Genomic DNA, 64432 nt, shown 5'->3' on the forward strand with positions numbered 1-64432 from the left:
TCCCTTGATGAAGTAAATGGTTGAGCCTGGACCACACGAAAAAATAATATATTTTGAAAAGTCTTGCAGATGATGTGCAATAAAAAAGGGTCAGCATTCAAGTTGCTACAATTGTTTCTTAATTGACTTTCATAACAAAAATTGCAATGTATCAAACAGATCATAGAATTTTGATACATGTACATGTATATGGGGAAGGATACTGCATGAATGGACATTGGCAAAATAATGGGAAACAAAAACAACAGTAAGATGCTGAACAAGAGTGTACGAACTCTTCACCGTGAGGTTGTTTTATAGCTTGTTTACAAGATCATGAGGGTGAAAGCGATTTTGGTCAGAGGAAACGTTTAACCAATCAGAATGTAAGAAATCACTAAAGGTCAAGTATTTATATATATATATATATATATATATATATATATATATATATATATATATGAATAGAATAGAATAGAATATAATATTCTATTATTTACAAGAAAAAAGAAATTGAAAAATATGCAAGACCTTAGAAAAATATGGTAAGGAATGTTGGAGGATGTACGGGGTTATAAATGCAAGGAACAGAGACAGGGTCCTTCAGCAGCCGATACAGAACTTTGTATTTTCATTTGTGCGGGTAAGATATTGAGTATACTTGCGCATTTCTGAACTATCAATTTTTCAGATGGTTTAGTTAATTTTTGTGTGAACTTTTATAATAATGTTTGTAATTATCATTGTATATTGTGTAATATTGATTGTAATCAATAATCATAATGATGAAATGTTACTTTAACAAGATTGCTACACGTAGCCATGTCCCCCACCGCCGAAAAAAAGGTGGAAGCAAAAAAGTTCCACAACTCCTGTAAACTTTGTCGAATCAAAATGACGGCGCAATGTGATCAACTACATATGGTACTACATATGGTGACTAACAATCCTACAAAATTTGAACAAAATCCGTTGAGCGGTTTCTGAGGAGTTGCGTCCACAAAGTGAAGTGGGACGGACGGACACCGGTATTTCTATGTCCCCTTCCGCGTTGCGGTGGGGGACAATAAAAGAGTAGCCGATACAAAACTTTGTCTCTGCCCTTTCATTTGTACAGGTTGAATGAGATAGGGCTACTCCGTTCAGCCTGAGAACACAAAGATCCCGAGGTTTACTGGTACTTATCGAGTATTTGCATATCACGCTTTGTGCCATAGCTGACTTAAAAATGCTTCTTCCCCAAACCTGTTATATGAGCAATAAAGAAGTTCAAGTCAGTTATGGGGCGAAATTTGATTGATTAATTGAATATTGTTTAACGTCCCTCTCGAGAACATTTCACTCGTATGGAGACGTCATGCACCACTGCCGGTGAAGGGCGGCAGAATTTAGGCCTATACTCGGTGTTTATGGCCATTGAGCAGGGAGGGCTGTGACATGGGACGTCGGTTTTTGCGGTCTCATCCGAAGGACCGAAATTGATATGATATGACAATGAAAATATTATTTAGTCTATTACCATAATTATATGATGTAAAATATTCAGGAGTTCATTTTATCAAACATTTCTTGAATGTTGATACAGTCAGTGGGTTCTTGTATTCTTGAGGTAGATCATTCCATAATTTAATTGTTGAAAGAAAAACTATTATAGTATGAAACAGTTCTTGCCACAGGTATTCTATATACTTTATTATTTCGTAAGTTATACATATGCTGAGAAGGCAAACAATGCTCAACAATATCATATCAACAATCAGGGACAGAATTATTAAAAATCTTAAAATGTAATGTAATATATTATTTTTTCATCTGGTTGGCGCTTACGGCCTTCGAGCTGGGAGGCATCATGCCACACCTGCTGAGACACGGGACCTCGGTTTTTGTCGTCTCATCCGAAGGACCGCCCCATTTAGTCGCCTCTTACGACAAGCAAGGGGGCACTGAGGACCTATTCTAACCCGGATCCTCAAATGGGCCGTACAAGAACTGTACGTAGCAAATCACAGCGGAAATTGAATACAAATGGGGCTGTAAGTCTCATTTCTCGTCACTTCCGGTGAAGCGTTTCCAGTGACAAACAAATCCGATTCAGTATTACGAATAGAAATTGGGCCAACTACACGTCCGAAAAACCAACACTTCTTGTCTAAAGATATCAGGAGGCAAACGCCGGAGAGAGTAATTTCAGTCGTTGCTCCTGTTAGGAACCTGCAAATTCGTAGACTCCCCGAGTATTACTACATAACGTATACCCAGACATTTACGTTCCGAAATTCCTCAATCGGGATCGTAAGACAGAATATCAAACATGTCTAATGCGATATTTACATGGGTATTTTATGAATTAATAATTATTATAACAAGTTGTGGGGGGTATACTGGAATTGGGTTGTCTGTCTGTCCGTCCATCCGTCTGTAGACGCAATTGTTTCCGGGCTCTAAAGCATTATCCTTTCCACCTACCGTCACCATATCATATATATGGACTACCCATGGGATGGAGATGTTCCCTATCGATTTTGGGGTCCAAAGGTCAAGGGCACTGGACATCGAAGTAGCAATAAGATTTCAGGGCTCTAAAGCGTTATCCTTTCCATCTACAGTCACCATATCATACATATGGACTACCCATGGGATGAAGATGTTACCTATCGATTTTGGGGTCAAAAGGTCAAACGCACTGGACATCGAAGGTCAAAATTAAAGGTTTTTTTACAATGGATTCGTGTTCGGGCTATAACTTCTTTATTCTTTGACTTAGGCATACCATATTTAACACATGAGTGTATCACCATGAGACGATGTGTCATGTACCTTCATGACCTCCATATAACCTTGACCTCAAGGTCAAAATTAAAGATTTTTACAATGGATTCGTGTCAGGGCCATGACTATTTTGTTCTTTGACATAGGCATACCATATTTGACACATGAGTGTATCGCCATGAGACGATGTGTCAGGTACCTTCATTACCTCTATATGACCTTGAACTTTGACATCAAGGTCAAAATTGATTATAGGGTTTTGACATAGTCATACCATAAGACATGGGTGTATCACCATGAGACTATGTGTCATGTACATTCATGACCTCTTTATGACCTTGACCTTTGATCTCAAGGTCAAAATTATAGGTTTATACCATGGATTTGTGTTCGGACTATATCTTCCATTTTCTTCTACAAAGGCGTACTATATTTTTACACTAAGGAAAGAGGTAATTCATGCCTTTAACAACACCCTTTAGGAGATTGGGGTAAGCGGGGGGTATTCTTAGTGAGCATTGCTCACAGTACCTCTTGTTTTTATACTGTGATAGCACATCCATACTTGCAACAAATAAGTTATTTAACAAACCTACATCAAAATACGCGCTTCTCATCGTCAGTCGTTCACAATCAAGGCATACTTCCGGTTTGGGTAAACATAGACCAAATCGCGGGAAATAATGGCGGATCTACGATGTCATTCTCCAAGTAACGTAATTGCGGTAGGGTATAAATACGACGATCTGCAGACGCTAAGCAGGTTCTCTTAGGTCTCTCATCGATGATCATTTCGATCAAGCAAAGAAAACATGCACTCCAGTGGAGATTGTGAAGCTAGATGGGTAATTATCTATTGATTCAATGTTTATGTATGGGTACTGATGCCTGTAATTCTAATACCCAAGTTATTACCCATGTTGGGTATAACGAAATTTATGGATAACCCATTTATGGTGTCATAGCCATTCTGACAAACGTATTTTATATATCATAGCTATTTTATTACATGGGTAAATCCTTAGATTTATTTAAAAATAAATGAATTATTCCTATCTTGATTATCTTTTATCCAACATACAGAATATGAGAGACCCACAGGTTACATGTTGGGTACAGAACCCAAGATCGTAACACTCCTTCCAATAATGTGGTAGTGAATTTGTAGAATGTGTATCTTCTGTATAATTAACGCCTGTTTATTGTGGATTCCTTTATTATAGTCTTGACTGTACATTATATATAAACCTTTTCTTACGTTTAGAATACAGGAAGAGTATTTTCCCGTCAAGTCCAGCCATCCTTACTATCACCTGATACAGGGCCAGCTTTTGAGCAATAGGAATTATTGTATTTCGAGTGTTTGGACTACAGCCGACTGCATTCAAAATTATCCGGATCATCAAGGACTCTTAGTGGACAAAGAACATTGCAAAGTGATAGAATTTTATTGCTGCAACTTGATTATATGGACAACAGCTGACTGCAGAATTATTCGGGATCATAAAGGACTCTGAATGGACACATAACATTAACCGCATTATACTTTCAATATTTTTATTCCTGAATGGATTCAAAATCAACATGAATGTATTGATAAAATATACCTAGTAAAACAATAACAATCAGTAGTGCATTTTTATGTAACTAAACTATTTGACACACACACGTTTTATTTTATTCATAAAGGATTTGCAAAAAATAATAATAAATGAAGAAAATGATATTAAAATTAAAAAACAACAACAACAAACAAACGAGTGCTTAATTCCCGAAGATATGAACATGTAGAGCATTGTACTTAACAGTCATTCAAAAAAATGTTTTTAAAAATATTACGGTTGATTTAATATACTGTTTAATGCTTTATCTTGGTTGATATTGGCTCGTAGACTGCTGGTATGTATCCTTTCTTTAGCCCTCTCGACATAAATATTCCCCTGGCTAACGCAGTTCTTTTTTATGAGCCAACTGTCCTCTTAAGGATAAAAAAGCTGGAATGTTCAAGGACACGCCTTGTGGTAATTGAATTATCACACCTGGGGAACACCTAAACCGTTTTCCAGCCGTGAGTATTGCGGGAACTTTACTGTGGAGCACATGTTGATCCTGTATTGAAAGTAGAAAAATAAGTGATTGTACCATTCGGTGTTACACAAATCACTGCTTTGACGGTATGTCAGCAATTACAGGAACTGTATGTCATGGCCTGGGTATCAAGGTGTCCGGGAATATTTCAAGAGATTAGTCTCAATCAGAATGGTATCTAACCTAAATAAAAAGTGGAAGAAAAATCCTTTTCATGCAATACGTTTCTCTTTATCTCAAGGAAGTTATTGTAAGTCTTGAGTTGAAGCCACATTCTTGAATTTAGTATAAACTAATATTTTTCTATACACAAAGCTGTGCTTATAAAATTTGAAACTGGTTTAGGAAGATAGGATAGAAAAATTCAATGCGGATGGAGAAGGTTTCTTTCATAATAATATTCCCAGTAAACCATCAATACAGTTGTACGAATTTTAAAACATAACGTATCGCGTTATCAAATTATATCCCCCCTTCTGTTTATTGTTTTATAATTTGAAATACAATCACTTCTTTTTGAAAATTGTGTAAATATTACATTTATCAAAGTCTAGCTGCAGTAATGTAGAACTCTCCGAGTTTTTGTTTTACTCTGACGTTCTCCCCCCCCCCTTTTTTTTTTTTAAAGGAGAGGGCTACATCATTGCAGCTAATCAAGGTCATGCACACGCGGCGCCGATAAGAAACCAGTGATGAAGTTTTGTTGTATATGGAAAGAGTACTATTTAGTAGTACTACAGCAGCTGTGTCTAGGAATGTTTTTCGTAAAAATTCTTTCTATAGATCCTAAAATCATGCTCTTCCCTCTATAAACATTTGATTTATACACATTTCAAGCGTGACTGCATGTGACGTATAACTGTGTACATCTTGATTTGTGGATTGTAAATAAATAAAATATCTATTATGTATATAATAACATTTATGGCGAAACTTTTTCCTTATATTATTTATATTAGTTAGTACCGGGTAACCCGTATTGTACCTCTGAACATTAAACCCCGTCGGGAACCCCTATTCAACATTAGCACAGTTTGTATCTGAACCAATGAAAACTTGTGTATAGATCACGTGTCTACTTCTGTTAGAAAGTTTTGATTGTTTGGACTTGTAGAAAGCGTGTTGAAATTTGAGAAATCCAGTAACCCACCACCTCCCCATCTTAAATCCCACCTATATATATAAAAATGTAGCTTAATTATTCGTCATCTTATTGTAGCCCTTTTTGTTCGCCATCTTTTTGCTTGTTGTACACTTTGGAACAAGTTTCCAAGGTCTGTATTTTAACTAGTCATTGTTTGTTATTTGTGATAATCATGTATGGGGAAAATCAGGACAGGTGTGTTGAAATCCTATTATGTAATTACATTGTATGTATCTACTGATTTTCCCCTGGTTGAACTGGTCAGTACCATATTTATTTGTGAAATTATCTATATGGGGGAAATCAGAAATGATGGGTTGATATATTGTGCAAGATTATGACAGTGTTCGTGGATCGCTGATTTCCCCCTTCTTTGTATGAACCTTTATCTTCGTCATTTGTTGTCTAAAATAAATGACATATTTCATTCTCATACAGTTTTACAGTGTTGATTTTTAAAGCAAAAACAAGCTTCGGTGAGCTGTCCTCTTGAAAAGGAAATAGTATGAGACATAAATGTAAATCTATTTAGATCTACTCGAGCGTATATGTAACTAAAGACTGATGATCGGTATGAAGACCCTAGATGTAACAAACAAAACCAAGATATTTATTATCTAATGGAAATCAAGTTTGCTACCGGTATTTGAATGCATTTATACTGACCTGGACAACTTTCCCCGTAACGTCCACTTCTTTGCATTGACCACAAAACGATTAAAAACTGCAGGATATTTCCAACTTTTATGATTTCATGCAAACCGTAAAGGTTTGTTTGTCATCGGAAGTACTCAAATCTCGCGTCATCTCGTTTGCGAGCTTACAGTCCCTATGGAGAACAACCACTGAAATATGGAGTTTTCAAAATAATGCTATGCAATATACAATGAAGGTCACAGCTGTCACACCACCCCCGTGTAAGAAGAAGCGTTCGTCCTCGAACGGTAAGGAAATAAACTGCATATCATAATGTAATAGGCCATGAAATAGTACTAGTAACTTACCAATTCTATTGAACAACATTATATAAAATCATATGGATATATTCATACACTCAACATTTCTATGCATGCAACAGCAAAATTAACATATAAAAATATACATAGTTTACACTACTGAGATAATAGTATACATTTGATGCATGTCTCTGTGATTACAACAATATATACTGTCACAGTAAACGTGTAACGAAAACAATCAGTACGATGAATATCACAAAATATGACACAACATGATTAAAATCAAGCCTATAATGATTAATTTACATGTATATTATAGAATCAAATAATGTACAGTTCACTGATGTCACAGTGCACAGAAGAATCACACAGAAGCAGAATGGTCTTCCAAAATAAAAGAATATCACTAATCACCCAGGGTGAAGGTTGGGGTAGATTTATCAGAAGTTGTATTGTCAGGGGATGAATAGTTGCAGGTCTCAGTTTCCTTGGAGTCCTTAAGAATATATTCGGGATCTCGAACCATGGTCTTAAGAGAATAGTGGCGACCATTTGGAAATGTGAGTTCCTCTCATCAGGTAATACAGATAAATCGCGTCTAAGACATGCGATGATTCGTGCAGCTTCTATTTGTATACTTTCAAGGAGTTTACTTTGTTCCTCTGTACAGTTGTCTCATACTACATCTCCATATTCAAGTACAGGCCGTATAAAGGAGAAGTAGATATTAATTAAAGATTTTCTGCTTAATTTTAACTTCAGTACCCTCATTATGTTTAGTCTTTGACACGCTTTTTCATATATATTCGATGGGTGTTCAGATCAAGTCTCTTTGGGCTGTAAAACGAGACCCAGGTGGCAATGTTTCCTGATGCCGAAAATAAGTCGTCAATCTCTGAATTCCATACGGAATTCTGTGGTAGAGTTGCTACACCTTCTCTGTCAGCAGTAACAACCACCTGAATTTTCCCGCTGTTTAATAACTGAAGCAAGAAATTTGGGTCATCAAGTTCGAAGTTTTAAGGAGGTATAACAGTATTGAGGGTTGTAGGACTAGCAGGAAATGGAATTTTCTCAAGATTTATTAGCTGCCCAGATGAAGCTAGTGGATATGTGGGTTCAAGGTCGGTTGGAAGTGATGAGTCTGTCGGGGGCAGAACAACTGTCGCTGATAGAGAGGGAGTCGCTACCAAAGCACTTTTAAGCAATGACGCGGTCGGAGGCAAGGCTTGGGTCGAAGATGAAGATCATGGACTTGTAGTAGCTGGAAATGATGACTCCGTCGGGGGTAGGGCATTGATTAGTCAAGAAAGCCTGATTTTCCTCATTAGCATTTGGAAGATGCTTGGAGACGGGGGTCTACCTAAAGTGACTGTAGATTCTGAAATGCGATGGGAATCGGATTCAAATGCGGAACTTGGGAGAAAAGCTGAGTCATGAATTGCATTTGAAGTTAAGGGAAATATGTCACGTGCTCTGAAACAACTTTGAATGTTTTCCTTTGTTAAGGCTGCTTCCCAAGCAAGTCGAAACATTTTTTGGAAATGTCCATTTGTTGATGATATTGCAGGGATTTTCTGACAGAAATTCTAAGCAAACTCTGTTGTATGCTTTATTGAACGGACCAAATACCGTTCTATCCAGGGGTTGGAGAAAATGTGTGGTATGCGGCGCAACGCAAGGATGTGGATCTCCTCCTCAGACGCCAGTTCCAGCAAACCCAAAGTTTAATGGGACCCATGACCGTCCAGGATTAAAAGTTGTGGTCTTTCAGGGCCACAGTGACGCAAAAACACATTACTAAACCACTGTTCCCCCAACTCCTCATTCATCCAAGCTTTGTCGTTGAATGTACATAGCGAATCAGGTGGCAACTCAGCTGTATTAAAGCCGAACAATGCCTTTTCCTCTTCACCTTAACTATCAGGATTTCCAGATCTTTACCGAGGCATCTTGCAAAATAAGCTGGTGAATTATATCCGATAGATCAGAAAAAATATTTCTGTACAACACCATTTAGCATGCGTGCACAAACAGTGCCAAGCTTTTCTGGTTTTCTTAGTGTAACCTCTAGGTGTCTTTTTTTAGCCCTTCCCACCAATGTTTCGTTGGGGAGAATTTTTTTCAACCCAGTTACATATTGTATATTGTTCTTTTTACAAAGAATTCCAGTCCTAATGAGTATTTGCTTTCGTGAAATTTTAAAACCCTTTTCTGCACTCTCTGTTACATTTTAAATAATTCTCTGTTCTAATTCATTTGAAAGCACTGGCTTATGTCCAGGTTTGGCATCCAATAAAACTCTTTCTCACCCTGTCATAAAGCGTAGATTTCTGTACTAGGAATTTTTCCACAGTTTTTCTTATAGATAGCGAGTCAGATTGTACTGCCGACACAGCTTTCTCCATGATCTCGGGATCATTTTTAGTCCCCTACCGACAAAGTCGAATGGGACTTTAGGTTTGCGCTCCATCCGTTCGTCTGTCTGTACGTCAGTCCAGTTTTCCGCACTTGTTTTCTATGTTCTTGCAGATATTTATTTTATATTTGGTACATTGCTTTGTCATAACACGTTACTGATGAAGTTCGAATTTGGTCCCGGTCCGTTGATTTTTCACTAAGTTATGGCCCTTGGACTTAGAAAAATAGCATTAATTATCAGTTTTCCGGACTTTTTTTTGGTTGTGCTTGCAGATATTTATTTGATATTTCGTACGTTGCTTTGCCATAACAAGTTACAGATTAAATTCGAATTTTGTCTCCGTCCGTTGATTTTTCATTAAGTTATGGCCCTTGAATTTAGAAAAAGAGCATGAATTGTTAAATAAGTTTACATCCAAGTTAGATAAGAGTACTATGCTCATTAAAACTTCTAGCATAGTAATACAACAATATAGCTAAATCATGCATGATCACCTACATGTCACAGTTTATTGACTTGGTTAAAGACCTAATTATAAATTTCTTTTTTCCCCAGGTCTAGTCTCTACTCGAATAGTAGTTGATTTCCTATCCTGGTTCCCTAATTTTCCCTTTTATCATAACCTACATCATGAACTTTGAATAATGTTTTGGTACAGTAATTTTTGGTACCGTTAGGGGGGGGGGGGGTATGTATTGCCATGCAATACTCTCAGAATACTTGTCCTGGTAGGGTCCCCTACCTTTCGACCTTTTCCTTGACATGCTAGAAAATCGAAATTATTTCGTTTAAAATGTTATTATAAAACAGTAATGAATTCTATAGAATCTTCAAATTTCTGGTCTCTTAGTTCTGTTTTCAATTTGAATATTTTATATATTTTAGCATAAATTTTCATAATTTCGAATTCATTCTGTAACGGCCAGTCCAAAATTAGATTGTGTGCAACTATCAATAATAAGATATGTATTGATGAACTTAATAATCATTACATCTTCTTAAATATTTAATGAATCTTTTGTACATTCATATCGTATTGATTTATATACGAGAACCCGAATTTCCTCGAAGCGAAGCACATAGCCAATACGTGTTAAACTTTGATAATTAGGATTAATTTTCTCTTACGGTAAGTACTGTTACAACAACTGCAATGTTTGATATACAATATTGATTAAGCAGATGGAATGTTTTGGTCTGAATTTGTTCTTCTGATATCAAAGAATGTATATCGTATTCCAAATATCTCGAAATTCCTCTGGTGTAAGAATTACATTGAGTAGAACGCTGGTAACATACGTTACTCAAAGTAACGTATGCTACTTAATGAAATGCTTGATTTGACATCAAATATTGAACTACATATTGACAAAATATCATCTTTAATGATATGTTTGTTGAATATCAACTATGTTATGAAGAAACAAATGTGTTATTGTTCCCGTATTCACCAGCATATACAGATATCCTCTGCAAGAAATATAGGCCATGTTTTTCTTTGCTACTGTCCTATTTATGATACATGTAACTATGCAACTCTACATTTATCAATTTGCTAGAATTCAGCATCTTTTCATAATATATCTTAGAAATGAAGGGATTAATCTCTGATGATTGTTCTATGCAATCTTATAGAGAAATCATTAAAAAATATTTTATCTGAGTGTAACGTATGTTACCAGGAATTCCGTTACGTAATATTATTCTAGACTACTTGTTTTTAATTTTTTATTTATTTTTTCATAAATGGCGCTTGTGAGAGCAGAAGTACAGAATAACTACCATGAAAAAAAAAATGCATTAAAACATAAGAACAACCATAAAAAAATGTTTTAGAAATAATATTATATGCTCCCCTTGTGGCAATACTGAAAAGGTAGAATGTCTGTATAGACAGTGAAAATAAAGGTTTAACTACCGGTCAAAGGCTACCATAATGATACATGTAAGTTTTGTCTCTCAAAATACTTATAAGCAACTGGTCATTTGAGTAATTTTGTATGACCTTTGACCTTGTGACTTGAAATCCAATGGGGGTCATCTATTCATAAGGGGGCACCAGTGTTTCAAGTTTGATGTCTATCAAGGAAAGACTTCTCAACGGACAATAGCGTATGTCCAGAGTAGTTTAACCGTTGTCCTTTTGACCTCAAAATCAATAGGGGACATCTATGTCTTAAGGTTCACGTTAAATATTCATTCATAACACCGCGTGGTGGATTATACTGACAGTTTCTATGGAAAGGTATTCCAAAATAAGCAACAAAAACATAAGATTCGGTATACATTTAATCAAAATGTTGGGAAATTAAACATGTTCTTTATATTATTATTGTAAACAGATTGTTAGAAATGGGTAAATATGTTTCTTTCCATTTTTTGAATGGAAATGATGTGTTTACAGTAATGAAAGGAAAAATCAGAAACATACGTTACTTTCATTGTTTATTATAACAAAGAGCAATCCAGGTTTCAAAACATGTGTCTGTTATTTCTATAAGAATCATGAGCATTTAAATAGCGAAACATCAATCTTTTACTTTTGTTTTAATCGCATATTTATTGCAAATTAACAAATTCAGAAGAAAAGACACATTTGGTAAATTGTTTTGCTTGTCTACGTTATATTTCTATTAAAATTGGTATTTCAATTGAATTAAGTGATGTCGTTATGATTTTGCAACATCAATCGTAAAGAATAACTGATGATGACATCGTTTTGGCATAATATTTTCATGGATGTACTGTTGTGTACGTGTTGAAACATACGTTGCATAATTATAGCGCTACTTCATTTACATACAAAAAAGCTATCGTTCTATATCTATTGCTAGTCTTTTGTTTTCATGTTTCATACATATTGAACTGTTCGAGAATATTTGTTAATCAATTTTATTTTCTGCCATTTCAAAGATATTGAAAGTGATATCTAGTCGTTTATTTTTGCGCTCTTAAAATCGTATTGCTGACTTTTACAGCAGATAATTTCTTGTTGTGTTGATTAAATATTTTCTTTGAAAACCTGTATTTATTGTCTTTCGCAAATTATAAAAATATATGCTCAGTCAATTTCAATACAAGTTATGGAATAATACATGGAAAATTAATGTTTATCTTACATATTATCATGTCAATGACTCAGTAACGATGGTTACATGTGAGAAAAATCTCGAAAAATATACCATACTTTGACCTACTGTAAAAAAAAAAATCTGTCATTATACTTAACTTGAAACAATTTGAGGTGAGTGTTCAACAGATATTTACCATTAATAAAGGCATGTTACCATATATATTTTGAATGGTCGATAAACCATGATTTTGAAACCCTCAATTGCACGCTTTTATTGACTTTGGGGCCCGGTCAACTTTTTCAAAAAATGGAATTACCCCGTATTTGAAGTGATCGCCAACACGGTTATCAGCTGTGTTGGTTGAGTTATGATCGGGCTCGGAACAGTGACCGGAGATACATGGCAAAAGCGAGACAAATCCTTGGCTTCCTTGATGCAGATCAATACACTGACTCTGACATTGATAACCTTGATGAGGAGTCCCATGTTGAGCCTACTGTTAGTTTAGTTAGCAACCGTGTGTCTATTCGACAGTCACCGTACCTAGATGTTTTCTTTCAACACACTCATGTTCGTCTCACAATTGACTCTGGAGCTACAGGGAACATGATAAGAGCATCAACTGTGACTAACTTGAATGGAAAAGTCAGCCCCACCAACCAATCAGCTCATCAAACCGATGGCTCTTCACCATTAAAGGTTGTGGGTGAAACAAAGTTGTGCTTCTCCAGAGATTCCCACTCGTTTTTCTTTGAAGGACTAGTGATCGAGAATCTAGACGTTGATGTTCTTGCGGGTATTCCTTTTATGGAGGCAAACGACATAGCTGTTCGACCATCCAAACGTCAAGTACTGATTGGAAATGGCACTATTTACACTTATGGATCAGTTACCACTGCTAACAGAACTGCCCTAAACAGCACCAAAGCACATGTTCTTCGTACAGTGGCCTCTACAACCGTGTGGCCAGGGGACTATCTAGAGGTAGACATTCCAGAGTCTGTACTTAAGCGTGATAGTCTACTTGCCGTTGAACCTCACCTTTCAGGATCCCTTGTTACCCCTTCCATTGTACACAGTGTTGGGAACAAGATTCGCATTGAGAATACTAGCAGTGATCCTGTAACAGTTCGCAAGCATGAACACCTCTGTGATGTCCGGCAGGTATATGTTCCATCAACAGAGCCAGTGCCCATCATGTCGACAGATACCTATGCTAGTTCTGAGAGCAACTCCAGACATTTAACACCATACTCATCACTAGTCACAGTAGATCCTGATGGCGTTCTTCCCTCAGAGACTGTTCAAGCCTTTAAGGATATTCTTGCAGAGAATGACTTGGTTTTTAGCCCTGTCTCAGATGGTTATAATGGATACGCTGGATCCTTTAAGGCTGAGGTAAACATTGGACCTGTCATGCCCCCACAGAGAAAGGGTCGACTGCCGCAATATTCTCGTAATCAACTAGAATTACTCCAGACCCAGTTTAATGAACTTGAAGCCATGGGCGTATTTAAGAAACCCGAAGAGCTGGGGATCACAGTTGAGTACTTAAACCCCTCATTTCTTGTTAAGAAAGGATCTGGTGGATTCCGACTTGTGACTGCCTTCTCTGAGGTAGCCCGTTACTGCAAGCCGCAACCCTCTTTGATGCCAAATGTTGATTCTATTCTGCGGAAAATTGGCCAATGGAAGTACCTTGCTATGACAGACCTTACCAAAGCGTTCTATCAAATCCCTCTTGCCAGAGGCTCCATGAAATACTGTGGAGTTGTTACACCATTCCGAGGCGTCCGTGTCTACACCCGCTCAGCTATGGGAATGCCTGGATCTGAGACAGCTCTAGAAGAGCTTACATGCCGTGTTTTGGGTGACCTGCTTGAAGAGGGTATAGTTGTCAAGCTAGCAGATGATCTTTATTGTGGAGCAGACACGCCAGACCAGCTCCTTGAGAATTTTTCCAGGGTTCTTACAGCCTTGAACAAATGCAACCTCAAATTATCAGCCTCAAAGACAGTTATAGCACCCCTCAGAACAACAATCTTGGGATGGATTTGGCAACAAGGAAGCCTTAGTGCTAGCCCGCATCGCACAGCCACTCTAGCATCCTGTGAAATGCCTTCCAAGGTAAAAGCCATACGTAGCTTTCTGGGTGCCTATAAAGTATTGTCTCGAGTAATACCAGGCTGCTCTTCGTTGCTAGCCCCATTGGAGGAGTGTATTGCAGGCTTAGACTCCAAAGACACCATTTCATGGTCTGATGATATGATCCATGCTTTTCACCTAGCCCAAACCATTCACATACCACATCCAAAGGACACCCTTTGGATAGTAACAGACGGTGCTTTGTGCAAGCCTGGCATTGGTGCCACGCTGTACATCTCACGAGGTGACAACAAGCTACTTCTTGCCGGATTTTTCAGCGCCAAACTGCGGAAGTGCCAAGTATCATGGCTTACATGTGAGGTAGAAGCGTTGTCAATTGGGACTGCTGTCAAACATTACAGCCCTTACATAGTTCAGTCATTAGGACCCTGTTGTGTTCTCACAGACAGTAAACCATGTGTGATGGCGTATGACAAATTATGTCGTGGAGAGTTTTCTGCCAGTCCTCGTGTGTACACATTCTTGTCAACAGTTAGCAGGTACCAGGTTTCTGTTCGTCACGTTGCTGGGGCAGCCATCCTACCCTCGGACCACTCAAGTCGCAATGCCCCTGAGTGCATAGAACCTAACTGCCAAATCTGTTCTTTTGTCGCACAGTGTATGGACTCTGTTGTCCGCAGCACATCCGTATCAGACATTCTTGATGGTTCCACAAAGTTACCATTCACAACGAGATCTGCTTGGTTAGCAATACAACCAGAGTGCTCTGACCTGAGGAGGACTTGCTCCCACCTTCGCCAGGGTACACGTCCTTCCCGTAAAGCAACCAACATCAAAGATATTAAACGTTATCTCAGTGTCGCTACTATAGCTTCTGACGGATTACTAGTAGTTAAGCGGAATGACCCATTTGTGCCATCTAAAGAGTTAATCATAATCCCTCGATCAGTACTCCATGGACTACTTACATCGATTCATTTACAGCTCGCCCACCCCAGTGCCAACCAAATGAAAACTATCATGAAACGGTTTTTCTTCGCATTGGATATGGACAAAGCGATTGACAGTATCACCTCTGCATGCTCACAGTGTTCTGCACTTCAGAAGGTTCCAAATTTTATTATTGAGCAAACAACATCAGATCCTCCTGAGACTATAGGAGGCTTATTTGCTGCTGACGTTATGAAGCGAGAAAAACAGCTTGTCTTTATTATGCGTGAGTGTATTTCTTCTTACACCACCGCACGAATCATTGAGGATGAGAAAGCGGAAACCCTCCGCACTGCAGTTATCCAGTCCTGCATAGAGCTTAGACCAATGGATGGACCCTTCGCAGTCATCCGCACTGACCCATCCCCAGGATTTCAGGCTCTTGTGAATGACAAGATACTACAGTCCCACCGTATTTCAGTTGAAATTGGACGTTTTAAAAATGACAATAAAAACCCAATTGCAGAGCGTGCAGTCCAAGAACTACGTGAGCACATACTGAGAATTGACCCTACAGCACGAGCAGTTTCTTCTCTTGTGTTATCACTAGCTGTCGCATCTGTCAACTGTACTATTCGTCAAGGTGGACTATCCGCACGAGAGATGCTAACTCAGAGAGATCAGTTCACCAACCGTCAGTTGCCTATATCAGATCGGGAGTGCATTTTGCAGAAACATCTATCTCGCAACACAAATCACCCAAGCAGTGAGAAGTCTAAGGCCCCTTGTCAGAATTACCCTCCCACACCCACGGTTGAGGTTGGAGACTTAGTGTATCTATTTTGTGATAGAAACAAATCCAAAGCCAGGAACCGTTATCTTGTTGTGTCAACTGATGGAGAATGGTGTCAAATAAGAAAATTTGTGGGCAATCAGTTACGACAGTCATCATACAAGGTTAAGAAGTCTGAGTGCTATCGCGTTCCTTCACCATCTCATGACCCATCATATGCCGTTGATTCAGATTCTGAGGAGGAAGAGTTCTGTGAGATACTCCACCACCATAAAAAAAAAGAGGACAATGCTTCTTATCCTTATCGCATTCCTCCAACGCCCTTAGAGATTATGTCTCCCCTACCGAATAATAACACACTTGAGGATGAAACCACATACTCAAATATTCTGGAGCGTACCGGTACTTTGGACCCATCAGATAGCCTACCATGTTCTGCACCGACAAGCAAACCTACTACTCGCCCCCGCCGTACTATACGTCTACCGATTCGGTACCAAGATTTTGAAATGTAGCTGTTGTACTTTCTCAGTGTTATTTTTAATCAGTTATAGTATAAGTATTACCTTATTTGTGTTCAGGGGCAGAATAATCCCCAAGTAGTCAGAGGATAGTCTGTCTTATGATGACTACATTGCATTGTGTGTTTTATAATTGTTTTGGCCAGGTTAGCTGTACACATATAGATAATAACTTTGTCATGTCACATATATCATTATGTGAACAAATGTTACCCATCAGTTTTTATTGATTTATTAGTTTCCTTAAAGCTTATTTTCTTTGTCTTACTGTATAATCACAACTCATTATTAAGAGAAAAAGGAAAGTTGCGCCAACACGGTTATCAGCTGTGTTGGTTGAGTTATGATCGGGCTCGGAATACGGGCATTCATTCACCCGCTTGGCGCCATATTGTTAGTTTGTTTATTGCTTGTGTTCGGGGAAATAAAGAGTATTTCAGTGACACGTTTGTTGTGGACTCTCTCCAACCGTGGCGGATATTACATGTGTAAAAATGCATACAATAATTTTAGGATGCATGTCAAATGTAGCCGAGTGCTTAGTAAAAATGTTGATATACAACATGTAGGTGTCACCATGATTCCTAGCATATAGATGGGTGCAAATACGAAACTAAGACACGTGGTCAGTTGCTGAAGAAATTCTGGTGAAAACATGCAGGGTCTAGCAAAAGGTATGTAGCTGTGAGGGAAGGTGGATGGCCCCATATGAGAGGTAGATTTTTGAGAAGGGCAGATAAGGTTCTTGATTGTGCACAGTGTCTAAATCCCCATGTTTGGTACTGTGATGGTGTGGGGGTGGTGCGGATTAGCCCAAATGAGGGGAAATCAAAGAAAAAAAAGGGGAACCTGCTCAGGGCATGTTTTGTGCACCAGCACCAGTATTTATAGATTACATGTAATTTAGGGTCATAATTTATTAACTACACTAATATGAAATACAAGTATTGACATAAAAGGGAAATATGATTTTTCATTAGTCTGTCATAATCTGACTTTGGTGTATACCCCCTATTCACATGTTTCAAAACCAAAGAAACTGTCCCCTGCCACCCAAGTATGGCGCCAAAACATGCGGTACCACGAGAGTCGTTCGTGCTGTAATTCGGCCCTATTAAAACGTTTGCTATAAAACTAGGCATTTGAGACCAAGTAGACAGACGAGAAGAGAGAGACCATAGAATGGAGCCTGAACAGCCTAAGAGGATGATAATTATTCAATTATCATTACTGTATTATATTACCCGGCTAGGATTTGGTGCCACCCTTTTGTAATTATTAGTCTTTGATCCGGCTGTACTGTTGGCATCTATCCGGGTATCCCATTGGACCCGGTCAACTTTATATACTATCCGGGTTTCCCAGATTAGATGTTTTATATATTATCATAATTTATCATTTCATTAAATCTTTATATATATATATATATATATATATATATATATATATATATATATATTAAGCCCATCTCGTGTTTGGCTTTAAGTGATTCAAGGTAGAGCTCGGAAACAGGAGACTTACGCATAAAATTATTATAACTCAAGTCATTGACGGACGAAACGTTACAATTCAATTCAATATCATTATGATCTTTGCTTCTTTACAACTGTCCGGAATTAAATGACATATAAAAAAAACTGTTCGCTAATTTCGGACACCTCTTGTTACACACATTTACAACAAATTTATGCTATGTTTGACTAAAATCTATATAAATTTGCTTTAAAAAGTTACTCTGTCACAAAAATTAAAACTTACCTGTTTAGAAAGACAGTAATTGGACTTTGAAAATATCTCGGTTAGTCGTTTTGACATGTATCCGGGAAAGTGGATTTGATTTTTGACGGTTTAAAATACTATCAACAACGTTTCCGGTAAGAATGTATAAAGTCATACAACTTTATTTTGTATGTAAATAGAAAGTACAAGAGAGTCCGTGGGGATCCGGGTTAGAATAGATCCTCAGTATCCCCTTGTTTGTCGTAAGAGGCGACTAAATTGGGCGGTCCTTCGGATGAGACCGCAAAAACCGAGGTCCCGTGTCAAAACAGGTGTGGCACGATAAAGATCCCTCCCTGCTCAATGGCCTTAAGCACCGAGAATAGGCCTAAATTTTGCAGCCCTTAACCGGCAGTGGTGACGTCTCCATATAAGTGAAATATTCTCGAGAGGGACGTTAAACAATATTCAACCAACCAACATTTCCAAGAGAAGAGAACAGTGATTGCTTTTACGAATCCTGTCAGAAGTTACTGCCTTTTACTTTAGTTCTAATATATACACGGTGCGACCGTTGGACCGACCGAAGCATGAAATGGTTATTAGGTGTCCCAAGTGAAGCATGAAATGGTTATTAGCGTGTCCCAAGTGATAATCTTAATTCGGTAAATTAGAGTAAATTATAATACATTTAAAATATATGTTATTTATGAAATTCCCCTTGCGCTAAACGCCCTGTAACATCTAAATATTAAAGGGGAATATATGAGGATGATTACAGGATCCGCCTATTCCTTTACCGCGGGGAATATAACGCCAGTCGACGTACAGTGTAAACCGTGCATTGTGACGCCACATATAGCCTCAACTTCGTCTTTCAAATCAAACAGTTACAAAGAACAATACATCCTGTTTGCAATATTAAAAAGACAGCTAAAACTAAAGATAAAATTAGCCAACAAATCCAATGTGGTAAAAAAATAGATGTAAATATATCGTATAATTAAATTTAAGAAAACTCATGAACTCGTTCCGGTAAAAAAAGATGTGTGTTTAAAAGAACTCATCCTTATAGATTGACCAGTGTGAGAGTAACTCACCAGACTTCGCTAGTGAACAGAAGTTGTCTTTGACGTTATGAAAATTATACAAGGGACATTGAAATAGGTAATATTTGTGACCTTTAGAATCATAAACATTTCTGAATCTGCACTGGAAAAAAATGGCGTCAACCATGTCAACACGTGGAAATAAAGTAAAACAACCCGCCAAATACGATGAGTGTCTAACAGGTGATGACTTTGACTCTATGATAATAAGTATGAATGAAAAAAAAACCAGAACCTAAAGAGCACTTGCAATGTTACGGCAAAGTAAATAATGTCTCGTTTCGAATTGCACATGAGAGTGTAGACCAATGGAAAGCAGCAGTAGTCCGCTATTTTGGCGAAAACAACTCAACAAAACTTAAAAATGGCAATGTCATCAAAACTACATTTAATGTTGATGGCACAGAGACTTTTGTGAAAATAAACTTCTATCAGACAGGGTCGGTTGTCAGGGCCGTAAATTACATGGAGGCGGAGGAGGCAGCTGCCTCCTCCAACTTTTGAGCCAAAAAAAATTAAAATTTAAAGTTCATTAGAATTTATGTTGTTTCCAATAACTAAGAACATGATACCTCCCTTAAAAAGCATTCCAAATCTTTCTTTTAGAATGAGTTAGTCAAGTAACATCTTAGAAGGCCCTAGAATCAAGGATTTTGCACGAAACGTGTTCAGTGTGCACAAAATGTGCTCAGCGTCTGGGGGCCTGGGCGGCCCCCAGACCCCCGCCTAATTTCCTGCCTCCTCCAAATTGAAGGTTAATTTACGGCCCTGGTTGTTATCCAAGGGGTTCATTGTGCTAAGTTCAATGATCAATATTTCTGAGACTTGAGTACACTTGTGAAATCCATGAAGCACACCGAAACTCTGGATAATGAAGGTGCTACTTTTCCTGACAATGAAGAGACCAATCCTAAAGTAACAAACATATCTCCTACAGAAAATGTTGATGAGAATAAAAATACAATAGAAACTGTAAGCCACCCATGTATGCACTCTGCAGCACAGAGTCTCAATAACGAACCATCAGCAGATGATAATATCGTAAATATTATTCTCACTAGACTAGATAACTTGGAAAGTAGTTTTGTTAAGGTCATAGACAAGATCTGTACACAGGCTAGCAATGATGCAGTTCAGAGACTTGAACACAAAGTTAAATCCCTTACAGAGGATAAAGAAAGACTTGTAAGAGAAAAGGCGCAACTTATCTCAAAAAGTTATGCAAATTCCCAAACAAAACTACATCCACTCTAAAAAACAAACTTGACACAACAGAGAAAAAGCATGCTGAGCTTTCAGTCTTTACTGCACAATACAGTCCTTGAAAAAGAAATATTACAATCAAAACTGGAAAGTCAGATTGCTGTATTACGTAATAAAACGGATTGTGCTGAGAAACGTATAGTACAACTCAACAATGAAGTTAACACTCTAGAAGAGATGGTGGAATCTAAGAACTCCCAAATCACAGAACAGGAGAAACGAAATAAAAACTTGACCACAGAGATTTATAAGCTCCAAGATGAAAGAAACCTAATACCAGCTACACCTAGCCATCAAAAGAATCATGATGATTGGCAGATCCAAGGGCCAGCACAAAACACCCAAGCTAAGAGGTACTATCCAGCACAGAATGATATCAGTGATGATAATATACGTAAGAGGTGCCCTGCACAACAGACTGCGCAACAGAATAAAAGGAACAGAGAAGAGATGAATCCTAAACGGAACTTCAGAAGAAAACAAGTTCTCCTTATTGGAACCTCAAATGTGAAGTATGTGAATTCCAGATTTGTTGCTGGATCAAAGGCGTATGTGTACAAAGTCCAGAAATTTACAGTTGAGGAGGCCCTGAAATACATACAGGAAAAGAAGCCTGAAACAGATTTTGATCCAAAAGTTGTAATCTACCATCTTCTCTGCAACGATGTGGAAAAACACGACAAGGATGCCTTGACCAAACAATTACAGAACCTTGTAACCTGTACGAAGTCGAAGTTCCCTAACTCGAAAATTCTAATATCACTTGGCCTCCCAAGGAAAGATCTAGATCTCAACCTAAAAGTAAATACTCTAAACGTCACCCTACACAACGTGTTCCGAAGTGATCCGTGTGTTGAACTTTGTGACAACAGCAACCTATTTTACAGAGGTTATGCACAAAGGGGCATCCTGAATGATAGAAAACACCTAACAAAGAGAGGAACTCTCATCCTGGCAAAGAACCTGAGGAATGAACTCTATCGGATGATATGACTGTCAGAAAAGTGAGAAAACACCTGAAACTCGGAAGTTGGAACATTCACTCCTTAAAAAATTCCTTGTTTGATAAATCAACAGACAAAGCGTTTTAGAGGAAATCTCTAATTATGATATATTAGGCTTGCAAGAAACCAAACATGATGACCTTGATATTTATTGTGAAAATTATGAATCAATTAGAATATCTCGTAAAACTGAAAATGGCTTTCCTACTTCTGGAGGAATGATTTTATTGATTAACAAAGATGTTAAAAAAGGGGTCACAATTTTGAAAAAATCTAGTAGTGAAATTCAGTGGCTAAAACTCTGTAAAACTTACTTTGGTTTTAACAAAGATGTCTATGTTTGTTATGTATATATGCCAGCTTCCAATTCCTCGTATGTAGTTAGACATAACCTAGATGTCATGAGTATGTTAAATTCAGATGTAATAAAATATGGCAAGTTAGGAAACTTAATGATTTGAATGCAAGAACAGCCAAAGAAACAGAAAATGTAAATTTTGACTATTATGTACCTATGCCTAGTGATGATTTGGGTTACAATTTACCCCCAAGATTCAGTCATGATGATATATGTAATGAGAGGGGAAAAAACCTTATAGATTTGTGTGTTTCTACTGATGTACAAATTTTGAATGGCAGAACATTTGGTGATCTTTCAGGAAAGTTTACCTCTTTCCAATACAATGGAAATAGTGTTGTTGATTACTGTTTAGTTTCAAATTCCTTTGCCAAAAATGTGTTATACTTCTATGTACATGATCACATACCAGTTCTTTCTGACCATGCAAAAATTACAATTCATAATAATTGTTCATTTGAAGAAATTGTTGCTCCCAATTTAGACCATTGCACTAATATACCTTTTTCATATGTATGGAACAAAAGCTCTGAAATACCTTTTTAAAAAGCATTTGATAGCTCAGAGGTTAAAGACAAAATGTTACGATTTGATGAATGTGCAAAAAGGGTATGTAGTTCTATGGGTTCAACAACAGATACTGATGAACTATTGGGAAACTTTAATAATATATTATATAGTGCCTGTAAGCTGTCACTAAAGATTAAATCAAGTAAGAAAACTAAACGTAATAAAACCCTTAATCATAAGAAATGGTATGACAAGGATCTTGCCCATATGCGCTCTGAACTAATAAGGAAAAGCAAAATGTATTCAAACTTTCCAAGTGACCCAATTATAAGAGGGTCCTTCTTCAGATTCCGAAAGCTATATTATCGATGTTGCAAATAAAAATATAGGAACTTTAGAACAACAGTCATAAACAAGTTAGATTCCCTATATGAAAATGACCCAAATGCATACTGGAAACTTTTGAAAGATTTGAATGCAGAACAGCAAACAAATGACCAGTCCATTAAGATATCTAGTGAACAGTGGGTAAATCATTTTTCCACACTACTCAGTATTGATAGCAAATTTAGTACTCAGAATAAATATTTTGAAGACCTTGCTAAGTCAGAGAAATCTTATAAAACATTTACTTCTTTAGACTATACAATTAAAGAAAAGGAAGTCATTAATGCAATAAAACATCTTAAAAATAATAAAACAGCTGGATTGGATGGCATTAAAAATGAAATGCTAAAAACCAATGTACATTATGTTTTACCATATACATGTATGCTAAAGTTATTTAACATTATCTTGTCCTCTGGCAAATACCCAGATGAATGGAAAACATGCTTTATTAAACCAATTCATAAGAATGATAGTCCATATGACCCCTCAAATTATAGAGGAATAACAATAACTTCTTGTTTATCCAAAGTATTTAATAGCATACTGAATACCAGGTTACAAAATTACTTGGACTCCATAAATATTATTAATAAGGTTCAAATTGGCTTTCAACCAAAAGCCAGAACTAGTGACCACATGTTTGTACTTAGATCCCTAATTCAAAAATATACAAATAATAAATCCAAACTGTATGTTTGCTTCATTGATTTTTCTAAAGCCTTTGACACTGTGTTACTACACTCTGCCTTATTACACAGGTTGTATCAGCTAGACATAATGGGGCCTTTTTATAAGGTCATTAAGAATATGTACAAGGCAAACTCAATGTCAGTAAAACTTCAAAACAAACTTCCAGATCATTTGAATCTAAAGTGGGTGTTAGACAAGGAGATAACTTAAGCCCAAATCTCTTTAAAATATATTAATCAATGGTCTACCATCTTTATTTAATGATAATGATGATCCGGTTAAATTAGGTGACATTTCCCTAAATTGTCTATTGTATGCTGATGATTTAGTATTAATTTCTAAATCTGAAAGAGGACTTCAGCAATGTATAAATAAACTTGAAAGCTACTGTGAAAAATATTGCCTGTCTGTTTGTCAATCTCAAGAAGACAAAAATCATTATATTTTGCAAAAGTGGTATAAAAAAAATCAGCTGAAATTTTTTTCTATAAAAATCAAATTATTGAACAAGTGTCATCATATAAATATCTAGGAATTGTTTTCTACTCATCAGGCTCATTCACAAATTGCCAGTTTGATCCCTACAAAAGAGCATTAAAAGCATATTTTAAATTAGTCAAATATTTTGGAAATATTAAACCTAAAATACATACCCTGATACACTTATATGATCATACTGTAAAACCTGTACTGCTTTATGCGTGTGAAATCTGGGGAACAATAAATACAGATACATGTTCTGCAAAACGCCCCAATTATTGTATGGAAAACTTCTTTAACAAAATGTACTGTGAAAAAATGCACATTAAATTTTTGAAATATATTTGTGGTGTACTTAAAAAAGCTATTGTTGGTGAACTTGGTCGATTCCCAATGTATATTGATGTCATAAAAAGCTGTTTTAAATATTTACAAAGAATTTTAAATTCTGAAGTAAATTCCTTATTAAGAAATGCTGTACATGAAAACAATGTATTATACGATAATAACAAAAGCAGCTGGATCAGTAGCATTCATTATATTTTGAATAAGTTGGATATACAATGCCCTATACATGATAAAAATATTGTCTCAATTGTTGCTAATAAGTTGTATGAAAGATTTAAATATCAGTGGTGTAATACACTCTCAGACAATGCAGACAAACAATTTGGTAAATTACGAACCTATGCACTATTCAAAACAAGATTCTGTAGAGAAAAATATTTTTCAGTAATTCGTAATCCTCATGTTTTACAATGTTTCACAAATTTCAGAATCAGTTCTCACTCTTTGGCTATTGAAACTGGACGTTACACACAAACACATGTAAATGAGAGAATATATACTGTCTGCAAGTCTGGCTGTGTAGAAGATGAATTCCATTTTGTATTTGACTGCATAGCATACCAACACTTAAGAAAACCATTCATAGAGTCCATGAACATTTTGTGCAAGAATTTTATAAACCTGTGTAATAGACAAAATTTTATCTGTCTTATGAGCAACGAATATAACAATATTATTGAAAAATTTGCCAATTACATATATAGCTGTTCATTACTAAGAAAAGTTGATTTATCATGAACTTGTAAATTTTATTTTTCATCTATCTTTTGAATAATCACTCTTTTATGATTTATGTATATGAACTTTGTATTCTTTGTATGCCCTCTGGGCCCAAAATTGGAAATAAATTACTTACTTACTTACTTTATTTAGTCGTATTACTATTTTCTATATGATGATTGGCTAACAAATGTAACAACAATAACTATACCATTCATTATCAACAAACTGGGTGTTTGAATTACAAATTTCACGTTTGTCTTGTATTTTTTGCATTCAAGATAAAAACACGAATAACTGGAGAAGCAACTAATGAACAAAACAATATGGCGGCGCCCATATGGATCACGAAATCTTCAGTGAACGTATGTACAGATTATCTCTATTCCTTCACTGATTTCCTCATTTTTTTCTTACACATATTTGTTACCTTTAGAGCCTTGCTTCGCGGACGAGCCGGACCTTTGGCCTGTCTGAGCTTCGTTCGGTATAAATCGAGATTGAGCAGGTTCTTTCATGGAATTGGTTGCCTGAGAGTCTCCTCTAAACGCTCACCATCGGATACGTCACTGAAACACTTCGGGTAATCGCGTTTACTTTCATTTCCGTCTGTAGATCTAGTATCTAAGATACTTATAGATTAACAAATTTTGCCTCTAAACTCCGAAACACTTCCTCCAGAAATACTGCTGCACATTTAATGTTGTTCCATATATGTTATGTAAGGTGAACTCCGTAAGCTATAATAGAATCTTGCTTGATTAGTAAATGTCATAAAATTAATTAAAAACCTACGTTCGTTTTCAATAAACTACCCTTAAATAGCAAAAAATGATAGTACATTGGCGGATCTAAGCCAGTTTTATTTTTAATAACAACTTAAGATAACGCTATATGAAGTAAATCCGCTGTTTATCGATGTACTTCATTTTGATCTTACAGAAGAAATAAGTTTCGATAATTTTTGAATGGATGAAATATACCTCTTCGTTTCTTCAATCAGTGATTTTAGTCTTGAATCAATCTTATATAAATTTCCAGAACAAAGCGCCAAAGGCATTGTATCGCTGTAGACGCTTAGGCCACAACCTATCGCACATTCTCGGGCCTTTACGGCACGTCAAAAAGTTGTGATTGGTTTACAACTTAATCAGTATAAAATTGTGTAGGTGTTCAGTGCTCGTAATAATTATAATAGTTTTGACTAGGCCCATCTTTTTATCATTTTATGAAGATTTATAATTATATTACTTCAACGAAGAACACCCCCTCCCGAGACAAACGACCTGACGCATCGATAGAAATTTTAATACGATATTCATCTGCTATTTTAGATGTTCGTAATGACTGTTTGTAATAATTTATTAACAGTTACTGATGAAAGGTGAAGATAACGAACAGTGATCAATTCCATAACTCATATAAGCAATACAAAATAGATTAGTTGGGCAAACACGGACCTCTGGACACACCAGAGGTTGGATCGGGTGCCTAGGAGGAGTAAGCATACCCTGTCGACTGGTCACATCTGCCATATGAGCCCTATAAAAGGTAAACGGGGTTATCCGTAATTAAAATCAATGTGCCAAGAACGGCCTAACAATCGGTATGGAACACGTCAGACAGCATTTGACCCAATGATAGGTTGTATTGACGAACTAGATCGTTATAACGACCATAGAATTTGCGAAATGCTGACTTCAGTCGAGACTGTTGCAACCCCTGCACCATCAACTTGTTTGTCAGTAGCTTGTATCGATTTAAAAACTGACTACACGCAGAACAAGCTCTTGCATATCGAATCAGTTGAGAGATATAAACACCATATACAGGTGATAATGGAATATTGCTACATAAATATGGGAAGTTGACGATGGAGAAGCTGAAATCATCCCGTTTGTCATACAGTTGAGTTGTCAGTTTGCCGTTAATGTCTACTTTCAATAAAATATCTAAGTATGGAGCAGAAGTGGACGACTCTGTGGTGTCCTTTATTTCGAGCTCACAGGGATAAATCAAATCGACATATGAATGATTGTATATTGTTTTACGTCCCTCTCGAGAATATTTCACTCATATGGAGACGTCACCATTGCCGGTGAAGGGCTGCAAAATTTAACCCGGATCCACACGGGAGACATATCAATGAAAGTTACCATTATACCCCCCGAACGAAGTTCCGGAGGGTATATAGGGATCACTCTGTCCGTCCGTCCGTCTGTCTGTCTGTCTGTCTGTGCAGATTCGTGTCCGGACCATAACTTCTTTGTTCTTTGACTTAGGCATACCATATTTGGCACAAAGGTGGATCACCATGAGACGATGTGTCGAGTACCTTCATGACCTCTATATGACCTTGACCTCAAGGTCAAAATTAAAGGGTTTTTTTTTTTACAATGGATTCGTGTCCGAGCCATAACTTCTTTGTTCTTTGACATAGGCATATCATAATTAACACATGAGTGTATCACCATGAGACAATATTTCGGGTACCTTCATGACCTCTATATGACCTTGAACTTTGACATCAAGGTCAAAATTGATTATAGGCTTTTGACATAGTCATACCATAAGACATGGGTGTATCAACATGAGACTATGCGTCATGTACATTCATGACCTCTTTATGACCTTGACCTTTGATCTCAGGGTCAAAATTATAGGTTTATGCCATGGATTTGTGTTCGGACTATATCTTCCATTTTTTCTACAAAGGCATACCATATTTTTACACTCAGGAAAGAGGTAATTTATACCTATTAACAACACCCTTTGGGAGATTGGGGTAAGCGGGGGGTATTCTTAGTGAGCTTTGCTCACAGTACCTCTTGTTGTTAATAGACAAAACGTTGTCGATATATCTAAATGTCACGAAGATATTGTCAATGAGGAACTCTAGCATAATTTTTATTTCAACTTCAGAGTACTTTTGCGTGGAATCAGAGTGGTGTTTAACAAAGTAAGTTTTTGGATGACTAATCACTAGATATGAATATTTCCTTTTTCTATTTTGTTTGAGGAAGCAACTGTTTATGATGTCAAAAAGTCTAGTCGTTAATTTATCGTGAGGAATGGTCGTGTATAGTGTTGAAAAGTCATACATTTTGATGTTGTTAATTTCAGAAAAGCTTAGCGATTTCAAGTTTCCTAAAAGTTCTTTAGATTTCTTTAGAACCCATATTTGATTTACACCACTTCTGTCATATGTAGTGGCACAGTACGTTTGAAGTTTCTTCTTCACAGCTGTTAATATGTTCGTGAGGAGCAAAAATAGAGGCTGGGTAGAACACTTACTGGATCCAGCAATGTATCTTTGTAAGGGTTTTTATGAAGTTTGGGAATCAAGTATATGTATGGTAACTCATATTCATCCGACCCATTGACTGGGATATTAAATGTGACTAAAACTGAAGCATGGGTTTGAAGGATTTCATCTTTTGAAAGGAGAGTTGGAGTACATGTATAAGTACGATTACCAAAAGTGGAACTAGTGCCAAGTTCGTTTAAAATACAGTTGTAATAATGAGCCTTAGAAATAAATACAATGTTGTTAGTTAGCTGGAACCAAAACATATTCCTCATGCAACCTTTCTAATTCTTTCGTCACTTCTGTTTTACTAAACACAGATTGATAGATGGTACGTACTTTTGTTTTGATGTATCTAATGCGGGATTTTAATATTCCTCTTACACATGCATTAAATATATTGTTCATTTATCTTCACAATTTTGCCCAAAGAATGTAAGAAAAACATTTCTTGTTTTTGTTGTACAGTACATAATTATGAAAGCAGGGGTATGATTTTTCCTCTTTTCAGAGGAAATCTTGTGATTAGCTCAATTTTTGAAAAAATGAAACACTCTGGATTTGATCTAAAATGGCAGAAAATGATATTTTTCCAGGTAGGGTGAAGTGTCTTCCTCCCTTTTTGACCAGTTTTCCTCTTATTTCTGAGGAATTCAGTCACATCCCTGGAAAGAATAACAGGAATACCATTGTGTGAATTTGTCATTTATCAAACTAACAATAACTATAAACTACAATTGTATATTACATAATCTTACACAACAATTAATTGGCTGGGCTTAAAATTTACTAATAACTACAAATTGACTAGATATAGTTTAAAACAGGCTGACTTTTCACATGACACAAAGTAGCCCAGCCAATAAAACATGATTGTACAAATGCTAAAAATCACTAACTATAGCAAAAAGGTTGTGCACAAAAAGGGTCGAATAAATGTTTGATTCATTCAATTCATGTGTGCAACAATGTAAGCACGCATTTTAACAAGTCCTTCCTCTATGCAATATCATTTAATTATGATTCCCCGCGCTTGCGCAGGGTTTCATCTACTATCACTGATAACAACATCAGTATCTTCTCCCGAACTAACTTCCTTTTCGTCATACGTCAAAACTGTTTCGTCGTTAGAATCCATTCTTTCAGTGGATAGATTGATTGTTTGATGTTTTCCGCCACACTCAACAATTTTTCAGTTATATGGTGGCGCCAAGTTTTTTTTATTGGTGGAAGAGAGAACCCAGATACAATGTACCTGGGAAGAGACCATCGACCTTCCGAAAGTAAACTGGGAAACTTTCTCACTTACCGGCGCGAGCGGTATTCCAACCCGCGCCGACAGAGGTGAGAGGCCGTGTGATTTTGAGCGCAATGCTTTAATCACTCGGCCACGGAGGCCCCTCTTTCAGTAGAAGCGCTCAAGGGGATATGATGATGAGATGAAAGTAATTAGATTTTTATAGTATTGTTTAGACTTAGAAAGGAGGTATCCCCTGTCTGAAACATGACATGAATTGGTTTCCATGGGAACAACCCCCGAACTGTTCAGTGTTGAAAAACCAATTTACGCTAAGATTTAGCAGTGGTAGATACATTACAGAAATACATGTATGTATGATAGTGATTAAACCGTTTGTGATTTCAATACATTTAATGGTCAACAGTTAAACAGTCTATGTCCGGGCACTAAGAGGGAAAAAAATTCCAAGCAATTTGTGAAATCATGAAAATCATGAAAAATTCAATCCGAATTTCCTCTGTTCCTCCAGAAAATGAAATTTTTATCACATACTTTTCAAGAAAAGTGATCGGAAAATCATATTGAATGTAATTAGATTTTTAAAATCTTTAATTCATTTCAAAGAAGGTATTCAATGGTACAGATATAACCAAAGATATAGGTATGTAAATGAGTTTGATAAAAAGATTTAATCGATTGAACATAATCTGCCTCATTCAAAATTTCCCATCTGAATTACTACAAACAAATCAAGCTGTTTTTTTTTCTCTCTGTCTTTAAAACACATTTTTAAAAAAATATCAAACACAACGTTTAAATATTATTCTCTTACAAGTGATTAATTTGTGAAAATATTCTTATATGGTATGGACACATATTCAATTTGAAAACATTACAGGCTGGATTTCTTCTTTGCTTTTAATTTTGAGCATAAATTATCTAGGTAAACGCCGTAAAATCATATTCAGTATGAATTTATTTAGACTTTTTAAAATTTCATTTAAAGAATGCATAACGGTACAAAATTAGATAAAGAAATCAATATATACATAAGGGATCACCCACCAAACTAAATGTTCCGATATCATTAAAAATTCTTTAAAAACTCTTAAACCACAATTTGGCTCGAATCTTTTTAAGCATAACCTTATTTGCTTTGAAAAAATCATTCAAACAATCTGTCATCTGATACTGATAGAGGAGGCCTAGACTCTTTGTCTAAGACATCTTGCACCAAATTTAGTTGTCATTGGATCCGTATTATTCATTATAGCAAAATGTAAAAAAAAAAAAAAAAATGGCATTAACCAACGGACGATGAACACATTCTAAAAATACCATTAGTCAGATGACGAGATATTCTTGTAAGAAATTATGTAACGTAGATCTCCTTTAGACTGCAAATGTTGTTCTAGATGTGTAAATTATTTGATTGATATTGATCCTAACTATTTTTAGCTACAACTTCTATTATGGAGAAACAAAAATGTTTCAAAGTAACAAGGTGATACAGTTTCTGCCCTAAAGGATTGCGTAGACTGAACATTTTCATAAAACTTTAAATCAAGATGGGGGTGCATCATCTCATCTAGATCCCCCACTTTATCATTTTAGACATTTACACATGAATTACAATCAAACGTTTTGGTTTGGATTTCTTTCTACGCAATCTTGGGAGGGGTAAGATCAGACCTATTTGAATATGGAATTTGGGTAACAAATGTCCCTGTTTTAAAGTGGTAAAGAAGTAGTATAGAACACGCTTTCAATTTAATGCCCTCCCTTTGATCTGCATATGAAAATTAGCAGACGAACAGACACTAGATTGGGTCAAATACATATCCAATTATTCTTTGATGAGTGCTACTACAGGATATTAAAGTAAGTTATGATTTCGTGCATACATACAAATGTGTTATATTTCCTCCGCTTTATGACATAGATGATTTGACACGTATCAGCTGATCTAATTTCAGATCCAAACATTTTTAACATTACAGGATTATGATTCAAATGAGCAATCAAACTTACTTTTTAATTATTTTTGCGAAAAATGCACACACACTTCAATTAGAGCCATTTTCTCTGAAGAGTGTCTAAAATTGGAAATCGATCGGCGGTAATAAATCCCATGCATCTCCTGAAATATTCTCAGTGAAAAGTGCTAGACAATTCTAAATCTGATACTGTATTTTCCTAGTTATTATGATACTTGAGGTTACCTGAAAAGCGAAGATAACGAACAGTGATCAATCATAACTCATATAAGCAATACAAAACAGAGAGTTGGGCAAACACGGACCCCTGGATATACATGAGCTGGGATCAGGTGCCTAGGAGGAGTAAGCATTCCCTGTCGACCGGTCACACCCGCCGTGAGCCCTATATCTCGGATCAGGTAAACGAAGCCATCCGTAGTCAATATCAGTGTGGCAAGAACGGCCTAACAATCGGCATGAAACACGTCAGACAGCATTTGACCCAATGATAGGTTGTATCGGCAAACTAGATCATTATAACCGCCATAGAATTTGCGAAATGCTGATTTTAAACGAGACTTTTGGAACCCCTGCACTATCAATATCGAATCAGTTTAGAGATGTAAACACCATATATAGGTGATAATGGAATATTGCTACATAAATATGGGAAGTTGACGATGGAGAAGTTGAATTCATCCCGTTTGTCGTAAAGTTGAGTTGTTTGCCGTTAATATCTACTTTCAATAAAATATCCAAGTACATGTATGAAGCAGAAGTGGACGACTCTGTGGTGCCTTTCATTTCGAGCTCACAGGGATAATATCGAATCGGCATAAGAATGTAAGTTATTATTGTTAATAGACAAAACGTCGCCTGTTCTAGTCTATAGCAATGAAACATACCATCTCAAGAGATGCCAGATTTCACCTTTCCAAATGCTTTGAACCTTCTCATGGTAGCAGTTTAATATAAGAAACAATTCTTCCTGCTGATAAATGTTTTGGACAAAAACAAAAACTAGAACTTACAATACCAAGAAACGGACAAGCTAGATCATGAACTCGAAACCTGCCCCCGCTTCATCTTTTATAATAAGAAATAATCTTAAATCGCCTCAAAGAGATTCTTCCCCATTATTGTTTCAAAATCCGCCTTTAATGTTAATTTCTTCTCACAGTATGATTTTGAATCAAGTTATTGATATATGTAATACGCCTTTCTACCGAATAGGATCACATTACACAATCCCTCTGCACAAAACTCCTAAACGTACACGAAGACTGAGCATTATCAAGACAGACTATCTAAGGTTCCAAATAATACACTGTGACCTGTACAGATAACTCATTTGAGGTAATTGAAACTTGGCCTCTTGTGTTTGATTGCATGTACTCGTGTAAGCTGTCAGTTTCACACTGAAATAATCGGACCACGATTAATCCTTTAAAACTAGCACTGGCCATGTCTGTGGGTCAGTCGTAACCACCATGTTGAAAGTAGCAGTCCTTCTCTCTGCTGTGTGCCTGGTAATCGGTAAGAAAGTTTCTATATGGCAGGAAATATAATAATCTAAGATTCTGTTAAGGACACATCAGGGTAACATGCAAATAGGCTAAAGACCCGTATTCTGATTATATCATATATTGAAACTTGATGGTAAAAGTCTTTTGTCGTTTATGGTAGCAATCATAACAAAATTGTAGATTGTAACTTTTAATCATTCGAAATTTTATTATAAACATACCATTGACCATAAACTATCATAATACATTATATTAAATATGAGTCACACATCATAAAGCTTGCGTGAGTGATTTGAATTCAACATTTGGAGCTGGACAATATTTATTTCAAAATTCAACGCAATGCAGTATAGTCATTTAGCATAATACTGATTCCAACACAATTTACTGTCATAGTTGGAAGTATATAAATAATAAGAGTTGTCATAGTTGGATGCATTGAGATTATAAACAAGATAAATCCTTAATGTCAGGAATTCAAATATCATATTAACACATTATATTAAATGTGAGTCACACATCATGAAGCTTGCGTGAGTGATTTGAATTCAACATATGCTATTGTCACATTGACAAAAGGATTGGATTTGATTAGCAAAACTTAGATAATCTACTTTAAACGATATATAATTGCATGCCGTTTAAATATATACAAGTCTAAAAAGATACAGAGTGAGCATGATACTGTCAGAATGTTTATCGCTTACATTGTTACCATTTACCGACACTTGCTGCAAATTTCATTAACAAATGATGAAAATAAAAACTTAATTTATGTTCTTATAAGTAAAATGGATAGACTTTACCGTATGGAATGTAACTTCTAAATTCAGCTGTCCAATAAACAGTGTGTGTGTGTGGGGGGGGGGGGGGGGATATGTAGGAAGGGGTAATACTTGTCAACATTTGAACATCAAAAGAAAATTTACAATTCTCTTATCTTTTTTTTTAGGAAATTCATGTTTTTACTGTATTTTAAACGAACTTTGTATTAATTCCACTTTTGATAATCGTGCTCAGCTGTCCTTTCAAAAGATGAAATTCTTTCAAACCATGCTTCAGTTTTAGACACATTTAATTTCCCAGTCAATGGTTTGAATGAATACGAGTTACTGTACCTAGATTGGATTCCTAAACTTCATAAAAATCATTTCAAACAAAGATACATTGTTGGATCCAGTAAGTGTTCTACCAAGCCCCTATCTTTGCTCCTCATGAAAATATTGACAGCTATGAAGGAGAAAGGCCATGCGTACTGTGCGATTACATATACCAGAAGTGATGTAAATCAAATGTGAATTCTAGAACATTCTAAAGAACTTTTAGTAAATTTGAAATTGCAAAACGTTTCTCAAAACAACATAAAAAATACGACTTTTCAACACTTTACACGGTCATTCCTCGCGATAGATTAAAGACTAGACTCTTTGACATCATAGACAGTTGTTTCGTCAACAAAAATGGAAAACGGAAATATTCATATCTAGTGATCGGTCATTCAAAAAAAAATTACTTTGGTAAATACCACTCTGATTCTATCCACAAGTAGTCTGAAGTTGAAATTATATATATATATATATATATATATATATATATATATATATATATATATATATAGTATTAAAAGAAATAAAATAAACACTAAACAATGTTAAAATTTTCATGCATGCGCTTTCATTTCATAATCCTCAGGCATTACGTTTTTAAATATTAAGAATAAAGTAATTTAATAATGTAAACCTTTTAATTTAATTTAAAAACTATTCTAAAATGTAACGCCTGAGAAATATGAAATGAAAGACACTGTGATTTAAAAAAACAAAAACAATTTGGATAAATATATATAACCATATTCATATACTTGTGTGCTTATAATTGATAGCAAAACCTCACAGGAGACCTCATGGAGGAAATGGTCATAACACGGATACCCAGCTAGTTCAGGCAGATCTGACGGCCATTTTGCAAAATATAAATCAGGCAGGATGTGGAAGCCCGTCCATCAGCCCTGCTGTGACGTATATTGTCGGTGGAACTGAGGCTCACGCTAACAGCTGGCCATGGATGGCACGTATATGCAATAATTGAGAATTCATTATAGTTAAAATATAAATGTTTGATATATTATGTTACAAATGAAGTCAAATTTCAACTTTTACATTCACTTTTATTTACAATGTAGGCGTCTTTAGAATTTCAAGGAACGCACATATGTGGGGGGAAGCCTGGTATCAGATAAATACGTCATCACTGCGGCGCATTGCGTGCAAGGGTATGGTAAAATACTGAATCTGAAACATAATAACTCGGTACTAGATGAAGCAATGGAACTTCACAAAAACCCTTACAAACATATTCATAGATACATTCCTGGATCTAGTAAATGTTCTACCAAGCCCCAATCTTTGCTCCCTGCGAAAATATTTACTGCTGTGAAAGAGAAACTTCAAACGTACCGTGCCGGTGTTGTAGAGTGAGCCTTTCCCCTGGAAGTCTGGCTCTAGAGTGAGCCTTCCCTCTGGGGGAAGGCTCACTCTAGAGCAGGAGAAGGGGAAGGTTCACTCTAGAGCAGGAGAACCCCCGGTGAAGGCTCACTCTAGAACCAGACTTCCCCATGGGAAGACCTACTCTATCACTAGTTGTAGAGTCAGACTCCCCCCCCCCCTCCATAGCAGGACTTCCCCCTTCATTTATTCCTGGTAAACTACTATCACTTTATGGAGATTGTTTAGATACCAAGACCTTTTTCAGCAGGGCATTAAATGATTTTGCTTAAGTCGTCCATTAAACTCAAGAGCAGAAAACGGTGAACATAACACATTGGAATTAATAAGTCATTTTGTTTGACCCATAGACCTTGCACTTTGTCCCACACAATACCTATGCCTTGGTTAGTTTTAGAAGATTGAAAAATGAAATGAGGAAATTCGAATTTATATTTCTTCTCAGCTGCATACAGATATCGGTTATGCTTTTAAACTTAGGTAGGTAGGTAGGTATAGAGAGGTAGGTAGAGAGGTAGATAGGTAGGTAAGTAATTCCCTGTCCAATCAACTAAAATTTATTTCATAGTTTGCGCAGGAGGGGATGAAAGTGGGGGTGTCACTCGGACGTGAAACAAACAAATCATTGTTATCGTACTAATAACAGTGTTAATGTTATGCTCTTATAACTCGATGCCAGCAAACTCGGTACTAGTAACAGTTCTCTTGTTATGTGCACTCGTAACACCAAAGATTTTGTACAACTCGAATTAAAGATCAGTAATATATATTCGTACAAAACTATGTGTATAAAAATAGGTGACGATAACGAACAGTGATAAATGTCATCAATGTTACATAGAATACAAACTCGAGAAGATATCAAATATGGACCCCTGGAAACACCGAAAGTGGGATCAAGTGTTTAGGGATAGTAAGCTTGCTTGTGTTTACCGGTCACACCAGCAATGATCCCTTTTTCTTGATCAGATAAACAGAGTAAAGAATGGTCTAAAAATTGGTTTCTACAGCCCAGTAGCTAAGTACTTCGTTACTAGCTTGAAAATACGGATGTATATTTAATTGCTGGGATAAAATTTAGAAATTCATTTCAAAATTAAGGATGATATCTCCCTCATGCATAGCTCTGATCCTTGGACGAATTTGGCCCCCGTTGTGTGTTGTTGTTTTTTTTGGATTTTTTTTGGCACTTTAGTTTTCCTTTTAGCTGTAACAAGTTTTTTGTCATTTCGAATTTCCAAAATATCGGCTTGAGCATCACTGAAGAGACATTGTTTGTCGAAATGCTCATCTGGTGCATCAAAATTGGTACCGTATAAGTTTTACACGAAACACATCAGACAACATTCGTCCCAATAACAGGTTGTATTTGCAAATAAGATCATTTTAACGGTCATTTGCGAAATTCTCACTTTCAACGAGACTGTTGAAATCCCTGTAACATCAACTATTTGGTCAGTAGCCTCCATCGCTTTACAGATTGATCATACGCAGAACACATCTTCGTGTATCGAATCACTTTGAAAACAAATACCATATCCAGAATATAATGGAATATTGCTACATAAATATGGGTAGTCATTCCGTTTCTCATAATGCTGTGTTAGTTTGCCATTAACTTCCATTCCCGTGGAGATCCGGGTTAGAATAGGTCCTCAGTACTCCTTGCTTATCGTAAGAGGCGACTGAATGAGGCTGTCCTTAGGATGAGACCGCAAAAACCGACACCCCACGTCACAGATCTCTCCCTGCTCAAAAGCCGTAAGCGCCTAGTATAGGCCTAAATTTTGCAGCTCTTCACCGGGAATGGTGATATCTCCATATGAGTGGGGAAAACATCTCGAGCGGCACGTTAAACAATATACAATCAACCAATCATTAACTTCCATGTGGAAGGCTCTCTATTTCAAATTTACAGGGATATATTTTTTATGCTTTTATATTCCTATGAAGCAGAATTTATTCAAAAACTTCTACGTGAGAACAATCTCTTGTTGTGATCTTCAATTCGACATTTAGATACATCGACGATGTATTATCTATTAACAATAATAATTTCCATTCACATGTCGATTCAATATATCCCAGTGAACTAAAAATAAAAGACACCACAGAGTCGTCCACGTCTGCTTCATTCTTAGATATTTTATTGAAAGTAGATATTAACAGCAAACGAACAACTCAACTTTATGACAAACGGGATGATTTCAACTTCTTTTTCGTCAACTTCCCATATTTGTGTAGCAATATTCCATTATCACCTGTATATGGTGTTTACATCTCTCTACTGATTCGATACGCAAAAGCTTTTTCTGCGTATGGTCAGTTTTTAAATCGACGCATGCTACTGACAAACAAGTTGATGGTGCAGGGGTTCCAACCGTCTCGTTTAAAATCAGCATTTCGCAAATTCTATGGTCGTTATAACGATCTAGATTGCCAATACCTTTCATTGGGTCTAATGCTGTCTGATATGTTTCATACCGATTGTTAGGCCGTTCTTGCCACACTGGTTTTGACTACGGATAATTCCGTTTACCTGATCAAGATATAGGGCTCACGGCGGGTGTGACCGGTCGATATGGGATGATTACTCCTCCTAGGCACCTTATCCCACCTCAGGTATATCCAGGGGTACGTGTTTGCACCACTCTCTGTTTTCTATTGCTTATAAGAGTTGTGAGATTGATCACTGTTCGTTATCTTCGCCTTTCATTGAATCAACATTGGAATGAATATTGTTAATAAATAAAACGTCGTCTTTACATGTATATCTAAATGACGAGTTGAAGGCCACCAGAAATTTCTACTTCTCATGTAGAAGTTTTTTATATAATACATTCAGCCTCATGAGAATTCCAACAGACTTTTAGAAGACCTGATCTACAAAGATTACATAAATGTTGTCAATAAGAAATCATATATCTTTTCAATATCAACTTCAGAGTCTTTATGTGTAGATTCGGAATGATTTTTTAACAAGAACGTATGTTTGGGTTGAATACTCCCATTTTCGCTGTCTATGATTTCAAAAACCTAGTTTTCAATTCATCTTGAGGAATCGTCTTGTAAAGTGTTGAAAAGTCGTACGTGATGATGCTGCTCATTATGGACAAGCTTAGCCATTTAAAATTTACAAAAGTTTCGAAATTTTGAGAATTTACACCTTCTCGAAACTGTTATGACATAGTACATCTGAAGATATCCCTGCACAATAATTAATATATTTGTGAGGAGTAAGGATATGAGCTTGTCCGAATATTTACTGATATCTGCAGTGTATCTTTGTAATGCGTTTGTGAAGGTTTGGAATTCAGTATAGGTACAACAACTCAAAACCATTCCTCCCATTGACTGGAATATTAAATGTGTTTAAAACCGAAACGTCATTTTGTAGAAATGTGTCCTTTGCGAGGGAAAATGTATGGATTACTAAATGTGGAATTCAAGCCAAGTTCTCTTAAAGTACAGTTGTACTAATGAGTCTCTCAAACGAAGGCTGTTATCAAAAGCTTCGTCATTTGGAACTAGCAGATATTCCTCATGTAACCTATCTAATTCTTTCATCACTTCTGATCATATGATTTACTTTACAATATTCTTATAGTTCCATGGCGACAGTCTCACAATGGCACGTTCGCTTGGGAAAACACGACAGATCAAAAACAGAGTCCTCTGAACAGAATCTGTCTGTTAAAACCATCATAAGTCATAATAGTTACAGTAGTTCCAAACTCACCAACGACATCGCTCTGATGGAGCTAAGTACGCCTGCACAAATCAACTATTTCGTTAGCCCAGTCTGTGTGAGTGGAGTTGATGTAGATACTGTGTGAGTGGAGTTGATGTAGATACTGTGTGAGTGGAGTTGATGTAGATACTGGAACGAATTGCTTCACCACAGGATGGGGAGACACCCTAGGTGTGTTACAGTTAGGACTGTACAAATCTAGAAGAAGAAAAAACACATTTCGTAACCTAAAAATCGTTTTAGTTTAGTATTTATGGGGCCTTATGATTACATGTATTTCTATTAGTGACGTGCACGATGTCCATAGCTACTAGTACATGTAAAGTAGTTAATTGTATTTTGTTTACAGGTACAGGATCTAATTTAGTTTTAAGACAGGTGACAGTGCCAATCATTGATCAATCCACCTGTGCCAGCCGTGATTACTATGGTAGATATATGGATACGACCACCATGATTTGTGCTGGGTATGAACCCGGCGGAAAGGACTCCTGTCAAGTACAAGACTACATGTCAAAAAGAATACTGCATTCACTTTCAGCACACATGCTAAATAATGCAATCATTCAATTTCAAATTAAATGAATTTTCTGTAATTAGCAATCTACACTTCATACATAATCATCCAAAGATTTGAAAGAATTAAAGTCATATTCGTGATTTCAGGAGGTATTGCCAATCAGCAATCCACACGTCAAGCAGAACTGTATCAATGACTTTTCTGTAGATTATTTTTGGTTGAAGATTTATAAATTTTGGAGTTTTTTTCTCGTAGGGAGATAGTGGAGGACCTTTAGTTTGTAGCTCTCGAGGATCATGGTACCTCACATGTAATGGATTCTTCTAGATGTGACGTTGCTTTTATAAATTTTATATCAACAAGTTAATTTTCTAATTATACAAACAGGTTGCATCCATTTTGTTCAGAAATGCTTATCTGATAAATGCTTTATATCTCAAATTTAGAGACAATATACACATATTGAATGAATGGTCTTATAGTACTTAAAAACATACCTGTTTAGTATTGCTAACGTACATTAAAGCATTTGAAAAGAATAGAATACTGTGATTGGTACTTAACATTATTTTTGTAGGAATCACCAGCTGGGGGTTTGGCTGTGCTGAAGCTTTCAAGCCTGGTGTGTATACCCGAGTGGTCAACTACGTTAGCTGGCTGGGTAACAACGTCGTGAACTAAGTACCGAAAACCTTAGTCAGTTACCTTGTTGTTATTTTTAATGTGCATGTTGTTCATTTACAAATTTTTTTCTCCATTACTTTGGACTGCATTTTTATTTTTTTATCTATAAAAGAAGGACCAATATTAACGTTCATTGTGGAACAAAATTACGCCAGTATGATGTTCTGTTCTATTAGAAATATGCATTATGCATACATCTTTCGAATATTTTGTGAAAACCAAATCCATTATATACAGAGGTAACATTCTTTTATTTCATCATTAGATGTAATAATTATCACAGGTATTAAGTATGAAAATCAATAAATTACTATGTCAATATATTTATAAAGAATATATACTTTCGACAGAAATATACATACGAATGATAGGCAAATAACTTAAAAATTATTCAGACAAAAATTGAGTGCACGTACATATTTGTGACTCCCACTTCTGAAAGTTGAGAATGTGCCCCCGCTGTTCATTTATCTATGGCCGTCGCATAGAAAAGTGTTACAGCATATAGCGGTATTCTCCGACTTTACTTTGTGAACAATTTGCTTTGAATATTACATTTTAATTTCAAAGAAAAAACTTAAGTAGAAATACAAGTTAAAGATATAACAATTTGTTGCAAAAAGTGCGCATTGTCTGTTTAAAGATGTGCCATTCTGTAATCATTTAGCCTGCCGAATTCTCGTTACAAATATACCACTCAGTAGAAAATATACGGTTGTGACAATAAACAGTATGATGTAACCTAAGCCTATCCTACAATTGACACTTTCAAAGTAATCCAAAATCAATCCTCCCACGGGCGTGGCAAGTGCATTTGGCAGTATGAGGGCAAGATGCCAGACAGCGAGGTCTTTTGCCTTGTCCTTCTCCTCTGGAAGGACGTCCATGACTAGAGCAAAATCAACCGACTGGAACGATCCAAATCCGATTCCTATATTGAGAAAACAGTAAGAAGAAAACGCATCAAATCAAATCTTCATCAAATTAATTTAAGAAGAGATAATGTATCTATTTTACTCCATATTTTTTTTATTGGTTTGTAGATTACCACTTCGAAGTGGTTTTACAATAACAAGCATCATTCCCAACCAGTCCCCAAATGATGAAGACTATTTTACTGTAAAGGGTAACAACACTTGAAAACGTGGATCAGCTGTGACAAAAGTTTGAACTTGTTAACTGGACAGTTACAATGTTGGTTCATAATTCTTGATAGATTTTATCCACCGTCACGAAAGGTGAATCTGGTTTGCCAAGCATGTTTCACGATCAAAAACAAAACCCCGGAAAAGTCGGGAGGTCAGACGAACTGGCCTATAAACAACTTCAGAATAGTCAGGATTGGGTAACATTTTGACGGTAAAAGACAATGAAAATAACCAAAACAATGAAAAGGCTTTAGGTCATTGATACAATTTGATTTGTGCATGAAAACGCTAAAACGTCAAAGAGCAATCCTGGTGATTGCGTGAAAAGTGAAACTTAATTAAGCGACATTGTGATTTGTATGGTGGCATATTTCTGCCACCACTTGTTAGATGCATACCGGTATGTAGACTTTTCAGATAAATATGTCGACTCGTCAGAAAATAGTCATCATGACTAGGAACTCAATACAGTCTACTGTACTTATATTGAAGTCGCTTACACTATCTGATACTGTACATGAACGTCGCTTACACTATATGATACTGTACATGAACGTCGCTTACACTGAACTATCTGATACTGTACATGAACGTCGCTTACATTGAACTATCTGATACTGTACATGAACGTCGCTTACACTATCTGATACAGTACATGAACGTCGCTTACACTGAACTATCTGATACAGTACATGAACGTCGCTTACACTATCTGATACAGTACATGAACGTCGTTTACATTGAACTATCTGATACTGTACATGAACGTCGCTTACATTGAACTATCTGATACAGTACATGAACGTCGCTTACATTGAACTATCTGATACTGTACATGAACGTCGCTTACATTATCTGATACAATACATGAACGTCGCTTACATTGAACTATCTGGTACTGTACATGAACGTCGCTTACACTATATGATACAGTACATGAACGTCGCTTACATTGAACTATCTGATACTGTACATGAACGTCGCTTACACTATATGATACAGTACATGAACGTCGCTTACATTGAACTATCTGATACTGTACATGAACGTCGCTTACATTGAACTATCTGATACAGTACATGAACGTCGCTTACATTGAACTATCTGATACTGTACATGAACGTCGCTTACATTGAACTATCTGATACTGTACATGAACGTCGCTTACACTGAACTATCTGATACTGTACATGAACGTCGCTTACACTGAACCAGGGCCGTAAATTACATGGAGGCGGAGGAGGCAGCTGCCTCCTCCAACTTTTGAGCCAAAAAAAATTAAAATTTAAAGTTCATTAGAATTTATGTTGTTTCCAATAACTAAGAACATGATACCTCCCTTAAAAAGCATTCCAAATCTTTCTTTTAGAATGAGTTAGTCAAGTAACATCTTAGAAGGCCCTAGAATCAAGGATTTTGCACGAAACGTGTTCAGTGTGCACAAAATGTGCTCAGCGTCTGGGGGCCTGGGCGGCCCCCAGACCCCCGCCTAATTTCCTGCCTCCTCCAAATTGAAGGTTAATTTACGGCCCTGTGAACTATCTGATACAGTACATGAACGTTGCTTTCATTGAACCTCCTCTTCTCTGAGGTAAAACTAAACCCCGGTAATATAATTCATATAGTTCAATATTGGTCTTATTGAACTTTGGATATAACGAGCAATTCAGGTCAATCCCCTGAATTTCAATATATCCAGAGTAGGCTGTATCTCGTTATCAAAGCGTGTTAATTCCTTTAACAACAATCTACTCTCAGCTTGTTATCGACATTACTGTCTAAGAAGTAAACGATTATCTGACAAATTAACATAATTATATTCTGACAAATAGAGAATTCCGTGGGGATCCGGGTTAGAATAGGTCCTCAGTACCCCCTTGCTTATCGTCAGAGGCGACTAAATGGGGCGGTCCTTCGGATGACACCGCAAAAACCGAGGCCCCATGTCACACGATAAAGGTCCCTCCCTGCTCAAAGGCCATAACCGCCGAGCATACATGTAGGCCTAAATTTTGCAGCCCTTCACCGGCAGTGGTGACGTCTCCATATGAATCAATCAATCAACTGACAAATAGACATAATTTTTTGACAAAACATCATAATAATCCAACAAGTGGTCACATTTATCTTTCATCCCGACGTAACAATATCCAACAAATCCTCATAATTATCTCAGTTTGGCAAATCGATATTGATGTCTGACAAGTCGACTTGTCAGATAATTATGTCTACTTGTCAGATGTCAATTTGATTTGTTAGATGTTAAATCGACTTATCAGATTGACTGATTGATTAGATATTGTTTAATATTTCGCTCATATGGACACGTCACCACTGTCGGTGAAGGGCTGCAAAATTTAGGCCTATGCTCGGCGCTTATGGCCATTGAGCAGGGAGGGAGCTTTATCGTGCCACACCTGCTGTGACACGGGACCTCGGTTTTTGCGGTATCATCCGAAGGACCGCCCATTTAGTCACCTCTTACGACAAGCAAGGGAGTACTGAGGACCTATTCTAACCCGGATCCCCACGGGATTAACAAATAAAGATTTGTCAGACCTGTGTCGACTTGTCAAATAATATTAATGACTTGCTAGAAAATTATGTCATCTTTTAGGATGACTAATCTATATGTCCATTTATCAGATCCTTATGTAAACTTCAGAAAATGTTTCCATGGAATATGGTACATATTTGGCATGGACATGTATTCATGTAGAAATTTTAAATACGTGAAAATGTGACAAGTCGACAAAAAAGTTTGGCAAGTCAATATAGAAATCTAACCAGTCGCCATAACTATCTGACAAGACAACAAAAAGAGCTGACAAGTCCACACATTAATCTGAATATTGATAATGTGTATGAAAAACTTATGGTCATATTATGATACAATTTGATTTGTACATGAAAAGAGGTACTCTGAGCAATATACATGTATCTGTGAAAAGTCAAGTTTAAAGAGACAGTATGCGTGAATAACAGAAATTGTTGAGTAAATATTTGTTAAATCGCTTTACAAGCTTGCTTTTGATATCCAACAGAGTAACACAAACTTTGACAATCAAGATTTATTAGATTTTGCGATATGATTTGATATACAATACCTATCTAATACAACACCTAAAACCAATGACATTGTGTTGATCGAGCTAGGGTGTACTTACAGCGTGAGGGATTTTTCGGGACAATATGTGGGTCTTGGTGATCAGAAATTTTATGAAATTTATCAAAGTTTATCATTTTGATAGCAATCTTAACATTTTTTTAATTTCACCTGAATATCGTGATCCAAGCATGAATAAATCTTTAAATCACACTCTTGGAAAAGTCAAATTTCCTAAATCAATCAAAATGATTGAATGTTTTCTGAAACGTTCGGTAATTTCTTAACACACAAAAAAAATGAGCACATGTATGTTGTGTTGCATACTGACCGAAGAAGAGTGCCAAGATAACGGCGATGTAGTAGGCCGAGGGTCCGCTTATGTACGTCAATGTCGATATACATATGCACATGATGAATGCTGGAAAACACAAATTAGTTTTTTACACTTACAAGGAAATTGAATGTTGTGAACACCAACATATTGATATCTAACGAGTATTTTGATCTTCACGTGAACGTACCTGCTGCTATAACGATTGGCTTCCTCCGGTTAAAACGGTCAGAAACAATACCAAATATGATAGAACTGCAAGAAAAAGTTGTCATATATACATCAACTGTACTAACACATTGAGAGCTAGAATCATATATTAGCTACATGTATGAACTTTACAAGAACAAAACAGATTTTGAAAACGCAGATGCATTTAGATTATTGTAAACAGCTTGAGACAATTATATAATTGCAAATATTGTATTTCGTAGCATAATACAGGACGAAACATTGATATGTGTTTAAGGTTCATGCTACGAATTCCAGTTATTAATAATTCGCAAAATTAATATAGTTTACACTAATTTGTAGTTTGAAAAGGAAAAATATTTTTAAAAAATACAAGTGTAAAGTAGAAGCGAATCTGAAACAGTTGCCAGTGAAATTGAAACCTGAGAGCTGCTGCAAATAACATTGGTAAAAGCATGATCGCCACACCCCTTCCAGCATTCCAACAGTCGGGGAGTTGTATCATATCAGACAACCAATACTCAAGAAACCTTCCAAAAACAAACATCACATATAGAACTTACTACCTGCAATACTTGTCAACTAAGGATACGGGAAAGTGATCTGATATTGAAATCTAGTTGAGCGATTCAATATGTAAAGACCAGTGTCACATGATATCATTATCATTTAAATATTGTAAAACTACTCACCCTGTTACTGTGGAAACACCTTGCTGCATTAAAAATCTGGTTATGAACACCCATCGGAAGTCGTGCTCTAAAGAAATTATATATCAGTGAATATACCATTGTGAAGGTTTAGTGATTGCAGTATATATAGATAAATTCATGTCCAGTTTTATATCCTTGTCTATGTTTCTGTGCACACTTTGAACGTAATACAAATACAACCTGTCTGTTGTGTTCCATACTAATTCTTAAGCTGCTCTTTAAATACCCATTTTGACTACGGATTACTCCGTTTACTTAATCAATTTATAGGGATCACAGCGGGCGTGACCTGTCGACAGGGGATGCTTACTCCTCCTAGGCATCACTTCGTTATCTTCACCTTTACAATTTTGTCATACATTGCGTTATCTGGCCCGCAGTGCACGTGTACCTTGTCATTGTGTCATGAATTGTCAGGGTATTACTGTTCCTCTAAGCAACAATAACAACGACTGAACCTTGTATCCCAACAACACTCAGTGATATTACAGACTAGAACGTCACAGTTAAACTTGTTTAATCCGACACCTCTCTTCTTTACACCGCACAATCCGAAATTTGTCTAAACTTATATATTCATTTCGCCAAGAGCATGTCGGATAAGACAGGTTTCTCTGTATAATGAATGAATAATTCAGCTTAGTAAATACCGTTTGAATATGAATTCAAAGTATTCTAAGCTGAATTATTGTTACCTTTTAATGGTTCCCAAAATGCACAGAAAATTTGGAGACACCCTGCAATAGAAATAGATATGAATAAGGTTTAGTATCCGCAACTAGTTCGATTTCAGGATCTGTAAGTTGTTACAAGAATCAACAAGTCATACCTATGGGTTCATTGATTTGCTTTCCAGGTTTTTCTGTTGTCGTGAAGACGGTTATACAGACACTAATCATCACTACGGCGATTGCTGTTCCATAAGCCCCCAGGACACCCATTTCCTGCAAGTCATAAAAAACAATTTATCAGGTGTAATAATTACATTTTATCTTCCTCCACCCAATATCTGCTACAATGTAGAGGTGGGGTTTTTTTTCTCACTCGGATAATGAACTCGTTTCTGAGAAGCTTTGTATATACCGACAATCCTATTCCTACGGCTGCTCCGCTCACATTGCCCATTAAGATCATACAGCCCATGACTCCGGAGTTAAAACCTACAATCAGTTGAGTGGAGATTAGAATATAATATGTCGATTGTCGAAATAATGATTTGATGAACCATTACTGCAAAAGTGGTTATTTACGCCGGGTGTTAAATACGCGTTTTTCCTCGTTCAACAGTACGCGTGGGGAAAAAATACGCGGTAACTGAATAAAATATATATTATATCAAATTTTCATAACTATACCCGAGGGGGGAATTTACGCGATTACAAAGTGACCGCGTAATTTGTGTAAATTTCCCTCACGCGTAAATAACCACCTTTATGAAACAGCATTGAATATATTGTCTATACAGGTGTACCTCTTTGTGAATGGTGTGACTTGTCGGCAATCAGAGCATTGTAGGGGACGGTTATCATCGCAAAAGACAATGTGACAATCAAGTAGAAAAATATGTACAGACCTGAAAACACAAGACAACGTTTACAATGCTTCAATTCTCGGACAATATCCCTTTTCATTGAAAAGACATGAATAGATTTAGTGTGGGCAATACAAATTGAAATAACTTGTTTAAATGAGAGCTCTGATATTTCACAACTACACTTTTGGCTTAGAAATATTGTAAATTCTGTTCCGTTTTATTACGAACGTTTTAAACTGCAAGATAAATTGACTTCCCAAAGAGTATGATTTATAGACAAGAGAATATGAAGTGAAAGGACGAATAGTTAAACCAACAAGTGACATCACTTATTCAAAACCAATAAGTGATAGCACTTTATCGAGAGTAAGTGATCTCAGTAAGCCATACCGCCAAGACGAATGCGTAATACATGTATCTCTGAAGCGTTTATTCAATTTTAACCCTTTCCGACCCCATGATCCGCGAGACCAGAGTAGGTAAAGCAAAAAACAGTGTGCAGGTGCTCCTTCGCCCAGTGCTCGGCTTTAGAATTGAAAAAAGACAAATCGTTCTAATGATCATACTTAGAACACGAAACCACGTGTCACGTGTCACGGTACGATAAAGAATCATATCTGCTATATGACTCCGAGTCCCCAGCATTGGTCAAAACAAGTAACATGTCCTTAATGATTAAATAACATCATTTAGACTACTTGATATTTCTTTCCTGTTGTATGATATGGCCTCATTACGGAGGGATGTACAATAGATATTACAGGCAAATTATGAATGAATCCAGATTTATTCATGGCTCTCTCACGTCGTCATCAATAGGCAGAGGATATGAGAGTGGGGGACAGAAGCACAAAAACTAGTTCACTGTTTGTATATTAACTATTGTGGTAGTGCGTTTAAACTTTGGGCAAAAAGCTATCTAATGTCTAGACCAGAAGTGTGGGTCAATTCAATCCTAATAGATTTCCAGAGCTAGTATACTTTTCAAATGTGGAACAAATAGCTGGTCTAGTTTTCTTAATTTTTACAAAGTGGATTTAACTTCACAGCCATAATAAACTACTGTTTAACTCTTTGTTTCGAAAATAATAGGTTAATATTTGTAAATGGGTATGGTCTACTGCTATTATTATTATTGGACAAAATTACCAAGATTTCCAGTTACAACATCGTTTTCATCAACGATTTTGTCCTTCTTCTCTGCAACCAGGATAGATGTGGGCTGGGAGCCTCTTAAAACAGTACTCTCGTGCGAATTCTTTACAGTTTTATTTATGTATGGTAGACACCTTTGTGCTACTAAATCACCATGGCACTGAAACAAAACATACTTTAAATGACATTCAATAATAAGCTAACTATTATTTCCAGACGAAATACCAAGTATTGGAGTAATTGTTCGTTCGATAGCAAAGCATTCCTAGGGGTAATTAATATCTTGAAAGTGTATTCACTACTCAGAATTTAATTGAAAATTTACAAAAACAAATATTTCGTCCTTAAACCATTATACTACTCCAGATGCAAGAAAGCGACAGGAAATGTTTTCATACTGTTTCGTCTGTTCCGTTTTTGTAACCGGAATCTCTTCGTCTGAAACAAAATATGTACATAAACGATAACACAAAGTGTACGGCAATGCGACAGAGGAACATTTGACGGCCAACAGGCCACAATCGATGTAAATTGAATTGACTTACGGGAGATACAACTTCGAGGAACTGAGTGCCATTCCAATCAATCCAACACTGCAAATGTTAATGTAAAATTAATTATCGGACATCATTTAAAGCATGAAAACAAAATTGATTTAATCCTAATGGTAAAATCGGAGGCAAATATAATAACAACTTATATAGTCACGTGGTGATCCGTAACATTTCAAATTTTACATTTATGTTTAGAATAAGTAATAGTTTTCTCATGTAAAAAATCTTTTGGATTTGATTCATATTTCGAAAATTATTAACTACGACTTTTTGGGACAACCATCGTGTATATATATATATATCTATATAGTCATATATTTTATTATAGTTTACAGTGTACACAGTGAGTATCTTCACATATATACTTGAATGTTTATGTAGATTTAGAATATCATGTATATTAATTAATGTAAGATACACGTAGGTCACTCCTGTGTTTGAATACAACAAGGGTTTATTTGAAAGTTTTTTTTATGAACATGTATGCCAAAGTACAAATCTGGGTGATGCTTTGATAGGGAACAAGATGTTCAAATTGACGTTTGTGTACTTTAAATTTCATCTGCCAGTTTTTTTCACTTTCGCCGCTCAATCTGTAAACACACAAATGGATCATAACGATGGATTCATTTATGAAATATTAACGGAATAACCCCTTTTTTATTCCCCGTAATCGTAGATTCGGAGGCATATAGTTTTTAGTATGCCTGTCTGTTTGTCCGCAAAACTTGAACCTTGACGTTTGAATGAATGGTGACATGACTTTCATGTTTCTCGTATATTTCTTGTGACAATACCTTTCCTTTTTAAAACTTATCTTATTAAGAAACTCCATAGGATCGGGCAACAGGCATAGTCTATGTAGGCCCTCTCCCAAATACAAAGATCAAGTACAAGGTATGATTGATAAACAGGATTCTTTGAAGATGTGACAATATTGTAATGAGGTTTACATGAAAGTAGTTAATAAGAGTTTTGCTGACGTAGATCAACATGTTCTACACATACACCCGTACACTTACAAAACCCTCCATCTACAGTCATACACACATATATACGTATAATATAGATTAATCCAGCCCGTACGACGTTGGAAGAAAAAAGAAAATAAATAGATAAATTTTATTTTTAAAAAAAAAAGGGGGGCGGGGGCAAAATTAACATGTAGAAAAGCGCTTAGAAGATTTAATGTAGTTATGAACATAAGAAATAATTTTGCAATTCAAGTTATATTTATACTCAGAACTACTCGTACCATACAGGATATGGTATCCTGTACCAATATGTTCAATCGGTGTCAATTGAAGCGGGACACCAATGTTATGAAATTGCTGCAGAAGAATATCTCTTTGCTGATTATAATTTGAACATTCAAGAAAATAATGCACATTTCCTTCCAATTCACAGCCACAATGCAAACAGTGTGGATCATCAGCCAAATAATCTTTAAATAAATGAGAAATGACAATACCTTTCTTTGGGTTTTCATAATTACCTTACTGCCGTACGGGGACATCACAAACTCATGTTTTTGAATTTCAAATACTCAGAAAATGCTCATATGATCCTTTCGATTTTATTATATTAATTATCAATCATAGGAGCTATGAGATTGATCCTCGTTCGTTATCTTCGCCTTCCACGTTTCTAAACACTTACAGGGACTGCAATCGGCTTAGAGTTTTTGGGGTCGTATCTGTATTATCTTGTGAACCTTCACTTAAATTTGTTATGGACACGATCTAAAATATAGCCCTTATTAAATTCAATATTAATCACTAGGCGTGGAAGCCTTGCTTAAATTTATGGATCCTCCATGGTTTTCAGAAAGAAACAAAGGGTCTAAGTTTCAGGAATGGATGACCGCCATTGCCACGTAATGTGTTGTGTATTTTGTGTATCAGATTACACAATACACAAATGTTACCGAGCAATTCCTGCTTTGTGGAGTCCTAGTGGGGATTATTTCACATTTTATATCCATTGGAAATGTTAAATCAATGAGTTTAAAATGAAATCTTGATATATACTTTAAATTTTATGAGTCATACCTAGTATGTACCCAAAGTGTGATGCAGACCTTTTAAAATATTTCATATATATATTCAAAATATAACTACGTACATGCATCAGCGATAGGTTGTTTGTCAATGAAAACATAAGTCGACAACAATGATTGTACATGTATATGTAGAATAAAGTACTTGCCATAGTATAAAAGTCCCTGCCATCATGACTGGTCGTCTTTTGCCAACCTTAAATGTTATGCGGTCGCTTCCCATACCAATCAAGGGGCTGGTAAAGAAAGTCAGACCTGAAAATATTCAACTGGACTAGTATCCGGCTAATATGTCTACCTTTATGTTAGAATAATTTTTGGAGACGTACTACTCTAATGGTCCATAGCAAAGACAAGGAAATATTCAAAATTAACTTTTGTTCAATACTTTGTTGCGGAAAATATTAGAATTGATTTTTCAAAACAGAAAAACACTTGATTTTCTTTTTAATACAGAGTGTGTGTGTGGTTCTAACTTCCATTGATTTGTAGTTTGTGAAAGCTTGCTAAATAAAGGTCACGGTGTTTTACAGTCAACCTTTGTTTCGATTCTCAAAGGGGAAAAAAAGTTTCGATGTTCAAAGCGATCGCGAAAATAAAAACTTACAGAACATTCTATACACATTAGTACAAATTGAGTAACAATTATTCGAGATTACTTAAGTTACATCTAGGAAGTAAAACTTCGAATCATAATTCATCATGTTCAATAATTGTCTAGAATGGCTGGTCGTTCACCTTTGTTGTCGATATAAAAAAAAAACGTATCAAAAGTGACTTTATGAGGTTTGCAACACCTGGACGTATAGGGATGTCAATTTGAATGTAAGTATTGATTCAAAACTATGACGTCTATACTGCAAACTAAGGCGAGCAACAGATTCGTCAATTATTTATGGTGCAGCTGTGTATTATTCTATTTAATCTTTATTTCATCATCTGCGCATTTTTATTTTTTATTTTTTGGCATTTTGATGTATTTTAAATTGATCTGTATTGTAGATCAAAAGGAAAAAGACATTTTGTATTCTGGATACCTACTGTACATTAATTTACCATATGAGAAGGCTTATATAGGCAGTGCCTGCTGCCTAATCCTTATTATGTTATTCATAATAAAATACTGTTTAAATTAATTTACCATATATATATATATATATATATATATATATATATATATATATATACATATATATATATATAAATATATAATCCAACAACATTCAACATCCAAAGTATCGGATCTAATAGTAGTTACGAGGTCAAATAAAAAAGGATAGATTAGTGCTTTATATATATATATATATATATATATATATATATATATATTGTTTTTTCGTGGTGTGTGATATTTGTTTATGTAATATATGTCTCTTGATAAAGACACGGGTTGTGTGGAAAATTTGAGTTTTAAATAATCAACCGTGTCGTGGCGTTTTCAGTGCTTTTGTATATAAATAAAACGTCACGTTACATGTATGTCTATATAGACCGTTTAATATTGGTTTACATTTGATAGATATTGGCTTCTCTCACCCTGAATTTTTAATGTTTACTGTCGCTCCGTAAGTGAAAGGTACACGTACATTAATTGGTGTTATGCAATCCCCCATCATGAATTTTGGGTATTGCTCGCTTATTAGCAACAACCCGGTTAAGGCGCTCGCTTCGCTACCAGGAGGTCCCCGTTTAAAATTTTAATCCCGAGTAAAACCTTCAACGTTTATCATACATGAATGTCCTTCAGCGTTCTTTCTCAAGTCATGGGTCGTTCACATAGGATCTTAAGAATGGAAGCTCCGTATCACAGTCAGCGTTGACACGATAAAGAACTCTCACTGTTGAGCGTTGAGCGCCATCCATAGGTCACGTGGCTCTTCGTCCACAGGAAGTGACGTATCGATATGAGTGAAAAAGTCTCAATTAATATGTAAAACAGCATACAAACAAAGGACACTTATTAGCCATACTTACCAGCTCCAGCTGCAACCATTCCACCAAGCCACCTGCCTTTTTCTGCCTCCCCAACCAAAGAGCGAATCTGGGCAGGTACAACTAAAAGATATTCACAGAAACGTCCATATCTCTAGTGTGATTCCTAGTAAGTGCTTTGTATAATACGGATATAATTCGGACCCTCATATTGTGGTTAAATGTACGATATTGGAAATATATTTACTTCAAACTTCAATTCTAGCATGGAAAACACGATAATTTCCCTACAAGTTTCGTGCTATTTCTTGTAATTTGAAACAAACGCAGCATTTTATCGTCTGTCGTCATTTATTCACTTCAAATACCATTTACAATGTCGGTTCTAAAAACATAGAGTGTAGTGGAAAACACTATTTATATTTCCACCACTTACTTCTCCTTTTAAAAGACAATAAGAAATACAAAATAAAGACTTGAGCAAACACGGATTCCTGGACACACCAGAGGTGGGACCAGGTGCCTAGGAGGAGTAAGCAGTAATCCGTAGTCAAAATCTTTAAGAGATAATACATAAAGGTAGATACAATATAATATATATAATGTTATCTGACGCACACTAAGAAAACAAAAACGGCAAAAAGATGTGCATTTCAATACACCATTCGTGGTCATATGTAATTTTTTGTATGATAACATTTGCCAGTACGTTGTACATTCACTCTTCGTCCAAATAAATTTAAACATATAGCTTCAAACATTGAAAGTAATTTCTGGGAGGGGCATAGGTTCATACCACACATAATCCCTTGTACTGCTTATAGATATTTAGAGTAGAGCAAGATTGTGGATAATATTTAGATGATTTTTTACCCTCAACAGACAACAGCAGAAACATGAGGCTGAGACCAAACCACGACAGATTGAGAAGTAATACCCTAGGCTTGCTCATCACTTCTCTCTCCTCTTGTAGAATATCTTCATTGTCTGCAGAGGATCTGAAATTTCGGGAAAATGTTTAAATGATATTGTAAAATCTTGATTTGAACATTCAATAATACACAGTTTTGCATTTAGTTGAGCAAAATATTTCCATTTGTGTGTAGGACATTATGATTGTATGTTTTCATTATTTTTTATTGGCTGTTTTCTGTCATTTCTCCAATGTTTCACTCATACTGAGACGTCACCAGTTGTAGGTGAAGTATCACTCATTTAGACCTATGCTTAGCGCCAAGGGCCGTCACAGTCAGGGTTCATGTTTGCCTCGACACGGGATCCCTGTTTTTAAGGTCATATCCGAAAGACTCGGGATTCCCACTTCTAAATTCCGAGCGTTTGGCGAAGGAGCAATCACAACCTGTGTTTATACGTCTTAGGTGTGATGCGACCATGGCACGAGTGCATGGGGCTTTGTAACGGGGGTGTTTCAGGTTTGACCGCATCGATTCTGAGACGTTTAGCATAAGTAGTACATGCTCCTTCTGAGACGTTTAGCATAAGTAGTACATGCTCCTTCTGAGACGTTTAGCATAAGTAGTACATGCTCATTCGCCATGTACCGGTCTTGGATTTCTCGAAAAAAATTCTCAAACTTTAGTTTCAGTTTTCTTTTATTCGAGCAGTCAAAATTTGAGTAAAATCTCAGACCTAATGGGAAAAAATATAGTATTTTGACCGATGCAAAGTTTGGTTTTAGGACGGGACTTTCTACTATAGATGCAATATTTGTGCAGTCACTTATTAACAAAACCCATGAAGAAACCTTTCAATTCCGGATGATCTTCAAAGCGAAGTTGATAGCAAACTGATGCATTCAAATTGTCATGAATCTATGATATCGATAAAAACGTGTTTTTGAAAGAAAAAAAACCACCCACTTGATAAAGATGTGGATAAAGAGCTGTAGTGTTCCTAGTGCCATGCAGAGGTCACGGCGTGTGGTGGGAAAACACCTCAGGAATGGGAAGTAAAACAACAAGTCATATCAAAAACTATTCTTTTCAAAGAAACAAATTGATTTACAAGCTATGAATATAAGGAAACAATGTCTTGTTTTTTTTTTTTGTTTTTTTTTGTCAAGTCATTAGATGTGATATATATATTAAAAAAAAGCAGGCGGTAATTTCTGCACAAAGGAGTTTGGTTCCCCCATAGAACAACAAAGAAAAAAGGTATAAATTTCCTCTTTATATAATTATGACGGTAATGTTGAACGTCTACAATTATTCATACACTTTATGGTTTTATAAACCACTACAAAACCTAAAGTGTTACACGACTGTTGTATCCACTCCACGGTTCATGAAATAGCACGCTTCCCTAAGTTATCCTTCAGACATCTATAACACACTGTGTATTCTGTACACGTTTATGCTATTCTAATATCATCGGTTCATTTTGAAAATTGTACTCACAACATACAATTCAATAAATATTTTGAAAATTCTCAAAATTGGCATTGAAGAATGATTCTGTGGTTGTTGCACTTTATCTCATTTACATGTATAATGGCCTTCGAATAAGCGTGTAATCGTAAAAAAGTCACCGGCATTTATGAAACCCATTTCCAAGCTTTACACACTATATGCATGTACATCTTATAAACATGAAGTCAATAGATATATTTTTCAGTCGATTTATATGACAATTCGTGTAGTGTGAAATGAGCTAGAAACTGTAAATGATACAGGAAAAACAGAATGAAAGGTGAAGATAACGAACAGTGAATGTAAGTAATGCAGTATATTTACTGTTCTTCTTCCTCGGTGTAAAGCTTCCCCGCCTTCTGTGTGTCCAAGCTGTCCAATTCCATCCTGGCGGTCCTCTAGGACACCCACAACTGAACTGTAAAATTACAGTGTTCATAACATCTGTTAAAAAACATGTAGCAATTCGTCCGCTTCTTTACTTTGACATCAGAACAAGAAATTAAAATTTTTAAATTCTATATATCAAGAAATATGACGCCAGTAACTGCAATGTACGCAAAGTATTGAATTAATCAAGGAGAAGATTACTTAATCAACACATTGTTTTCTCCTCGTCTTGCACTGCCTGAGATTACTAAACCCCAGGGCTTCAAATATCGATGTTGTTACGTAAAGACGAATATAAATCTCTATCTATGATATCTTGTTGAATAAAGGATAAATACTCACTATGTATACTCACCAAAGATAGGATAGTTTTATTACAGATCGAATAACCATTCGAACTACTTTTACTGCAAATCAACCTTAATGTCTTTTTTTTTTAATGAATATCATGTCTGATTATCTATGCAAATTGTTTCATACCATTATCTTCCTGTGTTTTTGTTTCGTTTTGAAAGATGTAGAGCGTCCCTTCTGAGACAGACAATAGTTTAAGTTGCGGAACAACTTCATGTGTCATTCAAGTTTTCCTGGTTCGCATCCTCAAATGAAATACGAGTTTCAAGTAATCTTAATTATGCATCCTTTATAGTTCATGACTTTTAAAAATGTGAGATGATATTTATCTATCTTAATCTAGACTATTGTTGTTTGGAAATGGTCCGCGTTAATTAAAGATGGGACACGAACTATATAAATCAAAGTTTAGCAGAAATTAAAGCATGTGTATATTAGAATGATCAAAACCCAGGGCCGTAAATTACATGGAGGCGGAGGAGGCAGCTGCCTCCTCCAACTTTTGAGCCAAAAAAAATTAAAATTTAAAGTTCATTAGAATTTATGTTGTTTCCAATAACTAAGAACATGATACCTCCCTTAAAAAGCATTCCAAATCTTTCTTTTAGAATGAGTTAGTCAAGTAACATCTTAGAAGGCCCTAGAATCAAGGATTTTGCACGAAACGTGTTCAGTGTGCACAAAATGTGCTCAGCGTCTGGGGGCCTGGGCGGCCCCCAGACCCCGCCTAATTTCCTGCCTCCTCCAAATTGAAGGTTAATTTACGGCCCTGAAAACCTTGTCATATAAAAACATGATGATTTGTATCAAGAGGATATATATGAACATGTACACAGGAACTGAATGTTCCAATTGACAAGATTAAATACTCACTTACATGTTTGTTAGATGTCCACAATTATTGATTTATCCATAAAAACAAACACTGGCGTATATGCATCATATTTCTTCTGAACTGGTTCATCGAAAGTCTGATCAATAGAGCAGAGCTACTTCATGTACAACTAACAAACCGGAGAAGCGGATGTTCATCAAATGTAATAAGTCAGACTTTATGAATGATATACATGTACATGTAATTACAATATCATACAACACGTGGAATGCAAGTTTTGTACTACATAACATGCTCAAATCAAATTAAAAGCACCGAGAGATTCGGTCAAATCATTGAAAGCCAATCCTGATGAACAGGAAGAATTCATAAGTACAAGATTAGTATGAATATCTCTATACATGATTGATTGAATATTGTTTAACGTCCCTCTCGAGAATATTTCACTCGTATGGAGACGTCACCATTGCTGGTGAAGGGCTGCAAAATTTAGGCCTATGCTCGGCGCTTATGACCTTTTGAGCAAGGAGGGATCTTTATCGTGCCACACCTGCTGTGACACGGGACCTCGGTTTTTGCAGTCTCATCCGCATGACCGCCCCATTTAGTCGCCTCTTACGACAAGCAAGGGGTACTGAGGACCTATTCTAACCCGGATCCCCACGGGAAAATATCTCTCTATAAATCATATGAAATGAAAGCTGAAGACTTCTCGTTCGATAGTACTCTATTTCTACCAGGCAATGACAAGAGTAATTCGAGCTATGAGTCTTACTGTGACTACATGTAGCGGAATTGATATGGAACCCGAATTTCTTCGTTCTTCTCAGTTTTATGTGTGAATTCAAAGGAACAACATTGTAATAGTAGTGGAAGATGACTTATAGTTGGTACTTGAATTGCTTCTACTTACGCTTCAGAGCATTGTGATGTAAAAAAAAAACAAACAAACAAAAACACGGCAGAACTAAACATCGCGCTGGAATTTCTTAAAGAAAGAACTCAAGGTCTCAAGATTATGTTGGAAAATCAAAAAATAAACATTGAGGAGCAAGGGGTTTTGTTTTCTAATCTCGAGATCAAGTGGATTATTATTCAACTATTCTGACAAACAAAGATGCATTGTACTTATTTAACATACTCTAAGAAAAACCTGACCTATTTAATATCTCTGAACTATTCAAGGTAGGTCTTCCATATTTTGCATATAGATTATTTATGGTAAGACCTTGTTATACTTTAGGGTTGACTTTGAACAAAGGCAGGGCCTAGGTGGTTAAGGTAAACGATGTGCCCCATGGACCTCTTGTTTCTCTTTCGTTCTACTCTGGATACTGACTTTATGCATAGTATATTGTAGTATTTGTATTTCTCTATATCTTTTATATACGTGACGGTGTATTGGTTTATGAGAATAAAATCTTTATCACGCGATTAAACAACAAAGAACGAATTTTAATTGGTTACAATGGACCAATGTCATCCGACGTCATGTATAACAAGTTCCTTAGTTCGATTCCAGAGGAAGAAAGTTGGGGTATAAATGGAAAGAAATACCTAGACTTTTCCGAACGAAAAACTACATGTGGTTCATCCAGACGTTAGGTGACAATGCGTACGAAATACATAAAATGATTCGGAATTTAAAGAACAAAATAAAATCGATATGTAATTTCAATTGAAATCGATTAGACCTTTGTAAGTTCATATCGTGTGAAACCAAGTACCTGGCATTTTTAACCTCCTGATAATGTCCTTGACATTTGAGCCATGTCCTGATCAACAAATGAACAAAAAAATCTCAAAAAATTCACCTGACTTTTGTTTGCAACATTTTGTATTTAAAAAGTTCAGTTATCTTTGATCATCTTATATTTTCACTCCCCATTTTCCACTCAATAATTAAACAGGAAACTTCGTTTACGGAACACAAAATGTTTTGGATCTAGATAATTTTTATGCTATAATTTTATCCTACAACGCAATATTAATAAATGCATGGAGCAGTCATTTACTATTGTGCATGAAATGTCGAAGATTTCAACAACTGAAGATACTAATGTTCATTTTACACAGAACCTACAAAGATTCAAATATGATATGTATGCATTCATTGTATTTTTTTCCTGCAGAATTTGGTGATCCACTTTTGCTTAGCAATGCTGAAATAAGCAACCGAGTGCAGCAACAGCAGTTTTAACGTAGATAAATAATATGCAATAGATGCGTCTCTGACAGAGAGCGTGTCACGCGGCTATAGTAACGAATTTCACTTACCGTTGATGTTTTTCAAATAAATATCGTCTTCCTTCAATGTAAAACTCGAGCCATAGAGAAAAATAAAGCCACAAACGACTGATGGGAAATTAACACGGGCGGCCAATCGATGTCGGAAAGGGATAAGAGTGCGTGATTTCTACACTAGATCGATTCGCGCAAAGGCAACAGGGAATGCATTGTTATCTTTGTCAACATAAAACCCCATCTTCACAGTAACTCGAGTCTCCGTTATTTCCATCCGCCTGTAAGTGTTACTTCAGTCATAAAGAAAAAAGTTCAAGGACTGGGGAAGTTTATTTAGTCGACAGAACACTCAAACTCTTGTGTAGCCTTTTCTGGGAATGATCCTGCATCTATAAATCACATGTAAATTGCTTTTATAAGGAAATACATCAATTAAATTCTTGAAGCAATAACACTGGTTTTGCAGGCGGAAATTAGCAAGGACGAAATAAAAATTTGTTTAAATATTCTAGATTAAGTGAACGTAGATTAGAACACTAAAACGATTCTCTATATAATTATGACACGGCGGAGAACCATCGTTTTATAGTGATTATACTCATTGGATGCAATATTGTGTCAAAGCCAGTTCAAGGTCACAACATTTTGACGCCAGACGACCTTAAATTTTCTGTTTATCAGAGATCAGGTGTATCTCGTTTAAATGAAGACTGATTACAACATCTTGATTAGGATTTAGTCTTTAATTTGTAGCACAAGTTTACGTCAGTATGTGAACATTTCTGCCTGTTTACAGCGCATTACTAACACAGACAAATATTAAGAACACATGAAAATGAAAAGTTAAGATAGGCCTACATGTAACGAACAGAGGTCAATCTCATAACTCGTGTAAGCAATACAAAATAGACAGTTGGGCAAACATGGACCCCTGGACACACCAGAGGTGGAATCAGATGTCTAGGAGGAGTAAGCATCCCCTAATGCTTATTAATCGCCATTTATGTGATAGTTCCAGTGCTTAAAGATCAGTGATTTTTTTAATGTAATAACACTATTGTGATAAGATACGAAATGCAATAAAATAAGAAGGTCGGATCATTTAAGGTTCCGCCTAAAGTACCTTCATTTCTTCAGATGTTGTAGTACCAGCAATTCTGAACATGTGTCTGTACATATCATGTATGTTAAACAACAGTCGTTTGTATCAGACCCGATCGTGTAGCTTATAGTTATTGAAAACTCAAGCTAAACGATGTTCTACATGCTTTATAAAAGACACAAATAACGCTTGAAATGTTTTCTTTCAACATACAGGACATGTAAATTACATAAAGATATCGTATGCATCTCAAAGCATCATGTGGGGTGTGGAAGCTGTGCTAAAACATGGCAATCGAGTCTCATCTATACAATTTATTTCTCAAACTGACATTGACCTTTCAACTCGATTTGAGTTCCTATACATAAGTGAAAACACTATACATTGTAATTATATGGGAGTAATTTGGCGTATAATCGTCATATTATCTGTTTATGTACTCCCTATATAATACAAACAACTGACACCCGTACTAGTTTAATCATAGTACTCTATTACAGATAGGTATGTTTTACAGACTACAAACGAAAGGTCACATTCTTCGTGAGACTTTATAGACTGTATGTATTTTGCCAGACACGTTCACACACACACACACACACACACACGGTTACGTAGTTATTAGTTGATCTTCACGTTTTGAAATTTTCTTATCCCGATCAGCTTCCATTTAAGGAACAAAGCAGGACATATAGGTGCATGGGGGAAGATGGGGGGTTGGATCATAGGTGTTTTTTCATTTGTGATATTTGTTTGATTTCCTGTTCACAGTCTATGTCTTGTTTACTTTACAAATCAATAGTGGTCAACCTTTTTACTGAGCTGATTAATGAACACATAGCCAATTTCAGAGCATAAATCATACAACAGTATTTGTTGAATATTAACAGGTGCTTGTCAAGAGAGTTACCATCGGGAATCTGAGGGTGATTTTGTATTTAAACAAGGGCGCCTCCTTAAGAACAAACGATCCATGTGTTGCGTGGTTGATAACTAGAAAGGTTTTGTAATTAAAATCATATCCTAAATTCAGCTGACTTGTCAATGCCTTTACTAACGGGCGTTTTTTTTTTAAATCAAGATAAACTATTTATTACATACATGTATATAAACATATCACATCGATATTTTGATTTGTGACGTATTAAATAACTTACATTGTAAATGGATATAAAGGCGCGACATTTGTTGCTTTGTGTCCATTTTGTAGAAATCGATGAAACATTTTCTCACCGTCTGCGATATGCGCACGCAGATTGGTTATAGTTATAATTGTCGGTTTTCAGCGTCAGATTATTAATTTAGGCCGCATTAACACTCCAAGAGGTGGCGACTTATAAATTAGATAAAATTCTTGACAATGCCTTGCAGATGTAAGAGGCACGTGGAAATTGGTTCTCTTGTCTTTCTATAAAGGTTGCCAACAAACTCAGAAGTACGATATTGTGAGGTGTATTAATTATTCGCGCTATTTGATTATTCGCCATACAATGGCTATCTAACGCATTGTAATTAATGTATATGCGTACATCTAGACCTACAAGAATATACATGAAAAGTGAAGATCACTAACAGTGATCAACCTCATAAATCCCATACAGAATACAAAATTAAGAGCAGGACAAACACGGACCCTTAGGCACTACAGGGGGTATTATTAGGTGAATAGGAGGAGTAAGTATTCAAATACGCCAAAATAGTTTTTGCAATACATTTGAATTTAGATAATATCCTCAAATGTATTTCAGTTAAATATCTGCGAAAGGCTAGACTTGGTGTTAAAATGAAAAACCTCAAGGATATAGTTACCCATTAGTCCACATTTAATAAAATGTATTTTGTATGTTCAGCCAGAATCCTTTTCATAGAATATTGGTAGCGAGTGTTTTGTGTGTGAAGATTATAACGGCTACCTGTGTAGTCGTTAGGGATATCGAGAAGATTAATATATAATCCTTCACAGCTAAAAAAAAAAATCATGGGGACCACTATTCTTGTATTTCCAATCGCTCCAGGAAAAGAATGCTTCGTCTGTACCGCATTAGAGTCAGTTGTTCTAAGTTTGTGATGATACACTCAGGTGTTCTGTAACAGTAAACCAGTGTCCCACGGGTCTTAACGGTCACCTGACTTTCCCCACAACGAACAGTATAAAAGTGCATCTTTGTAGTGGGTATCTTTGAGAATTAGATCTAGATAATTTAGGTAAAAACAAAAGCTACTATAAAATTATTTTGATTATGAAGCAACCTTTGCGCAAAATAACTTTCAAAAAAAGTTTGTTTAACGCTTATACCCTTTTAGAATTACTCACTCATATCTAGATGTCACCTGCTTTTGGTGAATTTCCTAAGATTGGCTCGTAGGGTTCCTTACCGGGCCATGACTCAATTTTTAAAGTCTTATCCACTAGACCCACTGAGCATATGAAACAGTCAACCATTGTTTTTGTCACAAGTTAGACACGGCCTACATATAGGTACAAGCGGGATTCGAATCCACGACCTCCCGCTTGTGCAAAGTATGGGGTAGATGTTCAGGAATGAAGACTACTTTAAATTTCAGTTATTCACTCAAACCATATAATGGTACATGAGGAACATGCATATCATTACAACTATACACTTGTCAGAGGTATACATAAGAGATAATCTGTAGACTTAAATATACAAAAAATGTTATGGAGAGAGACATGGAAGGCACGGAGGACAGACTATCCGACTATATCGTATATTTTTAGAATAAACAGATTTCTTTAATGTTGTAAATTTAGTTTTCAGCACATAAGCCAATGATACCCATCCTGTGGCAGGAACCCCTGACCCAGGGAATATGAGGTAATAATTTTGATAAGGGCCTGCATCTTTGTCATATACGTAACTGTGTACCCATTGAGTGTCCTAATGTTTTTTTTCCCCACTTCAATGATCCACATAGTCCCGCCCCGGACCTTAGATCCTTGATACCCGATTTTTTTTTTTATAATTTTGGCAGAGACCTCCTTGGTCAATATACATGTTACTACAGTGTACAGTATGCACCTTGTTAATTTCTTAGATTTTCAAGAATCTCCGTCGAATAACTTCTAAAGTAAGTTAAGGAGAGATACAACACCAGGGAAATTTGACATGGAAGAAAAGTGGAGGATATGTACATGTACTATGATATTTTAAAATTCAAAACTCAAAGAACAAGGTACGACTGTATACATAAAAAGGCCCAACAATTTTCTCTCATTGAAATGTGTCTGGAATTAACCTTAATCAGCGTTTTAAGAAAGTAAATTATATGTCGTCTATACTATGTCAACAAAATCAGAATGATATTCCTAATTGGATAGCATTAAGACATCATGAATAAGACATTTCCCGCCTTTTTTTTTCAAAATAAGCCTGAAAACTGTCAAATGTCATACAGATTATTGCTCAGGAAAAGATGTGCGCATTTGTCTAGCAAAATGAAAA

The 64432-nt window shown here is 36.1% G+C and overlaps 2 protein-coding genes and 1 long non-coding RNA gene across 8 annotated transcripts in view; 1 reads left to right on the forward strand and 2 right to left on the reverse strand.

Annotated features, from left to right (window-relative positions):
* LOC130053757 (uncharacterized) overlaps positions 1 to 6333 on the reverse strand; it is a 114819-nt gene extending 108486 nt beyond the window's left edge. The window contains exon 1 of the long non-coding RNA XR_008802115.1: positions 6249 to 6333. This is a non-coding gene — a long non-coding RNA (uncharacterized LOC130053757). The remainder of the gene's footprint in view (positions 1 to 6248) is intronic.
* Positions 6334 to 32084: 25751 nt separating this feature from the next.
* LOC125672444 (trypsin-3-like) lies at positions 32085 to 40963 on the forward strand. The gene is given in 9 exon segments (XM_056164398.1): positions 32085 to 33438; positions 35311 to 35495; positions 35611 to 35643; positions 35645 to 35700; positions 39540 to 39742; positions 39801 to 39854; positions 40033 to 40181; positions 40459 to 40513; positions 40781 to 40963. Coding segments are annotated over 9 exon segments (885 nt in total). The 5' UTR covers positions 32085 to 33392; the 3' UTR covers positions 40885 to 40963.
* Positions 40964 to 41119: 156 nt separating this feature from the next.
* LOC125672429 (uncharacterized) lies at positions 41120 to 60295 on the reverse strand. Of its 6 annotated transcripts, XM_056164395.1 has the most exons (18): positions 59900 to 60154; positions 57665 to 57758; positions 56368 to 56461; positions 54488 to 54612; positions 53657 to 53737; positions 51832 to 51937; positions 49615 to 49662; positions 49468 to 49507; positions 49064 to 49229; positions 47852 to 47953; positions 47464 to 47540; positions 47210 to 47324; positions 47076 to 47117; positions 46360 to 46426; positions 46090 to 46197; positions 45666 to 45730; positions 45473 to 45562; positions 41120 to 41818 (listed from the first exon to the last, which is right to left on the reverse strand). In XM_056164395.1, exons 3-18 carry the CDS (start codon positions 56427 to 56429, stop codon positions 41547 to 41549), a joined length of 1566 nt encoding a protein of 521 aa, XP_056020370.1. In that variant the 5' UTR covers positions 56430 to 56461; positions 57665 to 57758; positions 59900 to 60154; the 3' UTR covers positions 41120 to 41546. The 6 variants fall into 6 exon arrangements, with proteins under 6 accessions (XP_056020370.1, XP_048764637.1, XP_056020369.1 ...); XM_048908680.2 differs by lacking the exon at positions 57665 to 57758 and having other exon boundaries at positions 59900 to 60295; XM_056164394.1 differs by lacking the exon at positions 59900 to 60154 and having other exon boundaries at positions 57661 to 57758.
* Positions 60296 to 64432: the final 4137 nt, after the last annotated feature.

Source organism: Ostrea edulis, chromosome 4 (genome assembly GCF_947568905.1).
Source record: "Ostrea edulis chromosome 4, xbOstEdul1.1, whole genome shotgun sequence".
In the NCBI taxonomy this organism is placed as follows: Eukaryota; Metazoa; Mollusca; class Bivalvia; order Ostreida; family Ostreidae; genus Ostrea; species Ostrea edulis.

What these genes read in the sequence shown, in the direction of transcription:
- LOC125672429 (XM_048908680.2), bottom strand. Translation starts at nt 56,429, where the DNA reads ATGGAATTGGACAGCTTGGACACACAGAAGGCGGGGAAGCTTTACACC. An exon ending in TCCTCGAAGTTGTATCTCCC is followed by an intron (nt 49,508 to 49,614) that starts GTAAGTCAATTC and finishes ATTTTGTTTCAG; the next exon opens with ACGAAGAGATTCCGGTTACA. An exon ending in GCAAATCAATGAACCCATAG is followed by an intron (nt 47,118 to 47,209) that starts GTATGACTTGTT and finishes TTTCTATTGCAG; the next exon opens with GGTGTCTCCAAATTTTCTGT.